This window comes from Glossina fuscipes, unplaced genomic scaffold, assembly GCF_014805625.2.
Source record: "Glossina fuscipes isolate IAEA_lab_2018 unplaced genomic scaffold, Yale_Gfus_2 26, whole genome shotgun sequence".
NCBI lineage: Eukaryota > Metazoa > Arthropoda > Insecta > Diptera > Glossinidae > Glossina > Glossina fuscipes.
Window position 1 is genome coordinate 6081293 of NW_023998421.1, and position 72089 is coordinate 6153381.

Consider the following 72089-nt stretch of genomic DNA (forward strand, 5'->3'; position numbering starts at 1 on the left):
AGAAGGTCTATGAAGAACATTTTCTTTTTATTATTTTTCGATTTGATAGATGCAATGAGTAGACAAATCTTGCCACTATTTCATTTCATTACTTTTAGTGTGAAATTTTGTACTAATTTTTATGAATATTTATAATTAAAGGAGCAAACGTATTAAACATATGAGAAACAATTTCGATTTTTAGTTCAATGTACGCACTCAGCATATTGTTGCGGTCTAGAAATTGTAAATTATTTTTTTCGTATGTTTCGTTGCCGTAATTCTTATTCAGCATATCTTTGCCACGTAAAGACAAGAAAGAAAAAAAAATTGTTTTAAATCATATGCAAACAACAAACTTATGAACAAGTTGTAAAGCGTTATGAAAATGACATAAAAATTGGAAAATTAAAATTCGACATAAAAACAAATAAAAAAAAAAAAGAAAAGGAAAAATTAAATTTGCAACATTTAAGCACATCTGGTGCTGGCAGCAAGTAACAACCAAAAAAAAAAACGAAAACAAATTTTACTAAAAAACAAAAAACGAGACGCGCCAACGCAAGTTGGCAATCAGAAAAACGACACAACCCAAACAAACAGACACAAACGCCAACAAACAAGAGCAAGAGCGATGTACTAAATGTGCAGCAGTATATGATACACACAATCGCATATATACGCGTATGTATACAATTGTGGCTGGTCTGTGTCTGTGTATGAATTAGTGGAAAATGGGGAGAACAGTGTATACACATACACAGTCGCACACATATACACGTGCAATGGAGCACAATTGACATAGTAAAACCGCCAGAAGAAGACGCAGAAGAGTCAGACCAGACCATGATTGTCAGCATGATTTTTGGGTGGCAAATGCGTAAAATATTTAACAAATATGTTAAAATGAATAGCGGTATAAATGAACGAGCGTGTGCCTTACAATAGACATACAAACAGACAAACAGACAACAGTCTGCCAAGCAGCCAGACAGACAAATACGTTACACATTTACATTTGCATGGCAAAGTGATACTTGAATACAAAATATTAACATGATCATTAATATACGCGGTCGACGTCTGCCGCGAACACTCCTTTCCCCCCCCCTGCCCCTTCACGGTTTTGTATGGATTTTATACATTTTTGATGATATATGGCAGACAACAATCTTCTACGCTCTCTGTGTAAGTGCTTTCACAAGATGTAAGTAAAGTATATTTAAGTTGCAGTTAAAATATTTGAAATTTTTCTTAAAACAGATCATAATGTTCGCATGGATCCCTTATTAAAAATTAAAAATCTCATTAATGCTGCTTAAAAAAAAAAAAAAGGATAAAATATTTTTGATAATTGTAATGCACGCTTCCAGCAAAAAGAAATATATTAAGATAATGCGATTTATAAGGCACGCTGGAAGTAGTCAACAACTAACGAAGATATATTTGAAAGGATTTCATTTCATATCGCTCTAGTCATTCATTCCTGTGGCTATTAAAACTGAAATGCATATTACATGCAGGAAGGAATTGTCCAAATTAAGCAACTAACTCTCGATAAAACCTAGCAACCAACTGACTGTAGCAACTTGACCTAGAACGTCCATTGGCAAAGGATGGAGATGGATTAAATTTATAATGCTTGACATCCAAGAAAACTTATGCATTCTTCGTCAGCTGGTGTACTGAATCAAGCAGAGGCCTCGGTGTAGAAATTACGCGATCATATATACACTGATTCCCTTTACAGTACTATTTCCGAGTGCATATTGACATATTTTAATAATGACCAGTTGTGGATAGCCAAGCCTGGCTTGGCTAATCAAGACTTCTCTACCAAACGAGCGTGAGAGATCGCTTTTGTTTGTCCAATATTGGCCGCAAAGCTAGTCAGAGATTAAAAAGATTTCCATATAAATTTTAAGCATAGCATTGTGTTATCTCCACGGAAAGCTTGCCTGCCTTCACCTCCCGCATTCTAAACATATGTCCATCTGCCTACTTATCCCTATCGCTCTTCTAGTCGGTTTTCGCTTTATTCGAGTTACTGAAATAGGCAAAGTTGAAAGTTACTCGATATATTTCTGACCTATGAAAAGAGACGCGTAGTAAGTTTTTTCACAATACTCGCGCGAATAGCTTACGGTCTGCAGTTAACATCGATTTGAGGTTTATTATAAAACTGTATAGCCGTGTAATTTGGTTTAGTGTGATGCAAATTGCCTCGGTAACGGTACAGTTAACAAAAATGCAAGCAACTAACATTCGTCTCAAACCGTAATTATATACAGAATGTCATGTTAATATATGATACATGTTTTCCCCAAGTAAGAGATTAACCAAAATAAATTTTGAATGATGTAATTAATGCGCACATATGTGTAATTTTGATTTGATTTACAACTTTAACTCAGTTCATTGTTTCTAGGGTTCCGTATTGGAACGTGCCAATCTTCTTTTAAATGTAATAAATTCATCGAAACTGTACATGTATACTAAAGGCATGCAGTTAACATCCGATTTCATATTTAAAAGCTGGTGTATTGTCTTCTTTGCGGCAAAGAGAGAATGCTTAAAATGATTGATGATCATTGTCTTCATAAAACAAGCAGCAGCAATAGCAAATACGTTTTAACAGCTTATTGTTATATGCATGCTATTGTAGATTTTGCTAATGCACTGTGTTCATGCTCATGTCACCTGACGTTCAAGGTCTGAAATAGGCTTTGATGTGAATGGAGTCTTTTCAAAAATCTTGCAGCTTTCTGAGAGAATACCTTTGGCTCTTGAATTTCCTTTATTTGTTTTTTTTTACTTATATTCTACGTGTACTACTGCTGTAGCATATATTAAGTTCGCGCGAATATATGCAACATCCAGAAAGACTTAAGATATGCCCACCGTTTTTTGCATTGATCGATTCAGAATTATTTTCTCAATCGATTTAAGCATTTCTGTCCGTCTATCAAACTGACTTCTGTCCATTCATTCGTTTGCTTAACCAACAAGTCACAATACATGAGATATTTGATTTGACAAAATTTGGGGTACTAATGGGTCTGAATCCAGGGGCGAGTGCTATTCCGGACCGGATCGGACTATTTTTACGACAACTCCCCATGTATGTTTTTCAGGAAACCACTATATGTGAAAAAAAACAAGTTTGTTTGCCGAACAAAAATCCTTGAGTAAGAGAATCTCGCCGTAATAAATAGATTTTAAAAATTTGGATCGATGCTTTAAACCCTCTCTTACATTCCTACGAAAACTAAGCCTTTACATGCCAAAACGGTATAATTTCAAAAGTTCTCAAGTTCTCAACTTTTGATAACAAGTAAGTCTTTATACGACGAAAGTAGTAGCAATAGTGGTAGTAGTAGTGGTAGTAGTAGTAGCTTTTCATGTATTGTGACGAAAATTGGTCTATAAAACTAATTTTCAATAAAAATTACAGGCACCTTATTTAGGCTACGCACGCCTATTTTTCAAACGCCAGTCCCTATTAGGGCTATCGTGAAAGGTAAGGGTTTACATAACTTCAAAGGTCAGTTTTTAGTCATTTATGTCGATGATAATAGGTGAAGGAAAACAAGGTCGTTGACATGAAAAGTAATTTTGCTACACTTGGACCACATTAGGTTTGGACACTCTTCCGTTTAAGAGCACCCATGATTTTAGATGGAAGCAAGGTACAACTTTTGGCATTTTATCACGAGAATAAATGAAGCACTTGTTTTAGAACAAGCGGTATACGGTATTCAATCATCGTCATTGCCCGACTTTTTGGGGCATGGTTCAATGTCCGATGTGAGTTGTACTGCGCTATAGCAATGCTCAAACAAGACCTTTGGCATCGATTGGTTTGTACTACAAAAAATTATCGCTAATTTCCAACTTGATCTTGCTAAAAACATATATGTTGATATCAGCTTGCTATCCCTATTTTACGATAAAGCATACAACATACGGGATTTGCAATGCGCTCTTTTAGAGAAGGCAAAAAATCAAAAACGATGTACACCATCTTCATTTCCTTCCTTTTGTATTAACCACGAATAAGGCACGTGGTCTTTCAGGTGTTCGTGTCGAAGACCTTTTTAGATGGATTTTATAAATATTTATATCAGATTTCTCACTCTTATCGCTCTCTAAGAATTATCTCTTCTTCGTCTTCTCGTAGCAATTGTAAGCGTTATCGTTTTAAATTAAATGAAAGTATAGTGAAGTATATGAGCGCAGTGGTAGGTTTGTATTTTTGATTCTCAGCATCAGACGATACAGGTGTAGACAAGTATAGAACGACTTACATAATTTAATAAAATATATGCATTTTATCTGATCCTTATTTCAACGGAAAAATTAGCCTGAAAATATATAATGCCAACCTCGAGGGGCAGTGCAGATCCTGTGGCAAAGCTTCTTTTCTTTTCTAAAGGCCTCTTTTTGATTCAAATACGTGGTGATAAGAGATGAAATGAAATTTCTATAGTTTTATGTTTTCATAATTTCTATTTATTTATATCTTTTTCTTCAATTTTTTATATAATTTTTTATATATGTATACGTTGTTTATTTGCAACTCTACCACAGTTTGCTCTAATGTGCTTACTTTAATATAATTTTTGAAATAATTTGTTTTCTTGCTTTTCTTTTTTTTTAGAAGTTATTTCTTGTATATATATATATGTATATATAATAACTTAAACAATAAAATTATTAATTAAATAATGTTTTGGAATTGGAAACTAAAATATAATGCACTTAAATGCACGATTATGATAAACGTGGGTGTGTTTGTGATTTAATTATAAATAAAATAAATTATTATATATATATATATATTTTATAGTACACATAATACATACATATTTACCTGTGTCTGTCTCTTGGCGTTAAAACTATTGATTATTACATTTTCTTTTCATCTCATATGTATATAGATAGCGTTTTTATTTATTTATTTTTTTTTTTTTTTCTTTTAATTTATTATAATTTCTATTAAGTTTTCCTTTTTAAGATATGTACTCCACAAAAACCATGTTTTTCAAATAATCTATACTACATTTCATATATATTTTTCATTTTCCAAAAATATTTTTATAACTTTCCTACGTCCATCGTCTTCCTTACTCTTGAATATCGTTATTATTATTATTATTATTATTATTTTCAATTTCGTTATTATCTAAATGGGAATTAATATCATTTTGATTGTTTTCGGTTTTAATTTTTAACAACGTCGCTATTGACGATGATGACGATGATGATGATGACGGCCAGACAGCATTGGAAGCGTGTTCTTGCTGCTTAAGATCCCCGCTTCCTGGTGGACTGGAACAAATCTTTGGCTCTTCGTCTTCGCTAGCGTTACGGGGAGGTGTGATTTTATTGTTATAATGATGCGGTTGATGTCGCTCGCTTGTTTGCGAATGCGTCGACAGCATAGGATTGAAGTTATAGGGGCTTTGCAAAAAAGGCGAAAATGGTAGGGGTAAGCTGGTAGGATATTTTGGAGGTCCATTAGCACCATTTGCCAAATGTTGGGAAGGTAATTGTGTGGGAAATGCATTCGTGTTCAAATCAGTGCCGCCAGGCTACCATGAAAAGAGTTATGATAAAAGAAAGATACCAAGGTTACGTATAAATTTGAAACTTTTGTTCATATTGTGCTGATCGGGTAGGTCAACAAAAGTGGTGTGGCCTCAAGATTCAGACGAAATTCTAGATTGAAGTCGATAAAAGATAGTACTTTGCTCACGACTTTAAACTGCGGTATGTCAAAGTCCGGCTAAAGATTATTTACATCTTTTTCTTGCTTTGCTTTTAAGAGAGTATTAATCAGTAATCAAGATTTATTTCGAAAGAATTTTGCTTGCTATTAACGGAAGTACATTTATATTTATAGATTTTAGTTGTCATTATTAATTACTTCAATGCTCTTACCGATGCGAGATTTGGATCATCTTGCAATTTTCGTATTTCGTATTTCTCATAATCCTAAGACACCACTAAATAGTAAGATGACATCCTACATTTGCATGCCATCCTAGGAACACGTGCTGACGCACTAAATAACTTCCTAGGAAGCCATACGGATGTGTGATGGCTATTAACGAATTCACAGGGTTTTTAGATAGAACGCACCGTACGAACTAATGGCCGAACCTAATGAATTTCGGCACAATTCATTTCAAGGTCAGTACTGAGATTATAGCGGACGGACAATGGCATCACAAACCTGCTACGCAATCCCCGTAATTAATAATAATAACACAATAATAATATCACATAAATAAAATTTGAAAGAATCTCTTAAGAATTCATTGGTTTGTTGTTTATGAATCGTTTATGAATTTTATCCTGATTTTCGTAGCCGTCTTGGTTTAACAATTGCACTTACGCTCCTGAACGGGTGGAGTGTAAACCTTAACTTTATAAAATATGAAATAAAGTTTTGGTTGATTTCGCAAATTTGCTCGCAAAATGGACCTGAATTGCCAATAAACCAAAAGAGGAAGAAACATCAAAGAGACAAAAATTTCGAAATTTTACCTCTGTCACTCACAACTGTTTCAATTTATCGACATGAAATTTGAATCTAATTTAAAAATAATCGACATAGAATAGCGACCCGATCATAATCCATAAATTTTAAAACTTTTTTTTATAAGTTAAAAAAATTCCATTACAAGATCGAATATAGGATGTCCATAAGCGCTATTTTTACAATATCTATCCTTTTGCTTTTAACTACTGAGAATGTGAAAATTTACTTAAAACTTACCTTGTGCGGCAAACCATTGAAAAAGGGCGGAAGGTATGGAAAGAATATATCAGGTCTGCGGGGTATAAATTCATTATCCGATGCCAATGAACCACCTGGCCGATGCATAGGTAACTCCAAAGACATACGTCTGCCTCTACGGGATGTGGGATTAGACCACATATGCGTGCCCATGTGAACCTAAATGAAATTAAAAAGCCCAATAAGAGCGTTTTTGAGAATAGAACAAAAAAATAAATCAAACTTGTAGAAATTTGGAGAACAATAACTGTAAGAAGAGCTGCCTAACATTTATTTTAATTTCTAGGTTAGAGTTGCGATTGTTACTAAGCAAAGTTTTGAATTATTATGGTTTATGCTTCTTTTTTTCTACTCACCTTTAAATTACCTTTAGTAGTAAAGGCTTTTTGGCATACATTGCACTGAAATGGTTTATCACCGGTATGCGTACGCATATGTATCTGTAACGCGGAACTTGAACTGAAATTGCGTCGGCAAATGTGACAGAAATGTTTATTATTAACCGGGGGATCTAGACTGGATGTCGGAGGACCCACAGACATTAAAGCTTGTTGAAAATCCAACGGCGTAGCGGGGAAACGATGTGTCTCTGTATGCAGCAAAGAATTTGGCAATTGATGGGGAATTGTAGATACTATAAGTTCACGTTCAAGAAATTCTACGTATATACAAATCAAAAATTTCGACCCGTCAAGATACTTACGCATCTGCATTTTCATCAAAGAATGTTCGGCAGCATCAGTCGGATGATGATGATGATGGTGGTGGTGGTGGTGGTGCTGCTGAGGATGGTGATGCGAGTGGTGGTGACTATGGTCGGACAATAAAGTGGGAGATTTTTGATGGCTCGTCGCCGCGCTAGTATTAGTAATAGATTGTGATGTTGGGGTCGGTGCATTAGAACTGTGATATATTTCATCTTCTTCGTCCTCGTATGGCTTAGGCGATTTGGGATTATCTTCTAATTCCGTTATGGGCTCTTCTTTAATATTTGCAGCTAACTCATTATATGAAGGGTCTGGTAAAGATTGTTGTTGTTGTTGTTGTTTGTTTTGATTGACTGAAGTTTTATTAAAATTTTGATCTTGCTCTAGTTGTTGGTGTTCTTCTTCCTCAGTTTGAGGAGATTTATTATCGAATATACGCGAACCCAAAGCGAGCTAATTAGAAATGAAAAGCAAATACACAAATATTTTGTAAAAAACATTTCCTCATCATTATTATTAAATGTCTGATCATAATGATCCCGTTGTAGATCATATCATATCTTATGAAGTGTTCGCTGTAACAACATCTCTAACAATTTTTCTATGTCTACGTTTAACATATGATCATTCTTTATGTTCGGTGTCTTAGTTTTTAAATTGTTTGCTACGCAGACACAATGGGCTGAGTGTTAATTTTTGCGTACATTTCCAATTAAATGTGGCGTTAATATTAGACGCGCTAGACAAACTTTTAATAATTTCCATTATTTTCTATTTTTTGTTTTTTTTATTTGGATGCTCTATCACTTGGTTGCAAAATTGAATGCGTAATAAAAGAGAAATAAAAACACACATAATTTAATCTTTGTGTCAGTGGAATTTTTAATAGATTCATACTAAAATGATGTACGAGCTCTCCTGCTGTTATTTGGTTGTTTCATGTTTTTGTCGTAACTGTCTGGCATAGTGTGTATGCATGTATCATTTTGCTTTCTGGTGTGCTTACGTGCTTCTCATGAGTTTATGATAACCTGGTGCTCGCTAGTGTTGTCTGCACTAGACACTGTAAGGATTCGTTAGTGTGACAAATATTTGCATTTCTAGCGTCATCACAATACACATATCTCGAGTTGTCAACTTTTCTTCTTTTGTTTATGTTATTAATACATTTTTTCAATTCTTTTAGTTCTCATATTAATATTTAATGTCTTGTCATTTGTTTTTAAGCGAAAAATTTAGCATAACTATAAACATTATTCGGCTGTTGAAATTATAAAATCGCCGCTAACATGCAAAAAAAGAAGATACATTCGTTTTAGACGTTGCTGACAGATAGCTGAAAGATTTCGGTAGAAAACCTACACTTGTGTCACTAATTATTAATTGTGAAGCAAAACGTGCACAGATATCCAATCCATTACAATTTGATATTACTGCGTTTCTTAATTAACTAACTGTATGGGAAACACACTCATATTTGTACTTGACCTGTACGGATCTAATCTCGTATCGCATTGCAACATTTCACCTTGATTTTCGCAATTGGCAAAAGCAAAGTCTGGGTGGTAATCATGCGCACTAATAACTTTGCGCTCTACCTGGCGGTGCAGATAAGTGGAACGTTTTTGGGATTATGGCGATCTTTGTGAATAAGCCTTACCGCCCTTCCAAGTAATGTGGAATTCTTAATATCATCCAAATGGGGGCTTGTTTGAAGCTGTTGATGACCAGTAAGCGGCCGCGTAATTTGGCGAACCTACTCAACAGCAATTTTGCAGTCGAAAGATTAGCTTAACAATTGCAAATGATTTAGGGCAAATTCCTTCGGAAGAACCCGTGCACGGCCAAGTCCCGATTCGTTAAGAAATCTGTGATTATTTTTAAGAAGAGAAGACTTTTTAAACTGTCTACGCCATTTCGCGGTTTTTCTTCTTTTTTTTTTAAGCGACAACTCGGCCATTGCCAGAAATAAACGGCGAAAGACAATTAAAATGCGCGCCCGATTCGCTCAGGGTTACGACTTTACCGACTGAACATTCAGTAGAGCTACGATCAAGTATGCCCTACAGCGCTGGAATTTAAACCCGCGAACACTGACTTGGTAGTCGCGGATCTTACCCACCTGGCTACTCATACGGCATTTTGCCTTTAGTAAGAAAGATAAGCAGAATGGCGTTTAGGTAACCATATCAGTTACTAGGGATCTCTATGCTTTAAAAGGGGCCGACGTAGATATATTTCTTATATATGTATACCGTAACTCGATTGAAATTTGAAACCTAGTTAACCTAAATAACAAATTACAAAATTAAATATAATACACTAACTATACGCGGAGGAAAGGCGAACAATTTGACTTTAATGAAGTGTGGAGGACTTAAAGCGAACCTTACTTAAATTTGAAGTTTTCTATTCTCATAAAATTAAGCACAAATTAACAAATAACTGGAAAGCCTCCACCTACAGTAAAGTTTTATGAATAATAACTAACTTCAATAACGAAACTTAAGCAAGCCCTATTAACTAACCGCAAACATACATACAACAGCCCGTAATAGCTCGTAAAGATTGAAAGGGGAAGAAAAAGAGAGTAGAGGAGTTCAGCTTTACTGCTAAAAGACCGCTTTATTAAATACAAAACAATGAAGTAAATGACAGACATTAATTAAAATGTTACTACTTTTTTCTGCCTACTCTTCTCTTCACTATCTCTCTTCGGCAGCAATAAAACCAAAGAAATTAAAGTATGTAAGAAGAAGTGCGTAATATACAGAAAGCTCAACGCAACGCAACGCAATACACACATTACGTTAAAAGATGAACACTTTGAATGGCACGATAGCCTTAAAAGGATTTTGAGCACATACGCGCGCATACACACATACATACTGATGTAGAAATAAAACGAGATATATGAAATTCATGGAATAAGAAAAACTTACGCAAGTTAACGATTTTATGGTGCGGTTATATGTATAAGTTACTTACGTATATTCGCATATTTTCATATATGGTTGACATAATACAAATTATGATGAGATTATTAATTGCGTTTAGCAATAACTGATGTATTGCGTAGATTTAAACGAGGAGAAAACATTCCTTTGGCTAATGAAACACTTTAGCCCAAGCTACAAACATGAAAAGTATATTTAGGCAGATGTTCATTTGTACATAGTTAAGGTAATTAACGTTTGGTACATTCATAGTGTTGTGTGTAAAATTCTTAAGAAAATTGCGTTCGAAATTATTTTTCATAAAATATCTACGATTAGGGAAAGCATTCTGATTATAAAATCTGCTTTGTTCTTGCACTTTTAAAAAAAACTCGAGATATTTTGCAAAAAATTGCTTTACATATTGATGGTTCCCAGCTAAAGCTATTGACACTTGGCGGGAGCAAAAATGTATAACAAAAAGGTTTTGCTGCGTTAGAAAGATTGAGCTAAGGAGTTTGGTCTTACAAGTTAAAAAAACTGCTCATGTTTTTTTTTTTTAGGAAATCGTCATATATTCTTAATTAACTTGGGACAGTGAACTGCATTTTAAAGCAGCGTTTTCCATGCGTCGAGAATTATTGCCAATGTTAGTGTTTTCTATAAGCAGAAATGGGGCAATAGTTGCCGCACAATATATAGAATTCGCAGGACAATGGCAATTGCTTTAGTTTTGTATAGCCGCGTAAGTGATGCCAAGGTGCGGCTTTATGGAGAAAAGGAATTACGGCAATCGTAAGCAAGAAACATGACTTTCTTTCTTTCTTAAATGGTTTACGAGAGTGAAGCCAAATGAAAAAGGCCAACTTTACACGACATCTACATCGTTTTTGTCGAGTGCGACACTAAACTTCAAACAAGGAAATCTGCAAAAACACTAAGCATATACCTAGCATTTCTAACTTGGTTTCATTACATTGACTTTTTATTTTGAAGAAAGTCTTTTCGTGTTTAGTTAAAAAAGGACATCAAATTCCCTCTAATGAATTACTAACATAAATGTTTGTTGTTTCCTTTTCAATCTAAATATTTTTTTAATAAGGCAAATTGTTCTCTTTATTGCTAGACTACACTATTAATAGCCTACTCTACACTACACTCGTGGTACAGGGTATATTAAGTTAGTGCGGACACACGTTAGTGTAACACGCAGAAGGGCTTAAGATAGACCCATACATTATTACTTCGATCGATTCAGAGTCATTTTCTATATCGATCTCGCCTGCCTGTCCGTCTGTCTGCTCGTTTGAGGTCTGTGCATGTAAAGGAGTGTTTAAGCTACGAGTCGCAATTTTTGAGATATTTTGATAGAATTTGGTACACTGACGTGCTTTCACCACGGCGGCCAACGCTAAATCAAAACAGTTTGGATCGATTCACTTTTTCGCAGAGCGCCCTTTTCCAAAAAGAGAATATTGTGAAGTCGTAAGTTCAAAATTTCTCGACAAAAGTCGCTCTGTACGTAAGATCGTTGGGCAGCGTCGGCCATCATAGACCTTACACCACTTCGCCTAGTGTAGTTATTTACTCGTTTTGGTAATAATACACCAAAAAATACACATTATTTTTATGCAAAGCCATAACTTTCATGAAAGCCCGCATATTGGAAGGTTAGACTTGCTCTCCATATAAGAGTTTGAGTTCCGTGATAGCGCCTAAATATTTTAGAACAAAACTTATTTCATGCTCATGTGGGTGGCCGCGGTATAGACAAATGTGCAACTAATTTTCCCATTTGTTCGGTACGAGAAATATTCGATGCATTGAACTTTTTCTAAAAAGTCCAAGCTGCTGTTTAACCCGTCGTTATTAAAAATATGAAATTGTTTTGCGTTTATCTATTTGCAGCCACACGCTTACCTTAGCATTAAATAGTGAATTTTCTCTTCTATCACAGTTGGAGTTGTTGGCAATAGTTGAAATATTGCTGGTATTATCTGTGGCGGTAACAGATGTTGATATTGTGGCAGATAATAGAGTTGCATCGTCTTTGGTGTGCTCGGTGTGTATGTGAGATTCCAAAGCTGCTGTGGTCGGGAATAGTTTAAAACAGAATTGGCAGATATGAGCTGGAGGCTGTAAACCTGTGTGAATATAAAAACGGAATACAACGTATAGAGCGCCTTGCGTTAACGGAAAAAGAGATATAAATTTAATTACACTTTAATATTGTTTAGCAGTGTTGTAGTTTCAGTTTTATTTATTTTGTTTTAATTAATGCAATGCGAACATAATGAACATAAATTTTGTTTTGTAGTAAAATGTTGTGACATAATGACGCCGCAGAATACGAAATCGCACGAGTCATGGAACATATAGAATACAAACGCATACAGAAAACTTTTAAACAGTATATTAAATGTGCGTGCGTTATAAGATGAATTCGGAAAGTGTTTATAAAAATAAATCTCGAAATGTGTGAAAATTCTTTGTTTCGCTTCAATTGAATTATGTCGTGTTTTTTGCTTCGAAAATCGGGAAACACTTTTGGTGCCTGCTTTGCAAAATAACTGCTTGGGGTCAAAGGTATCAGACAAAATGTTTTTATCATTTTCTTTAAAGCAAATATTACGTTACGTACATTAAAGCACTCAGACAAGACGAAAATTACGACTTGAATCTCTTCCTGTGACAGAAAGTTTTTGAAATTATTTTATTAGTGCAACCAACCAGTAGGCAAAGAGAAGAAATTTATTTAATCTTTTTCGATTGGTATAGGTTAGTAATTTTCGTTACTTACTCATGAATCCCAGCGGCCCGAAGGGTAATAGGGGAAATTTGCCTTGAGCACCTAATGTTTGCATTTCTTCTCGGGCGGCAGCCATTAGCCAAAAATTAGGCGGCATACCCAAAACGGACGGCAGATTATCTAAATGTTTCGTCGCCGCTCCGCTACGTGAAGATAAGTCAATTGCTCCAGCCATGTCAGTGTAATCCATATGCTCCGATTCTGCTTTGTCGTCAACTTCTTCAGGGCTTCGTTTATCTAAAGGCGTAACAGAGGAAGAGTTCTCCCGCGAATCGTCCGTACTTTCCATAGTCATATACTCATCGAAATCTCCTTGCGATGATTCTGACCTTTGACCCGAATATTCAGAAGTTGTAGAGAAATCGAAGTTATCTGAAGCTCCCATCGATTTATTAGAATTCTGATCTTCCAAAGCCATCGATTCCATATGCGCCCTTAATCTGTTATTGTGTTCAGCTATTGCAGCAGCCATATCTGCAGTTGTGCCCATCATGCCTGGTCCTCCTATCGATCCCTCGTCAATGGTATGTATTCTGATGTGTTGTTGTAAAATTATGCCATTGGAAAATTTCTGATGACACACCGGGCATTTAAATTGACTACGCATGGGTGGTTTGATTTTATGTATACTCATATGTGCTTTCAAATTACCCTTAGTAGCGAACGCTCGTCCACATATTTTACATCGAAAGGGACGTTCGCCTGTATGGGTACGGATATGCATTTGCAAAGAGCTACGGCATGACATAACTTTCTGGCAAAATATGCATTGATTTGGATCTGTAAGTTTATTTTCGATATTATCCACTAATTGCTGCAATTTTGATGTTTCCGATGTCGTATCTATTTCTATGAGATCTTCCCATGACTTATCTAAATAACTGTCCATCTGAGTATAATCACTTGACAAGTGCTCTAAGCTGCTATTGCGCGACAGCGACGAACGTCGGAAAATTTTTGACAAGTGATGTTCGGGTATCTCATTTTCCAAATTGGAGGCATGGGCTTTGCGCAATTCTTGTGGGGGAGTGGCGTTGCTAGATCCACGCTTCCTCTGATTGTGATTTCGCTTCGGTGTCAGAGAAGGCATTGGTCTTTCAGCTTTTTCTATTGAGTTTTCAAGACTTGGATCCATTAAAGCTTGTGGAGTTTTTACCCTCACCAAAGGTTTCGGTTTTAGTTCGGTCTCGTTAATTGGTTTGCTTAGATCTTCAGGTCGTTCTTCTTGCTGCTGTGGCTGGGAAATTTCTACTCTAGACAGTTCCGGCTGCTGAGACTCTATTACCGTAATTTCATCTTTGGAATTCCGAGAACTTTCATTAATTTCAGCTGGCTCTTTCAGAGCTGACTTTTCAACGAATGTCATTCTCAGAGACAAAGGCACCAAAGGTCCCATTGCTCCCATAATAGGTGATGAGAGTTCCGTTGGTGGCGGTGGCGGAGGTGGTGGCGGAGGCCCTACACCCGGTGGCAGCAGAATGGGCGGGTATATTTGTGTATGTCTTTGGTAGTGGACTTTCAAATTTCCTTTTGTTGTAAATTTACTGCCACAAACATTGCACTGAAAGGGCCGTTCGCCTGTATGAGACCGTAAATGTATTTGTAGGGCCGAAAATGAGCCGAATATTTTTCCACAGTATTTACATCGGTGCTTAAAAATTTCACCTCTTCCCTGGCCATCTTTTTGCCCGTACTCGTACTCGTCTTGCATTTGAGAGGCGTGTAAACTTTGTGATGCCGAGTCCAAGACTTCTTCGGTACGCCTTTGCAATACTTCCAGACAGTTTGGTTCATCGGGGGCGGGTGGAGGATCATGATTGGTTATAATACTAGATGCCAATGATGAGCTAATGCTACACATTAATGGTTGAAAACTATTGCCGTCTGCTCCCACTGAGGGCTTATCACCTGAACTATCACCCACAATTGCACTTGATTCTTCAGTCTTGGTATTCTCTATGTCTAGATAATTTTTGACTTGCACAATATCTTTGGATTTATTAATGCATTCATTAGTTTCCTTAGCACAGTGTTCTGATGACCTTTTCTGACTTAAATCTAATTCTTCTACATTTGCCGTATCCTTAGCTTCAGATGATTCTGAAAGCTCTTCTATATCGCGGTCATCATCATCTTCCTCGTCTTGGGAAATATGTGTCCGATGATCTCTTTTCTTCAGCTGACTTTGCAGATGCTGTATAAATTGCAATTGTATTAGATGTTGACGCTGCGCATTGAAAATGGCTGTCAAATCTGGTCTTGCTTCACTTAGACATTGTGATGTCGCCAAGGCCGTTGCTGCAAATTGAGCTACCGCTACTTTTGTGTGCTGTAAACTTTCTAAAGCTACGTGACTTCGGCTCGTGGATAAACCATTCGGAAGTACAGATAGATCCAACGCTTGATCTCTATCGCAATTGATCGCTTCATCTTGCTCATCTTCAGCGCCCTCTTCTGCGATACCCGCCTGATCAATTTGACTTTCAACATTATTCTCAAGATTTTTTCTATTGTCCTTGGCATGATCGGGACTCTCGGTTTTCACAGACATTATTGCGGTATCGTTATCATTATTGTTACGATCAGCTTCTATATCTTTGGTCAATGACGAAGAACTTCCCGATGAATTGCTAGCACTGGTGGTATCGCGATAATTAATGCGGTTATGAAAAATCGAACACATCTTTTTTCAAATGCTAACTGAAACGAAAAAGAATATATTTGCTACTAAGCTTAAAATTCTTGGATTATTTATCCATATATGTGCAACTGAGAAGACAAATCATCACATTACAAAGATTTCTTGCGCAATAAACAGAAATGCAAACAAATCTTTGAACTCATTAATGGCTCTATTTATTCACGCATATGTTTCTTATATTGTGGACAATTCTAGCACAATACAAATTCATGATAAATTTATAAAATGAATATATGAATATCCTAGTGCCGGCTTATGAACGTATTTTTATTTATTTATTTATTTTCTTTTTATTTTGCATATGATTAGACCACTTTTTGGCGGAATTGATGTGAAATTGTCTGTTATTGAACTCACTGGGATTTCTACATTTCTGACCACATTGTTGGTTTGTAGCTGTGTCGTTATTCTTATGCGCTCGGAAAATAATTTATTGATTTATTTTTTAGAATAATTTGTGAGCAATTGCTAATTCGTATATGTACAGTTGTTGGTCGAGAGTTGATAATGAAATTGTTTCCGACACAGATAAGTTCTAAAAACCAAAACAATCAAGAATATTTTATAGAACCCATTCAAACTAGCATCGTCAGCGCAAATCACCGCAAAATCAATATTCTGGGACATCATATTGCATATCTATACGTGTTCTGTATGAGAGCACATGGTATCGAGGTGTTAAATCCTTCACGTGTCTATCATTTTATAACTCATTCATAGACGTATGCTGTACATTTACTTATGTAAGGACATTGATTTCCCTCAATTTTCTCGATAGTAAGGCTCAACAGAAGTTTATATCATACAGTTGAATCCGTTCGCTGTCTGGGTCTCTTGGTGAGAACTTTCATCACTACCCCATATTTTTTTCATGACTGTATCCAATAAATTAGAGTAGATTTTACGTATGTGCATTTATGGCATTCAAAAAAGTAAAATAAACCTTATTTTAAATTGACACAACCCCTGCTTCCCTTGAATATTGTCAACGATGTAGTAAAGTCAAAACTAGTTATGTTTGCTCGAATATCTTCATCTTCTTCTTCTAAAACTGAACTAATCAGCAATGGGGTGTGCTGTGCTAAGTGGAAAAAGTTCATTGGAAACACGAACTTCTTTGCCTGATGTGTAATGAAGTTACTGAGCGGAGTTTTCATTCCACGTGCATGAGAAGTTCTTTATTATTAGTTTGGGGAAAAAGAAGTCCATTATTTTTATATGAACTTCAGGACTTTATGTAACATGCTTCGGATTGTCCGATTTGGGTCAAATATGCACCGTTTTGTTGTATGATTTGCTGCCATTTTAAACTTCAAAATGCCTCTCTCATAGAAGTCCTGGTCTCTATTTGCAAAAAACTCTAGTAGTCGATTTTCACAATCCTCCCTAGATTCCAATTTTTTATCATTAAAGAAATTTTGCAATGCAAGAAAAAGATGATAATCGCTTGGTGCCAAGTCCGGACTGTATGGCGGATGCATTAAAACTTCCCAACCAAGCTCCCGAAGTTTCTGGCGAGTCACTGTAGATGTTTGTGGCCTAGCGTTGTCCTGGTGGAACACGACATCTCTCTTGTTGGCCAATTCTGGCCGTTTCTGGTCAATCGCTATCTTCAAACGGTCCAGTTGTCGACAGTAGAGATCCGAATTTAGCGTGTGGCCATATGGAAGCAACTCATAATAAATAATCCCCTTCCAGTCCCACCAAATGCATAGCAAAACCTTCCTGGCCGTTAGTCCTGGTTTGACCACCGCTTGAGGTGCTTCACCGCTCTTTGACTACGATCGTTTTCGCACAGGGTTATCGTATGTGATCCATTTCTCATCTCCAGCCACCATCCGTTTAAGAAATGGGTCTATCTCATTCCGTTTGGCCAAGGCTTCGCAGATGGAAATTCGATCCATCATGTTTTTTTCTGTTAATTGGTGTGGCACCCAAACATCGAGCTTCTTTTTGAATCCAGCTTTGTGTAAATGGTTTAAAACTGTTTTATGCTCGATTTTTAGTTCCTGGGCGATGTTACGACTGCTAACATGCCGGTCAATTTCGATCATTTCTCCGATTTTATCGACATTTTCGACGACCGGCCTACCTGCGGCCTAACATCAAAAATTCCTGAACGGAATCTACGAAACCAAAATTGCGCATAATTGGTTGTTACAGTATCGGAACCATAAACACCATTCACAATTTTAGCCGCCTGGCTTGCATTTTCGCCTTTGTCAAAGAAAAACTGTAAAATGTACCGAATTTTCTCTTTGTTCACTTCCATTTTTAACACGCTGTAACTCACAACTGAATGCACCAAACAAAAAACAGCAAAAGAATTTTTTTTACTGCGAAATGTCACCTTTCCAACGAGCATAAATATGAAATTGTTTGATCGATACTTTACGAGAAATCTATCTGTGCAGCCATCTACCGAAAAAATAATGGATTTCTTTTTCCCCAAACTAATATATTTACTTTATACACATGATCTTTGTATCTGGTGTGACTGAATATTAGCCCCTCAATAAGGCCGTCTTAGGCTCTTTATTATGTTGATTGTATACCGGCGATCGTTGCATCTGATGTGGTTAAATATTAGCCTCCCAATAAGGCCGTCTAGGCCTGCAATTTATTTTTTCTTTTTTTGTTTTAAATATGATTAACCGCTCGGGCACATTGCCCTGTTTGGTCGGAAACAAGTGAGGAAAGAGATAAAGAGTTGGGCTTGTAAATGGACCTGTGTTTTCAATTTGTAATGGCTTTACCGACTAAACCCTCACTACCACTACGATAAAAATAAACTCTACTACGCGAGATTTGAACCCACGAAACTTCGACTTGGTAGTCGCGGTTGCTATTTACTCGGATACTCAAGTGGACAACAGGTTGATCATCGTCACACCGCTTATCTATGGAGCTTAAATATATAATGAATTGAGTTATTCAGTGTTGTTGTCAATATAAAACTGAATGTTGCGTGTGAATCGTGAATGCGGGATCAGAGCTCGATTTTTGATAAGTAGCAGACTGAAAGAAGCGGGTATCCATGTGACTGGGCATCCAAAGCAAAAAAAAAAAAATTAATTGAATTAGGTTTGAAATTTATTTACTGAAACTAAATTTGATCTCTAACATATATGGCTGAGTTTTAATGGCAAGAACCGATTGTCGGGCAGATTTACTGCCTGAAACTATATGAATTTTTTTCTTATACCACGTAGTACATTCATATAATTACAGAAGTTTTGTTTAAGTTTAGTATATTTTTCAGATTTGCTAACATAAATCTCAATCTGGCAACAGTGGAAAGCAATTCGCATCGTAATTTCTTGTAACTTCAATAACTTTACACAAATCTATTTTCTTACTTTGCTGCAATTGCATTTTAAGTACCTCGTACCTTAAAATACCGACCCTATGCATTAAAGCAAATTTTGAATTTTACACTTCAAAAGAACCCAAGTTTAATGTCAGTAAGTTATTCTTGATAACCTTATGACAAGACGTCTTGATATTTCTTTTGATTGCAAGCAAAATGACAAAAGGAAACGAGGTACTCTTGTCAAGATCGTCATATACATCGCAGGAGAGCAAAGGAGATGTGAACCAATAGCAGACAATATGAATTTGAATTAAAGGCTATATAGTAGAAGTTTTCCGTTCACTTTTTTTTGTGATTATTTCTCTCATTTACTTGCAACATAAAATTTAAAATGCAAGTTATGCTTGCTGTATAACGAATATTGCACGTATACGCAAAAGTTCATTAAAGTTCAACTAGAATCTTTGAATTGAGCAGTAGCTCTGATAAGGCTAACAAAACTAAAATGTAATATTAAGAAAAAGGCAAAAAAAAAAGAAAAAAAAAAAACCAATAAAATAACAGGTTAAGAAGAATCGGCCGCAACACCACCAAAAAAAAAGAAAAACAAAAGAAAAGAAAAAGGAAGAGAGGCCATAACCGAGCATTGCACACAAATTGTATGCATTTAAGTGCATTTAATCTCAGTAACATTAATTAATACGGGCATTTTTCAACTTCTGCTTTGTCTCCCGTTTCAAAGCTCAAGTTAAGATCAGGCCACAAATTTTTATGTAATATAGACTAAATGCCAAAATACTCTTTCTCTCTTACGTACTCACACATGCACGCATACATCGAAGCATGCATCGAAGCAATAATTTTGCATAGTCCAGGATAAAGTCAGCAATATAAACAAAAACATATAAAATTATGGCCTGTATTTGCGTGAATTATTTTTAGCATTAATTATGCTTAGTCGCGCTTACCTCACACAACAACTTGCTCTTCACAATGAAGATAACACGGCTCCATAAGCATAAACACAAATATACGCACGCATACACACATACACACATAGATGTATATGTAGTCTTTAAGACTTTAAGACATCACCACTAATATATCAAGGTCCATGCATTGATATAAATGCAGCATCTTTTGCTGCTATGCCATAACTTTAAAGGCTCTTACGAGCAAGTGGTTTAAATCAACTTGTTGAAATTATAAATAAAATTCAACGACAATAACAACAACAATAACAATAACAACAATAATAACAACAAGCGGGCTGGCTATTCTAAAAGTTGGTTTATCCATTCATACACCAACACATTTTCTCACTCGAAACAATTCATACCTATGGATGAATTTACCGGTTTACCGGGGCCTGATATGTTGAAATTAACCTCCATGCATGCACAAACTACTATACTAAGCCATACTACTATCACATCGCAAATATAAACTTGCTTTCAATATAACTGACATGCCTTCTTTTTTCCTTTATTTTTTTATTATTATTTTTTTTATTTTTTTTTGCTTCTTTGTCCTTTTTGTCTTAGTTCGTTTTCGACTTTTATAAAAGTTTTGCATAAAAAAGTCATCGTTGGCGATAATTTTGTGTCAGTAATAGATGCCGCTTTATATATTTTTGCGGTTGTTGTTGTTATTATTATAATGCTTGTCGTTCATGTGCATGGGTCTTTAAAATCGCGAAGGTGGTAGTTAATCGGTTACTCAACTGCTCGCTGTGTATAGTTAATGGTATCCAATATTTGTTTGTTGACATAGTCGTAGCTGCGTTTCCATCTATAGGCCACAATTAATTATCCAGTAAAATTGTAACTGCAAGATTGTGTAATTCTTTAAGGACATTATAAAAGCACAAATAATTTCTTATATATCAACAACAATAATAATAAGTATTTTTGTATCATTTAAAAAGGAAACAAAAACTACACCATATCCCATCATTTTGGTTTATAGCAAAAAGATGATAAGCTTTTAAAAAAATTTACAAAACTCCTCCTAAACGATAAATTATTATAAAAATTATTATAAATATTAGAAAAAGTTCTGACTCAACATTTAAAAAGTTCCTAAAATTTTAAACAACGTTTAGTAAAATATTTTCAAATGTGTTTTTGGATACATACGGAGAGAGTGTCGTGCAAGTTGTGACGTCTATAAAATTTTCTTATATCTTTTAAAGATCAGAGAAGATCATATGGGTCTCATATATGTTATTATCATTAATGTATTTATGTAGGTGGACAACATATAAAAGGTCATTCATTGAGAATGATATCTTTTTAGATTTGAAAGAAAGAAAAACCATTCAAGGCAACAATAATAAATTGTGTTTTATTTGAAAGCCTACACCTTGCAGTTATGTTTTGCACAATTTATCGCTCAAATATCCGCAGCAGCTTTGAACACATCGGCCGACATGAGGACACCGCTTCTTAATCACTCTGTCCGTTACCGCCGACGACAATCACTACAAACCCATATTCTGTTAATTTTTCTGGTCAGAACTTGAGACTATAGGCATTGAACACATATGTTCGCAGCAAGCTGTAGAATTGCTTCTCAGCGTAGATTTGCGAATTGACCATCGGGTTCCCGTAATTTAACACCCATGGTTTTTGTTCCTTTGCCGTTAGATCAAATCCGAGATCTACGTTCGTAAGCTAAAATCTTTCGAACATTCGTGAAGCTGCCGTTGACATAAAGCAACTAACTTTTAAGTAATGTTGGACAGAGTGAAAAAGCAATGGCCCGGCAAATGCAACACTGGGCGCTTTTGGGAAATGTTGTAAGGCGTATTGTATGAATTGGTAGAAGGGCGACGAGAATAGTTGAGCAAAAGATGAACGCGGAAATGTAACACATAGCTTCATACGTTCGACATACAGACATAATAGGACTTCTTCCTGCTGCCCTTTTATTTATTATTCCGCTAGTGTGAAATTTAAAAGTTAGTGCTTTCTAAAAATCGCATGGCTTCGTCATTAGTTGCGATGACCTGTAAATGTCATCTCACGAACTTATTGACTGTTGTGCTATTAACAGAAAGACAAGCAAAAGAGTTAATGTATAAAAGATGGGGGAAAGGTGGACGAAAAGAATGAAAAGCATATCCAAATACATAAAGAAGGAAAGTCTGGAGAAACGGACGCCACGACAGTGAAAAGAACAATTGGAAGAACATGATCAGCCCTATTAAGAATCAAGAGAGTAGAAAAAAGAAGAGAGTAGTGAAGCGCTTATCACCACACTTTTTTCCCTTTTTGCCGTTGATCATCTATCATATCGATTATAATTTACAAAAACCAAACATCCACATTTATACAAAGCCAAGGGCATCATTTTTATAGTTAGCTCTGCTTACATTGATCTATTGAATATAAACACAATAAGGAATCTTTTCTTATTTATTTACATTATTTTCGTTTTATAATAAAATTTATATTATCGGCATTGAACGCACCTTGTCTGTGCTAAGCTTTAGTAATCGTTCACTTCTGACTTTTGTTTTACGGTTCATAGGTGAGAGTAACCGCTATCGTCGGGTCTATAAACATCACAATCATGACACGTCCAACTATTTATTGCAGATCAATTTCAATTGCTCGTAACTGGCAAAATTCATGACTCCTCCATCTTTGACGTAAGTGGTTGATATTGTAATTCAACAGCGTAAGAAAATTTAACAAAGGTCGCTGTTTTCCACTTTTCACAACATAATTTTCTTGTCGACTGCATAAATCTAGGCTCTAAGAAAACTAAGGAAACTTTTTTTTAAGAGCGAAAACTTTCCGCACATCTATAGCACATCTTTCCATCGTTAAAATATAAGTGTATGTAAAACATACGAACTTGAAGGTATCAACATTTTTAAATACTCTCTACATTGAATTTCAAAATAAATGTTACAATGGATTGTTTTATGATTATTTCCCGTCAATTAAGCGAATTTATTGGCGCAAGTAAACATTGCAAACAAACAAGCAAACAAACAAAACAACAAAAAAAAAAACCCTATAGGAATATATTTAGAATTTCTTTACGCATCTATTCACGAGGAAGTGAGCTGTGTGCAGAGAAGGCGAAGAAGAAAACAGAATTTAGACACAACTCTCTACACGATATATCGACTTACACAAATACGGGATGTTAATCAAGAATTTAGGCACATACACACGTCCCTACATACATATATTTTGTGTAAGTACTAAAAGATATACACAGCACACGAAATTGTTTAACAACAACAACGTGCAACAGTAAGTAATATAAAAGTAGTCTAAAAAGTACTGACCCTAATTAAATGTATGCCATTGGTTTGTTAATTCACTCTCATATTTGACGAGAAACTGAATAATTTAATATAAAATTACCGGAGGCTCAATATTTTTTAAACCATCATAGTGAAGCATGCGGTACTTATGCTTCTGGAGGTATTTAGTTGTAATCATGTTTAGTGCGGTGCTATATCAATTTCTTATAGGACTTATCAGAATTTCTAGACCGGGTTTGCTAGCTTTGTTTTCTTTTTTCTTCTACTTAGTGTATATTAAAACTTTATATGGCAGCAATTTGTTAAATCAAATGCAATATGAATAAATTCCCACACAATCATTATAATAGAAAAACAAAGTGATGTACATATATACATACATACATTTATATATATATATATATATATATATATGCATATAACGCAGAAGAAAAAAGATGATTGCTTTTCTTCTGTATCTTTGCCTCTTCATCTCCCTGCTTCTTAGGTTTTCCTTGTGGAAGGTTAAAGAAGTATTAAAACATTTAAAAGAAATTATAGAGAAATAAATTCAATAAAACTGTCTTTTTATACCGGCACACCGATGCATAAAACAGAGACCTAAGAAGAATTATTTGCTTTTGCTTCCTTCTCTCCCCAACACTTCTTCTTCTCTTCTCTCGACATTAATGTAAATTTATAATTCAACAATAAATTTGCATAACTCCCGCTATGACTTTGTTTTGAAATGTAAAAAAAAAAAAACAAAAAAAACAAAAAAAAGAGCAAAGAATCTCGTATATTTCTTATGATGGCTCCTCGCTTCAAAATGGTTTGCTTTTTATTTTTTTTAAAAAAAAAAAAAAAAAAAAAAAAAAACGAGAAAAAACTGTATACAACATAAGCACACAAGCGAAGATTTCGCTGGTTTGCTTTAATATAATCTACGTATGCATGTTGTGTACATACAAAATGTCGGCAATATTTATTATGCTGACAACATAAATTTTTATGAGTGGATTGGTATAATTTTCATATAATTTTTATAAACTCTCCAACCGGTATCACAGACTAACACACAAAACTATAGCGAAGTGGCTGTGTCTATGGTAGTCGCTGATGTGATGGCGACTACTATGTCCCTGTTCTCTTTAGTTAACAAAGCGTTCTTTGTAAAGTGTTGGTGATTTTCTTCTCATTTTATTTTGCTTATTTATTTATTTCCTTTTTTTGTTTTTTGCTTTAAATAAGCGCCGTCGTATTTCAGAACGACTGCAAAAAAAAAAAAGAAAAAGGGACGTCCCAAGCAAGCAGTGTGGTCACTGTCTCAGCAACCAACGACAGACTATTGATATTTATTTACAATGAAATTATGAAAACATACAGAAAGGAAACATTAACAACTTCCACCGGGCAAGCATAACGCTAGGTAAGGGAATTTAAGCCAATTGTAAGAATGGTTTAAATTACATTAAACTATGCTTGAAATTTGCAGTTAATTAATACAAGATTTTTCTAAAATATTTGGACTTGCAATTAAATTTGCCGTTAAGTTCGATACAATTGATTTACGTACCCGTTGCATATTTGAACAATTATAAACGTTACAGGCGGGCAAGGCCGATCATTAGATCCATTAAATTACTTCGCTTAAAACAATTTTTATGTATCAAGAATTATATTTTGTTTTCAACTAAAAGCATGCTTTCAGTCAGAGCGCTTATATAGAAGAGGAATCAAAACGTAAACTGGCGGATCTTAAAAATAACAAAATTGATCTTCTCAGACTTTGTTATACTTTATCTACTTTCAACGTAAACTGCGAAAAATCAGACCTTGTTGCCATATATAGATCACCCTATTGCCTATTTTATTGATTACCCTTGTATGGGATGGGATCGGAAAAATAGGCATAGGTTGCCCAAATTAAGTACAGTTGATCGTTATGTCAAACTGTGTATATAGAGCAATTCTCACTATGAAATTTTAAAAATATAGAAAATCATGAGGACGATTACATGAGAGAGAGCTCAAAACGCTCTCTCTCGCTCCACAATTCAAACTTTTCACATAAATTTTGAATTTCGAAATAAACACTTGACGATTTTCCGATGAATTTTGAAAATTATTTTTTGTTTTTTTGAACAAGAGTCGTTATATGGGAAGTGCTCAAAAAAAAAGGTCCGATTCAATCAACTTTCAATTCAGTCCAGCGGGGAGATAAGCATTACACGTTCTGTCCGCATACTTTTCGCGGCTAATTTGTTCATTCATCTGTTACAGCTATGAGTGATACAATGCTTTCGATGACAACCTTGAAATAATAATTGTCAGTTAATAAGAGGATCATAACAAGGAGCAGAGGCTCTTCAAGGATCTGTCACATTTGTGTGCCATCTTTGACTGAGATTTTTAAACATGTCGCGTCTTGTTTTGGTCGGAGAAAAGTCAATTGTCTTCGTTCCTTAGCGAAAAATCTAGCCGATCGAACCAACCTACCAGCCCTCGCCAGACACTATAAAAGGAAATTCCAAGGGAGAAACCTAGTTGATTCCATAAAAAGTTTTTGCACGACTTGGTCGAGTAAAAGTATGTCACTTCAAATATTATGATTCTTGAAGATTACATTTAATTAAAAAATGTGATTTTTTATTTTTGAAAGTTCTGTTACATTTTTGAAACTGGGTTTTGTGACTACGTCCAGTTCGCATTTCTTTTATTCGGTAAAGGGACGAACTCTGATTATTGATAATTCTTTCGTGCTTCACAAGTTTTTAAAACTATTATCTTTTTAAGTTAACTTCCCTTTGTGACTGAGAATGCAGTCCTCTAAATGCGATTTTTTACCCTAAAAATGGACATTTGGTTACTATATTAGTTTATGTGAATGAATAGAATTTTAAAAGGTTTTTAGTTATTATTATTCCTTTTTTGTATTACGAATACATATATACTAGTACCTGCACACTTTCTTGCATATTTATATAAAAATTCATAGCATAATTATATATATATATATATATATATATATATATATATATATATGTTAAGTTAAGGTCTCTGGGTTAACTCTCTTTTGCATAAACAGTATTTTGTTGCCTTTGCTTGGGCAAAGCATGACATGGTATGAGTATTTTATATGAGTTTGTGGCATTCAACTAATATAAAATGTATCTGTCTTCTGTTTATATATACATATATATGTATACATATATATAATATACATATGGGGACTATGTATGGTTATATCAATCCACCACAGTAAAAAGTTCAGTAACAAAGCAAAAAAAAAAAAAAAGGAAAGAAACAGAAAAAAAATGAGTAGAGCAGAGTAAAAAAACGATACACAGAAATAATGTTAAGTTGCCATTGCAAACAATTAAAATCATATGAAATGTACATAAATTATTCATGTCTTAATCTAAAGTGGACAATCTATGCAAACAAATAAACAAACAACAACAACAATAATAATAATAAGAGTAGAAACTGGTATATGAATAAGTTAATATATAAGCATAAGCTCTATATGTGGGGTAAAGAATATTATACAACTTAGACCATATATGTACCAAATATGCTTACGTATATTTATGCATGTATATATATATGGGCAAATTTTATGTTGAAAACAAAAGACCGTCCTTCCTCTACATAACGATTGCATGATCCCAAACTATGAAGTTTTTATGAGTTTATTTAAAATTTTTGAAACTTAGAACGACTATATTTATGTACATAGCACACAAATTGATTGTTTTAGTATGAAGTAAAAATTTTGTATAAAAACAAAAAAAAAAAAAAATATGATGAATATTTTACGCGCAAATTCATATGCATCGGGAATGGAAATGCTTGAGAACATTTTCTTATTGCCGCAGATTATTTGAAAGACATTTTCACTAGCAGGTGGTTAAGTAACAATCTTGGTTTTTCAAAATGAATATACAAAATTTAGTGCTTGTACTATACACTTACCAACATTCGATTTTCAAAGCAATTTTGAAAGAAGGGGGAAAGGGGAAAGAAACAGATGCTTGGTCTAGAAGGCGATATCTTTTTGAAAAGTCCAAATTTATCAACACCCCTTCGGTCCTAGAAATTTATATTCATACATGCTGAAATTATCGATTAACTAATGCAGTCTTCATTATTAAATTTTTACAAATATTGCATGACCAACATTTAAAAGCTGGCAATACCGATTGTCTATGATTGTTCACGAAGAGACGTAAGCATACAATTTAGTCTTAGCGCGTATATACACATTATCCATTATATTTTTATTACAAATATTATTAATAGTTTAGCCACAGAATTAAATTCTGTGGAATAAGATCTTAAAGCATTAGCACCTCAGGCTATCGGCGTCATTGAGTTTTGAACGCTCGAGCATCGGGTTGTTAGTCGAAATCCTTTGCCTACTCGACCATGCAGGCGGCTACATATACATTATATTTGATGCGAGACAATATTTGCAAAGGATGAACTACCCGAATACCAGCTGGATTTGATGTTTGACATTGAAATTTTTTCTTACTTATCAGGCTTTTAAGTTGCATACAATGAAAGCAATCAATATTCACATATAGAAAAACATTCAACCTTTTCGTAAAATTCAAATTATGCTAAGATACTTTGAAACCAAATCGAAAATTAAACTGAGCTCCGCTATTCACTTCTAGCAAAGACAAATTGCCTACAAACAAAGCCAATTCGCTTAAAAATTTCAAAAAAACCTGCTGCCAACACCATCGTAATCTGAGAGGCAAATTTTATGAATTGATTAGACTCGAATGAATAGAGCAGCTGGAGCACTTGCCATCTATCAAGCTAAAGTCCACTATAAAGTTTCTGAAGCTTCTCATTTAAAGCAATAGGGCCATTACGTCGACTAATTGCGCAATATTGGATTTTGCTCGTTGTCTAAATGACTGAAATAAACGTGCGTTTTATAAATTTCTCAATCATTTCTTCTCTTCTACTAATTATTAGTTAAATTAATAAAAGTGGCTAAGGCAATGGACATCTTTCAAGCATCTGAAGAACATAACATCAATGAAATATTTTTGCGTATTAAGATGATGCTTGTGAAGAACATATACACGTGAAGGTCTTTCGGGAGCTTCCTTACGGTTGTTGCGGACGTTTTGACAAAATGCGTATATCCCCGTCCTTCGGTGATGGGCATAAAAAGTGACGGCAATTATTTTTCAGATAAAAATGAAATGAAGGCAAGTATTCGGATCAAATCAGAAACATAATTACGGGAGGAATTAGGTCACATTAAATCGTTTGTCTTTGTAATTAAAGGTGGGGCTATCTCAATTTCAGTTGCATGTTGCGTACTTTATACGTATGCCATTGTACCACAACAAAGTGTTTTGGTGAACTGTGCCCCAAAAGCGATCATTTTTAATAATCCTGAAAGACCGACATAATGAACTACACGTGGCAATATACATTGCAAAAGCAACGACTAGGCTAAAATATTCCCATTTCACTGCCGATAGACTTGACAAGTAGAACACACGGTACACCTTGAAGTGAATAGCAATTGCATGATTTTTTGCAATCCTTTGATCTGATTGGGATTATCTTGTGTCGAAATTTCAGATGGGCAGCTACACATATACAACTTGATATGATAAGCTCACTTCTATGGGTCTTGAATAGAGGGACTACATTAGTATATCTTTATGTGTTACATAATAGCGTAAAAATAAAATCGTTCTTGCTCTTAAAGGGGACCAAAAAAATCATAAATAAATTTTTCATCTAAGAGATATATAAAAAGGAAAAACGATAAGAATAGTAGAAATATTTATAAATATCTTTTACGCATATAAATAAATCCGCATACATACGTATGTCTATATGTATAGGCCACAAATAGTTTAAATTAATTTATGAATACGCGAATCATTTAAGTTTTCGACAAATATCGGCAACTGAATACGACAACAGCAGAGGCTGCCTCTACCGTTTGCTTTTAACTCAAGCGTAGTACAGCTAATATATTACACATATGTGCTAAATATAACTATATGTGTGTGTGTTTGATTAGGTGTATGTAAGACAGGAAGAATGCTTACAACAAATGTATTTTATGCTACTAAAGATAACTTAATGTTTGCATCTTCATATACACGATAGCATATATACATATATTTACATATATATATATATATATATATATATATATATAGACATATAAACATATATATATATATATATATATATATATATATATAAAGCGTATACAGCGCGTAGTTGTTGAGAGAGAGAGAGAGAGAGAGAGAGAGAGAGAGTCCCTCACAATACAAGTTTAATTTAATAAACAAACAAATATATACAACTTAAGATAGGTATATATATGTATGTATGTATGTACGGATATAACAAAGTATGTATAAACTTACTTACATACATACAAATATCGAGAAGTTGTTATATGTTTTGTGTAGAACAAACAAACTTCTAGTATTAGCCTTAACTACAAACATACAAATGCACATAGAGTTGTAGACTCACTGTCACTGTCACAAACAATAAGTCATTATAAGAACGAAAGCACAATATACCTACAAGCGTACATATACGTGTATAAGTAAATACATAATAAAGCGCTGGCAGCTAGTTGCACCAGCAGCAATAACAACAACAATAATAACGTATGTGCAATATTGTCTCCTCTGGTTTTGAAAGCGTAAACATTTTGTTTAATTTTTTTATGTGTTTTTTTTTTTTATTTTCTCCTTTAGATACTATATACACCAGAACACACATAAACAAACTGAGATATAAATTTACATACATTCACATGCGTAATAAGTTGGTTTAGTTATACATATGATCATTTGTCCGGCTTTTTTTTTTTTTTGTTTTGAATTCTATGTCTCTTTAGTTTGTTTATCAATTGTTTAGGGCTACGACTTTGGCTGCTGTTGCTACTGCGATTACTGGTTGCTGTTTGCCGCTTTATGTTACTGTGGCGCTAAATTTTCGAAAAAAATTTAAAATAAAATTCTTTTTTTTTTATTTTTTATATATATTTCAACTCTCACTTCACCGAATTTATTCGTATATAAGTAAAAGTCTTGTATATTTATATACTTGTATGTATATGTATGTGCAATTAAAATTTTGTAATAAAAATTTTATGCCACTAGAGAATCTATTAAAAAGTTAATCATAAATTAATTAAGCTTAAATAATAAGAATAAAATATTGTTTGCATTTGAACGAGCGCGTACGTGTGCGTTATTTGCTAGTATAGGATAACCTCTTGAGATAACAATAAGTAAAAAAAAATTACATTAAAAAAAAAACAGTAATAAAAATTAAAAAGAAAAAAAACAATAAATTTCTTTTTGAAGTTTTAAAATATAAATAAATTTTGATACTCGCCGATCCATTAGCATTTAATTTGCTATATAGTAATCATCTATACTAAAGAGCTCCACTTAGAACTAATAAGCATAAGTAATTTGTGTTGAAAATTTTAATTGTTTTAATTATGCTTTTATTTATGGGAAAAGAAGTCAAGATGAAATTGGTTTATAACAGGATATTTTATCGAGTCACACATCTTGGAATCTGGAGAATGTGGACTCATTTCCGGATGTAAGCATTCTATTCGATCGTAAATCTCGATTGAATAATTTTTGAGTAAAGCTAGTAAAGATCATTGCTAGACTTTATTAAATATTGGTCGAAAGATTTCCACGACCCATAGGTAACAAAAATCCGATATTCGAGTTAAGTATAGTTCGGCTCGATGTTCACCTTCTTAACATTGCCATGTTGATTTAATTGCATCTTTATAGAAACACTTCCCGCTTCTTGCGCTAAGACACTGAAGCTGCGATCTGCTTGCGCCCCTAACACTGTATGAAAAAGGAATACTAGTTATACCCGTATCTTTACTCGAGTATTATGCCATTGACTAATCGGATTTTTTGAGTGGTATAAAACGTTAATGTTCCTGTCTTGACCAATGGAAATTTAATTATTACCTTGTCAACCCACTGAAGATCCTCCGTAAATATCTAAGTGGTCTTTGTAACCTAATCTTTTCACCCGATCCCAATTGTTTCATTAAACCTACCCTTTTTATTACCCGCGTACTGGCAATGTCATATTCAAACTGAAATTTATAAATTTTCAATGCCGCGCTAAGATCCCCTGGAGAGGTGATTACGTGTTTTTGCTTTTTTACCAGCCGTTGACATGTTTGCATTAATTTAATTGCTCATTGCAGAAGGTGTGGTTCAGATGGAAAGACAGACGACTGAGAGTACACATATGATTACATATCAAGCTAAAAATTTGTAAGAAACTTTTACAATTGGATTTCAAGAAAAATTTGCTCCAGCTTAGGGATAGTCATCTCACAGGGGAAATATAAATGGACAAATGGATACGATCTGAATAACTCGGCTCTAAAGTTCATAATAGGTGTGAACTCCTTTCTCCTTGATGTAGAATGGGCGTACATGGATTAACTGAAACCTAATTTTCTATTCTCCGATATGGGATATCCACACTTATCCTTCTACGTCAATTTTTTGGCCCCCAAAATATCAAATAACACATACGTTAAATGAGGAGATGTAAGAACACATAGCCCAGAATAAATCGATTATTAATTGCACTATGTCAAGTATGTGAAGTGTCGATTGAGTTCTTCTGATTATTAAAAATGAGATGACAAAATTGCTGTACACTGTGGTAAACATGAAAATTAAAATGCAACTGAATTATAATAATGTGCGCCTTTGATATGAACCGTCCGCGCTACATCTTAATTAATTTCGCAATCGCATTATAATTATCATGTAAAAATTTATATTTTAGTTTATTAAAAATTCTCAACGAGAACAGTGTCTCAAAAATAAATTTATTATAAGTGCTAGGCTAAGTAAATGCCGTTGCATTCGCTAGATGCCTTAGACGCATACACAACTATTGGACTGTAGTAAACGTTTCAGTACATCCTCATGTATCTATAACTAATGCATTCGAAATTATTGTTAGCTTGAGTGAGTTCGAGTTCATTTTGATTATGTTCTTGCTTCTCAATCAGACTCAGGAAAAAGTTCTATTTTTGTTTTAGCAATTTGAAGAATATTTAATAGTCTTACATAAATACTTATGCAGGCTATACAGAAAGAGAAAATGTTTCGAATTACACTAGAAATGAAATCAGAAATGTTAACTGTCAAAGCGAACCACTAACTGAGAAGCGCATTATTCTAAATTCTGCTTGCAGAAGTTGGCTTAACAATCTACTAGCAAAAGATTCTCTAGCTTCGCCGACAACCTAATGTGTCGCAATATAAACAATAATTAATCATAATAAAATGCCATAAATATTTTTTTACAACATAGAAATATTACAAAAAGAATTCTTCTGACTCATGGGAAAAATACAAAACAAAAGGAAAAAAAAAAAAACAATTCTCTACGAAATTTATAATGAAAATAAGTGGAAAAATTTTATATTAATATTTTTTTCTTTTTTTTTCTTTTTGTAATTTTCGTTTAATTGCTTGGCATTTGTATGAGCAGTAAATGTAAAACATTGTAATTTTATAAAATATATTTAATTCAATTACTTTCCTTGTGTTTTTATTTCAAAACCATTGTTATTGCTGTTATTGCTGCAGGCAATTTAGTGTTTAAGAGAGAAAAAAAGGAAAACAAAAGCAAATTTTTTAAAAGCATTCAACATTTGTTTATTTTAACTTTATTATTATTGTTGTAAACATTGTAATATGGTTGTAAAACAAATTACAATCGCCTTCGTTTGTTTAAATAAACTAAAACATCTCTCCGGACAAAAAAGCCCATGTCGACAATGTTTGGTAGGCTGATAAACGTAAACTGAAACTTTTTACCTCTACCTCTGCTACAGTAAGAAAACACGCATACAAAACTATTTGTTTTTATACCCGTCACCGAATGATGAGAGCTGTATTCATTTTGTCAAAACTTTTGCAACGTCCACAAAGAAACTTCACAGATTCCATAAAGTATATGCAGCCTTTAAATCTGAATTGATCTACGCATGTCCCTCTGGCCTGTAAGGTTGTCCGCAAAAATCAAGCTATGGACTTGGAATTTATTCAAAATATTGAAAAGTCTAAAACACGCAGGTTTTAATTGAAAACCGCGCTGTATAGCGTAAAATGCGCTAAACTAAGACCATCCCTGTTTTTCAAAAGGAATAAGATAGCCCATCACGTAAGGTAAGTCTAAAAAAATTTGATTACATATATATATATACATAGTACGGACAATGCTGTAGCATTCGTGCACAAAAATGGAAAAAATTGACCACGCCTTCCTAATATTAAATGTAGTTATCTTCCAATACCTTTATCAGGTGCTCACGCACTCCATACAAGTATGTACATTCATGGTTAGTTTCAGATTCGGAATGCACCTAAGCATGTCCGTCTGTTGGTGTGTACAACCTCTGTACAACCATCACTTTCCATGTCTTTTGCTCTTTGTTCATAAACTATAACAGATAAGTTTCCACAAGCTTATTCCTCACAAATAGAAGAAATTCGCCACGCCCACCTAATACTGTCGAGTATGCAAATGTATACATTTCGCTTTTTTCAATGCTTTATAGGATAATAGTGACGGGCATTAGAGATTCGGTCGCAACCGCATATAATTTTCTTACTTGCTTCATTTCTTTTCAATTTAAACCATAATTTTTTTTCAAAATTTTCGTCTTTGCTTGTCATTAAAATCCGTTCAACCTGCTGTGCTTTTAATGTCTTTTGTTTTGAAAAATTTTTATGATTAAATAATTTCGCAAGGGAGGGATGGAGGAAAACTCGTTTATTTCTTTATTTCTCTTTTTCTTTCTTTATAAAAAGAATTAGTTTTTTAATTACCCAACAAATGAATACATTTTATGGGCGATTATTAAGACGATAAATATTTCCATTCATTAATTAGCTTAATATCTAAAGAGAAAGACATTCATTGTCTCTCGAAGGCTTAGAGTGTTAACAAGTATAACAATAATAAGTTAATTATAGATCACTAATAAAATCATATAAATTATTAAAAATAAAAAGAAAAAAATAAAAATAAACTTAAAACCATTAAAATGATTTAATGCATTCAACCTTTAGGAAAGAATATATTGTGTCATTTTATAAGTAATACGCGATTTTATTATTGTTGTATTATATTGTTGTACAACGTTGTTAAACGAAACTTGCACCTAAGAATGTGTTTGCGATTTTCGTATAAAGAAATAGCCATCGGATGCGGCAATACTGGCGACATCTATACACCATCCTACGAACTCATTGAGTGAGATTTTATGTATGGCTTATGTGTACGTGGCTTTTTCAAAATACGTCCGCAGCTTTTCTGTCTCCTATCTGTACCTTTACTATCTCGTTCATATTTTCCAAGCCATTTTCAAAAATTAATAATCACGAAATATATATAATAAATATATATATATATTGATCATATTCTGAGTTCAAAAATATAAAGTAATTTTTTTTTATATATTCACGCTTCGAAAATTAATATTAGGTTTTATGTTTTATCTAAGTACAGTCGTCATTAACGTCCGTTAGATATCTCATACCACTCGACTTGTTTGTTAATTTACAACTTAGAGTATGTTATCTTGTGCAACCTTTGAATTGTTTCCAAAGGTTTCTGTTCATTCCTAACGATTGCTATGAAACGGTTCCTTTAATCATTGGAAAGGAAACTGGTCACTCATTTATATGCCAAGTGAAAAATGTGCTTGCGACGGAGCTACAGTATGCATTAATTATCCTAAGACGAAACCAAGGGAACTATTCTGCCATAAAACTTCGAAGGACTAGTATTTTAAAGGAAAAAATTCCTCTTATTCCTTGAACACAGTAGTGTTGCACTAGATAACGAACAATTCTCATTCAAAAATGATTTCCCTTCGCATTGTCTGGCCGAAAGTAACAGATCGAGTATTTTTTTTACTCTTATCTTCTTCACTCACGGGATGTTCCCATACACTTGCAACTCGCTAGTTGACAAAAAAAAGGTGACGAGAGACATACGAAGTGATGGCGTGATCAATCAATAAGTGTTACACTTTGCATGGAACCCCCACAAATATCGACTTGATAATCGCGACTCTTATCTCAGGCTCACATAAAACAAAACCTACTACATTTTTCAGCAATTATGTCAGCTACTGGCTTATCGATATTAGATAAGGATATGTTCGGAAGCAAGTAAGACCCGTACTTTTAAGTGATAGGCAAGGAAATAAATAGACTAGTGGAATGGGTCTTTCCTGTTTAATGTTACGCAAAAGAAGAAGAGAAAATATGTTGTTGCTAAAATTGCACATTTGATAAAAGAGGTCCGCATGAAAACTAACAAATTTTATAGGAAAAGAAATTTTTGCAATGATAAAATTAGATAGAGATTCATGATGCGTTACTTCGCGACGCAGCTAGCGACTGGCGGAAAGATTGACAAAAAATTGCAAAACTATTCGCAGGTAAAAGCGGATTAGCGTAGAAATGTTGCAATGAAATTTTATATTGGTAACCTGCTTACGAAAACGCATCCAAGCAAAGTGTGAAAGAAAGTTGCATCACAATATTCCAGCGAAGGTCGGAATTAGAACACCATGAGAATATTAAACAGTTGCGAATCGAAATTTCTGGAGATAATCTTAAGAAATGTGAATAAAACCTCCGTTAATCTAAAAATCACAATTTAGCGGTGCGAACTTAATCTAGAGAAAGAGCCAGACAGAAAGAACGCAAAATCATAAAAGGGCATTTCACGTCGCAAATACTTTTGTCTGTAAATACTTTTATTATATGCACGTCACACAATATGGTGTTGTCTGTCAATACGTTTAACTATTATTGTTATAGTTTCCATGGAACATCAATATTTTGCTTCAAAATATGGAACTGAAGTTTTAAAAGTCGACCTGCCTTCTTCTTCTAAGAACCTTTAAGTTGTACCTACCTATGACAACTTCAGCTTAGTTTACTCTCGAATCCGACTGCAAAATTTTGAGGCTATTAAGAATGTACATCGGGAGTTTAATGAAGGCTTACAAAAGTTTTCTAACAGATAAGCCGAGTATCTATCAAAGTTAAAGTCCCTTACATCAAACTTGCTCTCATCAAGTTTGCTTCTCTTTATCATTGAAGAAATCTTGGTAAAATATTTATTATTAAGGAAGAGTTGGCGGTAAAGTTCCTCAGCATATACTGTGAGTTTATTTATTATTCCTTACCTGTTATATACAATAATTTTGAAAAATCTTAGTAAATTCTTTTTATGCTCCATTAAGGCGGAAAAAAACTAAATAACTTCCTATAGTTTTTTTTTTAAATATTTTTTTTAATAAATAACCATAAAAACAAATCTTTATATGAATTTTAACAAATATATTTATAAGAGTAATAAAATAGAAACAAATATCAATTCAATCAACTTCCGTCACTAAAGTCTTTTATTCATTACTATCCCGTTGTGTTATTTGCAATAAATAACGATCAACGACGATATCATTCGATTAATTACACAAATAAAATTTTAATATCTTTTTTTTTAATTGTATATAGTTAAACGAATGAAATCATAAGATTAATAATCAAAATTTAAAATTATCAATGCCTTCCCCGCAACGTTAAGTAATGTTAGACGTTCCATTTTTACGCCTGCCATCGGCACGTTCGTGATATATTTTTTCTTGCGCACGATTATCGACACCGAAAACGAAACTTTAGAAACTTTATAAAATATATATATTCTTGATCGGCGTCAAATTCTAAATCGATCTGACCACGTCTGACCGTCTCTGTCGGTAGGTAGGATGTGATGTGTGTGGTAAGCCGCCTGGAGGCCTCAAATATTAAAATTTGCAAAAATCTCCTGGTCTTGAAAATGGACTAGAAAGCTCAGGAAACAGGTCTGCAGTAAAACCTAAGTATACAACGTCTTTTACTTGTTTGTTCATTATTCACTCACCCATTCAATACCAAAGAGTATTGAAATTTAATTTTTTTCGTTTTTTAGATTTTTAAATAAACGTAAGACAAGGATAAGAGATACGACCACAGCCAGGCATTATTTTCGAATCAAATTTTTTGTTAGAATTGAAATTGTTATTAACGTTTAAAACTTTTATGAACTGAGTTTTCATTGTCGATAAATTTTTACAAAACTTTATCTGCCTGAGTGCACGAATATGCAGAGGATCTTGACTAAGACCTCGATGGCGATAGAGGTTTCAATAAAGCCGGTAGCCTTAGATATGCTAGTGCTTTAATTAAGACTTTTTTCTTAGAATTTATTACTCATGAAGTACAAACTTACTGCTTTTATAAAAAGAAAACAACAAAATTCCTTGGTCTATATCCGAAAATATTTTAGCGAACCACTCATCAAATCTCAAAAAAATTTCGGGTAGAGCCAGAAGACCTCTACCGTAACTCCAGTCCTTGGCTTTATGCTTACCTCAACTGATTGCTTTGCGAAGCATCGAAAACGGTCAACCGAGATCAACGGTTTCACCAAAACAAATTATGCATGAAGGCTATTTTATTGTTTAGTAGGCTTTACTGTATATAAACATATGTATACTAGATATATATATGGATATATATGAATATTGGGTGATTCGCAAAGAAATTTCATTTTTTTGCCGAAAACAAATAATGAGCTCATGAGTTGCCATGCGGAGTTTTGCTTGAATTAATGCCTTTGTCCTGTCTTTATCAGGCCCCACTGTCTTTCCAGAACGTAATGCCAAAGCACCGAAACGAAATGTTGCAAACCAGCTTTGGCACTGGCGTTCTGAGCTTCCGTCGCCTTCATACGCAACCAAAAAACTTTTCTTGCTTGAACACCATTGTTATCTTTCCGCTAGTAATAAGTGTAAAGTACACTAAAAATGCTGCTTTTGACTTTTCACATTTACATACTTTTATACAGATCCAATCCAAGTCCCTCCCAAACAACCATTACGACATCAAGCATCAAATATATGAAAAAAGTCCGCCGGAAATGTGAACTTGGCTGCGAAGAAATGCAATTTAATCGTTTGTTGGGAAAAAATGAATCAACCTTCCGGACAACCTAACGTGTATATATATATATATATATATATATATATATATATATATATATACGAGTTCCTAGGATAGACGTAGACAGATATAAACATTAGATGACGGTAGTAATGGAGCCCAATCTTGAACACAATGCAGTGGAATAATGTAATAAAAAATATCGATATATATACATACACACACACACGTATATATATATATGTTTATGCATCTTTATATAAATATTTAAATAAAATTTCTATTATTTTCTTGTCTATGTCGCGTATTTTAAAAGTTTTCTTAGCTCGACTTAAAAGATTAAGGTAAATATTTTCATATTTGTCATCCTTCCGCTTGCGTGTGCGTGTAAGCAATACATATTAAACGTATGAAGAAATCTTCTATGATTGTTTGCGAAACTGTGACTGTAACTCCATGTGAAAGTGCGGCTTTCTAGCGTTGTGCATCAATATACGTTATCCCTCTGAATTGCTCTAAACGTCGGACGAGATTCGTGCCAAGCGAAGAAAAAGAAAGGAAAATGCTGATCTCAGCAAGCAGTTTTTTCTGCTAAATCAAAAGGATAATGCAGTGCGGGGTGACGAACAGCGTGGGGGTTACGATATCGGACACACAAATAATGTCGAGTAGAAGAAACCGCCATGTGGAGGAAAGGTCGGCCTTGTGCAGTATGTTGTTAGTCGTTTCAAACAAACGAAATACAATACTTCTATTGATTGAAAGAGTTTGAAATGGGCTCGTATCATCGGTCTGAGCTTCAATGCTTAATCTAATATCCAAAAGAAACGACGCTTACGTAGATAATCTCATGACAAGATTTGTCCTACCGGCGCGTAATTCATATCCTGTGAAAAACCTGGAAATATACATAACATATAACATGTAACATATTTTATACCACTCGCCTGAAGTACACTGTTTTCAAAAGAAAGCAAATCAGAATTATATATTAAGAATTTACTCAATATATATGTGTTTTTAAAAATCTTAAGAATCTTGATTTTCTGGAAAAAGGAAGTAATCTCAAGCCACGATATGCAAGCTTCAACTATAAAGCTATATTTTCAACAAAGTCAGATAGATGGTGATACAAGCGTTAAAACTAAAAATTATAGGTATGATTGAAGCTTTTGCTTGCTTTTATATCGCCCTACAAAGAATAGGCAGTAAACTAGATTTGTCCTTTTGCTTGAAGTAACCAAAAATGTGCATAAAATTATATGTCATGAGCCTATCCCGACCATCTATCCGCTTTTTTGCTGCCATCTGTCGTTAGGAAGCATATATATCCAAAAATTGATGCAAAAGGTTCAAAGTTACGCATCAACTTGAAAATTACTGCGATCTGCCAAAAATCACGACCACAATAAGCGTAGAACTGTCAATTACAAAGCATAGCAAGTATGAATAGAAACTTTAGGGCGAGTGTTTAGCAGTATATCAGCGCAAGCAAAGGCCTGGTCCACGTAGAAGTAAAGTAACATAGGCGACTACACTTTAAATAACGACCTACAAAAAACATGGAACATAACAACAGACATTGGCGTAAACATTTCCTAGACTAATCTAAATTTTACTGTAAAAAACGCAACGAGATCGCCCAATCATCATGCCCACAACTATTTAAAAGATTGGCGGAGCACAACTTCCAATCGACCTATTCCAATTTCCAAAATTAAAAAATATTTAAAATTTTTATGTTTTTCAATATCTTGGGTTGATGGCTATCAAAGACCCACCCAAGTAATACAAGTAACCCCCAAGTTGGCTGCGGAGTGTAATGTTTCGCGGGCAAATTTAAGCATATTGATCATTACAATGTGGAAGAATTAATTTTTCATGTTTTTGTGCATATTGTAGCTACCCCGCCATCAACAATCACGTCAGTTGCATCGAAAGCCATTAACAGGGCTCTAATATATATATATAGTAGTAGTAGTAGTAGTAGTAATACTAGTAGTACAACGAGGTTGTATTATTATCATTATTAAGACTTAAAGGTAGTTTACAAACAAAGGTCTTGTGTAAAAAGTTTGGTACAAAAAAATGAAGAAAGGTTTAGTACATAAACCGGGCTCATCAAACTTAGTGACAACAACATTCAGCTTTGCCATTTGTGCCAGCGAGTTCCTTTGCTTATGTCGTTATATTTACGTAATCCATCTATTTTTCAACATTTCTCGCGATGCGATGCAAAAACCCATTACCTTTTCGCCACATGTGGAAAATCACATTTCAATCTCTATCGGCTACGGTTTATATGGCATACAATTTTCTTGCCTCTAAAACTTTTCTCAATTTTTTTAAAAGTTTACAAACCCATATTTCATCTTCTTTTTTTTCTCTCTCTATTTGGCAGAACCTCTCATCGGATAAGATTTCAATTAGGACGCTTCTATTGTCGCTTCTACTCGGCTTTTGGTTCAGTTTCAACACTTTTTCAGCGTTTAAAACGGTCTTATCGTGATGCTATCTAAGGAGCTTTATTGATAACTACAATCGACAGAACTTATTGTAGAAATAAACAGGAAAACAAATATGTTGGGGAAATTTGTTTATTGAAACATAATTGATTATATTACGTAAATTTCGCGCAAGATCGATATAAGCTGGACATTATATATTATACTTGAATGTAATAATTCGACGTAGTGCCACCGAACTACCACCAAATGTGAAGTAATGCAAAAGATCTTCTCTTTTGAAAACTCTTTAATTCTTAATCATAGGTCATCAAGAAAGCCCTAGCCGTGGTTTAGCTTTAGATATTGAGTTAACATCAATGCCATTTTGAACAACCGAATAATAAATAATAAGCTTCAGTGGCGAATTATGTCTATGCAAAATGATGGGCTAAACTAATGATTGACTTTAACAACACCTTACAGTAATTTAAAGGATTTCTTAATTATAATAAATTTCCCAATTGGCCCACATTCGACCCATCTATATTTCGCGCTTAAGAAACATGAATGTTCAGACTTCATTTCTATCGAAGTAGCGGCTAAAAAAGTATTACAGCCTTTCGGTCAATACCTTTTCTATAGAACGTAAGCAGTGTTTTTTCGAAGCTTGCTATTTATTTAAAAGAGATTCTTAAAACTTATGATGGAGTATAAAAATGACTTTTTCTCATTAAAGGAATAATTTACATAATTCTTCATCCCAATTACGAACGAATTGATTATTCAATTCAAGCACTTACACTTAATTGCTAAGTGAAATAAACGTGTGAAATGTTTTGACTCCGTGGGAACTTGTTTTCCAGCATAAAGATGCATATGCATTTATTCACAAGGATTACCTAATTATATCTTCTATTCTATACACATATATTTACACAATTAGATAGGTAGTACCATATAATAATATAATAATGATAACTTGCTTGCATCGTAGACAACGTAGAAACGTAATCAACTTACCATTATATTGGCTCACGAATAAGTATCCAAAACCTAATGCATTTCTTTTTAGCTTAGCATGAGAAGCACAATAATGAAATGATGCCGTGATGTATTATTGCCGACGGCATTTCATTGCACAATTATAAAAACACTGGTCTCTTAAAATGAAGACACATAATTATTTGCACACACATATACAGCAGAAATAAACAAACGGACATCGGATGTCGTCATAAAATAAACCGACAACAAAAAAATTATTGCTTGGCAAACACATTTGAATATCTATATATATCTATATATTTATATATCTACGTATGTATATATATATATATATGTATATATTTATATATATTTATTTACGTAAACTATCCTTTTTCTTTTATAATTTTATTTGTGATGCTTAGAAGTAGATTGATTAGAACACTCATGCACACATATGCGTAATTAAATATAACCATTAACTTTTTTCACTTCATTTAATTGGCTCATTACATACACGCACGTCTATGTTTAAACGATCTAAGGAGAGCGCGCAGCAAACATTTAAAAAAAAAAAAAAAAAATGAAAAAATGAAAAAATGAAAAACAAAGAAATGAAAAAACTGAAAAATTCTCATAAAAATTGCCGACTGTGACTGTGACTGTGTAACAGCAACTAGGTGCGATTCTAACACTTTCGATTGATTTCGAGTAATTTAATGGATTTATTTCAGTTTTTATCTCCGATGTAAATTTAATTATTTCATACGGGCAGCGAAACACTTGACGTTGGAAAATTTCATTTATTTCTTTGTTTTTTTAGTATATTTTATTTATATATTTATTAAATTTTTTTGTTTTAATTAGAATTTCTTATATGATATTCCATAGCTTTTTATGAATTTTATTTATATAACGGTTTTATGGATACTCTCTTGATTATTCCAAAAGGTAGAGACGCCTTTTGCATTGTGATGATAATTTTTTGTATACAAAACACTATAGTAGTGCCGCTGCCGCTGCTATCGTTGCTATCGTTGTTTGTTATACACGCTAGATTGGTGAAAAAATATCCTTTATGAGTAGAGCACTTCTTTTTTGTATATTTTCATATATATATAAATTTTATTTTATTTTTATTTATATTTTTCTTTTTGTTTGCTATTTTTTTTATTTATTTATTTATTTTTTTTTTTATTTTCTTCTTGGATGAGCGAGTTATATTTTTTCGTATACACACATCATACAACAATACACTATAAAAGGCCAAACACTACACTATTTTTATTTTGTTCCAAAGCTGTTTATTGCAGTCTACACAGAGTGAGTGGTCGTATACTTGCTCTGTGATGTGTCGCTTGCTTGCTTACTTGCTTGCTTGTTCGGTCGCTTGGTCGGTCGGTAAGTTAAAGTTATAAAGTTGTGCACATTTTAAGAGTATTTTACCCCCCGAAAAAAAAATTTTTTATTTTATTTTTTTATTTTTGTTGTATTAAAAAGAATAATTTATATATATATATATTTATATATATATACATATATATATTTATATATATACATGTATATGTATATAAATATAATCAAAAGAGACTAAGAAGAAAAAGAAGTAAAAAAAAAAATTACTAGCAAAAATAGTAACAACGTATCGCAACGTACATTGTAACCAAAATGTAATGTTGTATACAATAAGTAGATGTTATTGTACTGCTATGTGTTCTAATATAGAAAAGAGGAATCGTTACAAGAGCAGCGGCTAAAAAGATGTTGAAGAACAACAGCACATAACGTAAAAGTAAATGTAAGAAACAGAAGAAGAATACAACAATAACACTAACAACAACAAAGACACCAACGAGAATAATTGCACTTACAGGCACACACAGGCAAAGATACACATGCACAATTTATCTATAAAGAAGAGTGTATCGTATAGCAGCTTATTTGAGTCCTGGCGCAACGTTATACGCCAAAATTCGAACTAGAGCATAAAAGTTTTTGGTGCTGCGCATCCAATTCGATACTCACACGAACATGCAGTAACACAACAAAACAGTGCAAAATGTTTTGGACTCAAACGCAAGCCATGGCTTAACGACCAAAGAAGAGATAGATGAGAGCACTACAATGCTCTGTAAGTTTGCATATTTTTGTATTTCTGCGAACGTTGACGAGAGTTTAAAGCCGAAACATGTAAATGCAACAGCAACAGAGAAACTTACAATTTATAAGACTTTATTGCAAGTGTAACAACGTAGATCCAAACACATTTGGTATCGCTAAACAAACAACCGATCAAACAGCCAGATAAACGATAATCGACCGTTTAAGCCGGCTGCTCTAACCATTCATTTAAATATTTTGTGCGTTGCTTATTATTCTCAGGCAAATTGATTTTCGTCAATTTCAAGTAATTTTAGAGAATTCTGTTATAATAACAGATTCGCTATTAGATTTATTAATATAATTAAGAATACAATGGAAATCAACCAAAAGAAACTTTAATGTGCTCTCATTTTAACAGTGGTCTCTCTGTTGTGCGTACTCTATACTAAAGTCTGCGTATTTCGAACATGCACGATTTATGTTATAAAGACATAACAGAGCGATGAGCAATGAGAGAAATTATATCCTGATATGCTACGTTTTTTCAAAAAAGTAAAATAATATTTCATGAACAATTGTCAATATTAGTTAGGTCCATTATATCCACACTTTGAAAACTTTATGCGGTCGAACTGGTAAGTCTTACGTCTAATCTTGAGGGCGTGTTAGTAGAAAAGCCGGCATCTCCCTCTCACCGAGTTTCAACGGAAGTCATATTAGATCAACTTTTAAAATGCGTTAAAAATTTTCTGCTCTCTTTAAAACATTCATTGTGAACGTTCATCTACTTAAACTTGCTTTGTCGATCTTAGCTAAAAGTGTGTATTCATGTTTTCATTTTTCATTTTCGTTTTCGTAACCGTTACGGCATTAAAAAAAGATAGGAGGGGTCAAAATAACTAGGCCGAATTCATTGCTGCCCAAAAATTATCCTTCACGATGCCTCATAGCATCGCAAAATAAATAGTGCGTGTTGCACGTTGTTGTTCTTCATTACTTAATTGGATTTGAAATGCCTGACCATAGATTTAACAGATCGACTATGTAACCGAATGTAAATGCTTTGAGTAAATTTGTCTACATTTGTCTTTGATTCAAATTTAGTAAAGAAAGCCCCTGACTTAGAAACAAATATGAAGAGCGGAGATTTATATAATTGATTACTGTGTTGTTATCACTTTTATCTATAACGTCATGCCAAAATATAACACGCAAAAGTAACGATATCATATTTCTTCATGAAATCCTTCTTTCCAAAAACTGCACTAAAGTGGTTTATAATTACTTCATTCGCTGCAGAATAATATTATTATCACATGTAGTTTTCGATTTCAAAATGTTGCGCGTTCAAGAAATAAAGGATCGCTTTTCATTTGATTTGTTTGTGCCACTGCACTCAGAGCCAATTGACGTTAGGCGCAGAATTAATCTAAGGGGTAAGCGAAATCTTTAGAAAACCTTAACTTGAAAAAAATGATTTGACAATGACAGATGAAGTTGATCTTCTTTTCGAACGCAGGAAATTCTCGCTGAATTTAAGACTTGTCGAACTCTCAAATGCTTAGTTAAACTCCTGTTAACCTTAAAGTTCGCATTCACTTTGCTTCTTAAGGATAACTTGAATCTAACAGAAATGTTCTCGAACAGAACACTGTTTCATCAAGTATAAGAGTGTATACACTGTTTACAACATTATTCGAAATGTAAAATCGTAAAATCATTGCCATAATGAGTTTGTTAACATTTACTGCTTAGAAATTAACAGTTCTGCGGACCTCTCCGCCTTATTTCGTGTAAAGAGATTAAACTTTTTGAGAAGGAGGCAGATAATAAAACCAACAAAACTGTATAGCGAGACTCTTCTAACATAGCATGCATATGTATATGAATTGTACACATTAACACAAGGGTTCATTTATATCAACATTACTACTGCTACTACTACTACTACTACTACTACTACGGCTTTAAATAATTGAGTTATAAAATAATGTAGAAATATATACACGAGTTTTATCATAAATCAAAATGTGATAACAACTCAAGAGAATTGTATACAAAATTAGAGCGAAGGAGAGAGAAAGATTGTTACGCATACGGTTGCAATCGATGGAGAGTATGAGTGATTTTCTGAAGAGAGATATTCTGTGTAGTCATATAGATGTTGTCAGAGCACTTTTTTGTTATTTATTCAGTGATTTGAGCAACATCATACGGTCAAGAACACATTAAGAGTGCAAATGTATTATCAAGACGGCGTTTTACATGAATGAGTATGCGTGTGTTTGTGTGCGTGTGTGCTTAAGCTTGAAAAACTGTAAAAAGAATTAAATGAGCAAAATCATTTTGATTATGTGTATAGCTCTATACATACATGCATAGGCAACAACAACCTGCCAAGCAGCACTAGCAACTACATTGATAAATATGAGCCAGAGAGCGTTTATATATAAATATATCCATACATATATAAAGAAAACATAACAAATTATGACAAGGTTAGGCGGAGCGAAAAAATTGTTTGCTGCCTTGGCACTCCAGTTATAGTCGTTGCTGCTGCAATATTTATTGATAACAGTTTTGTTTTTGTTATTGTTGTTGTTTAATATTCTTATATACAATATTATATTGTGCTCAATCATATTTTGTGTGTTCTGTTCGTTATTGCCGTTGGGTGTTGTTGACGTTGGTGGGCTCTTTTACTGGCCGCTCGGTTAACTGTCTGACTGTGTTTTTATGTTTATTCATTTATTATAAAATATATATATATATATATTTATATATTTATATATATTTTATATATAAAAAAATTCATTTACTTTTACTTCTAACTCTTAGCTTGTATATAATCTTATATGAGATTGTATATGAAGAATATATACAATCAGCTAGGTCATCTTACAGCGGTGGTTGGTGGTTTTATAAGCACCAACAAAAAATAGACTTATTAGCCGACGCCTTTTTATGAGTTTCCTCAGTTTATAAAAGCTTTCAGATTTAAAAAAGTAAATAAATATTAGATAGAAGGAAAGCCAAGTTTAATGGAATCTCTTTTTTTTTTTGTGATTTAGATTTTTATAAACCTCCATTTAATGTTTAATATAAGAACCGGCGGGACCGACGGGTATCTACAACAGCTTTATCGCATAGCAGAGCTAATCGACATTAAATAGTCCCTAATATCACCGTAAAAGATGATGAATATTTAAGAAATCCTTAAAGCTTTAGCTGAACTTCAGATAACTTCTCGCCAATCTATTGTTCTCTACGAGAGAGTCATGTTTCATTGAAATATTCTCCAAAGTTTCGTTAAAGTTTGTCGTCTTGTGAAAAAATTTCTTCTTTCTGTGTTTATACACAAAATGTTGTATATCTTGTCAATACATTGTTTGCAGATCTGATTTATTAAAATTTAATTTTCTTAAAGTTCATATGGAATTTAAAAACCTTTTCTTTTATTCATCTATTTTCCGACACCCCTTTTTCATATCCACTATGAATATTATTTTTATATATGGACATATACATGTATGTGTGTAAGAACACACATATGGTTTGCTAACCGTCTCCATATGTCCATCATTTCTTGTTTTGATTTCAGAATATATTTTAATATTATTATTTTTTGTTTATGGTATATGCATTTAAATCTCATCAAATATGTAACATCTGTCATTCGTCACATTCATATGCTTATGAAGTATATGAATATTTAAACATTATGTGCGAAGAGAAGGATAAAAAATTTTAGATTACATACAAAATGGTTTCTATATCTCTACCAATGTAAGCACAAAAAAAAAAAAATTAATCAGACATATATATTGTATATATTCTAAGCATAGATATATGTTTACATGTACGAAGGTATTATGTAGTATGATAATAACGAATTATACACGAATGGTATGCTTTCAATGTACGATTTCAATAGTGATTCAACCCTCTCGCTGCTAGAATATATAAACCATAAATAACAATTTTAGGGAAATATTTTTTGAATACGTGTCTGGGTTACGAATATTAAAAAAGTAAAACCAAAAAAAAAAAAAAAAAAAAAATTATAACATTGCGAGGGTAATAGAGGGTTTTTTTTTTTTACTTAAGTAGCACTATGATGAATAAATAAATATTGTTAGCTTCCATCAGAAATGTTATAATTAAAATCTAAAATGTATTATCGTCCTGGAATGGTTGAAGTTTTTACCTTAGTTTTATCAATTTTACTGAAAATATTGGACTTCAAATTAATCGCTCTACGGAAGCAGTACAATTTTTAAAATCGACTTTCACAATTGATTGGCAATTAGGTTAAATAGAAATTTCCGATTATTCCTGATGTATGCTGAATTATGTTTCATGGCATTGACAGAATTTGCAAGAAATTCGGATTAGAAAATGGGATCACATACGTAGTACATACATAGTTTTTTTCCTTTTTTGAGTTTAGAGGGAGAGAGATTTTTCACATGGCCAGTGACTTAAAGACTGTCTGTTTCGTATACATGTATCAAGGTAGGGGTCAGAAAGAAGTGTAGAAGGATAGAGAGAAATAAGTATTGAGTACAGAAAAAGCCAAAGGAGAAAACCAATTTATAAAATTGAACTTATCGAACGCTCTATACTTTTTAGACTTCGAATTGTCAACTTTAACATGATTTAACATGGTATGATAAAAATTGTAAAACGCTAATTAACTCATCCTTTCGTCAAATTGTCTGCTAAGTTAAGGTAGTCTAAGTCTTCCTTGCGGACTACTGTGTTCATTTTTTGTGGCCTGAAGTGGTCGTATAAACTAAAACAAAAACTCAAAAAATGCAGATGAATGTCTTAAGTAAACTATAAGAGAATGTATTTTCTGTCGGAAAGAAAACTGTAAAAGAACGGTATTAAGTAAACAAGGGCTCGAATTTACTTTGATATCAAAAAATTTCTCGTCACATCAGTCTAATGCAACGCTTTCCAATAGTTCGCTCAATCATAAATGCATAAATTTCGTTTAATACAACTGATCTGAAAATCTGGTTATGTGCGATAGATAGAAATCTACATTAAATAGTATTATTAATAACGCAAACGCATGCCACATCGTTTAAATATGTAGCAATATCAAATATACGGTGCGCACAATTTGCCCGTCGGTAAACCAATAAGCTACAGAATCATCCATATCTATGTGCCGTTTTCATAATTATTACAAGCTAATGAAAATAACTGCTACATGTTCTCTCCGTAGTCAAAATATTGCTGTAAATTGTAGCTTTTTCGAAATCGGAAGTACGTGATGGGCATTTCAAATCTTATTTTATTGTAAAAGAAATAGTTATGAAATTAAATAAAGCAAGTCCATACCTTTCATGGTCACAGGTAGCGTACTGCCAATAGAATCGTATGGCAAATTGTTTAGCTTGCTTATTCGATAATAACTTTTCCAGTAAAGCATTGCTTTGGTCCTTGCTATTGAAATCAAACTTAAATCAATATTCGCCATTTTGGAAGAAAAACACAGAAACCAGTTCATTTTACCTAAAGTATATTTCAGCAAAAAAATAAAAATAAAAGCGAATTTATAATTCTTCATAATTTTTTAAAAAAATTTTATAAATAGAATGCAAACCATATTTTCGGACAGGCGTAACATGCACTTAAACAAACCTTTTTCTTCGACTAAAGTAAAGACTTTAACTTGAAGTGCAGTTAAGTAATTATTTCATGATATACAATGTATATAAAAATATATAACAGAATCCAAATTCCAAGAGTGAAAAATTATACAATTTAGGCATCGAAAGAGGATATCTGCCCGGGCAGTTTTCTGTAAATGCTGTACGCCTTTGGAACTGTCTGTCATGGGCAACACAACTTATCAACAATGCAAGCACATTCAATTCCATATTATGTAGATACTATGACCAGCATAATTAATAGCGCTCAAATGGGAAGTTATATACCAAATACCAAATACCTACATTAATTTACTTAATTATTTTTTATTTTATTACAATCCAATTTATTTAATTACTTAATATATATATTTACCTTTGGGAAATGCTAAGTTACGTTTACTAGGACACTAATCCACTGTAATGTTATATATAAGAATAGAAATAGGAAGTCTTAGTATATTATAGAGTCACTAAAGATAAAACAAATTGAAATGAATAGAATTTTTATATTTTAAACAGATAAACGTTAATAATCAAATAAGAAAATAATTATATAAATTAAATTGAACAGTGTTTTCTCTTAAATTCATTTTTAATTCTTTTGACGAACGAATGACTCGCATTACAGTTTTCAACGCGGTTTTCGTTTAAAGATCGAAAAGTTTTTTTGTGACCAATTTGGGCTTAATAGATAAGCATTTGCGCTAATCAGGTAAAATGTTCAATTTTATACCTGGTTAATTTTAATCGTATTATAAAAGAAGACAATTCGCCCCTATATCTCCCTTTCTTCCTTATAAGCAATTGCTGCTTAATACATAATGTAGTGAACTCTTAATAAGTAGAACATAAAATTACATTCCACAGGTAATATTCATTTCAATCTCACAAAATTTCCGTGACGACAAACACCGACTGTACATATTCTATAGATCAGTGATATCCGCCCAGTCTCTTTTATATCATTCCGTCGTGATGACGTCAAACTACTCCCCTCAATGTAGCATCTTACTCTCTGCCTGCGTCACCTTCTGTATATAAATCTAAGGAATTTATCTTTAGCCACATCGCCCTCAGCCAATTAAATTAAATTAAAAATTTATTAATAATATTTGTAAAAAAATTTGCAAGAAGCCCCCTTTTTGATGGCTGATTATTTAATCACCCAAATTGATGACCTTTTGATGATCTTTTCTTGGTTCGGGTGTTCTTTTCCATCACAAACTTCACGTCAATTTACTTATTGAACTTTCGCTAAATAAAGCTAGATCTGTGTTAGTTTTTATTAAACGCTTTTCTACACTTGAGTAATAACTCTGTTATACGACGACTTTTTTACAGTCGCTACGTTAAATCAACCGGATTATTGCCATATGCCCGAAGGAATTTAAGTCGGGATCCATATGTGTCTCAGTGCTAGCGTACGGATCAAGGGTAATAAGCTATTACTTTCAGACTTGTCTTCGCTATATAGAAACGTAAATTTGGTCGAGATATTTCGTGTATGAGTAAAGTGGAAGATATTGGTTTGCTAGTTTTACCAAGCCAGGACTTGCGAGTTCAAATCTCAGGGACGACTGAATTTTCTTTCGTCGTGGTTACAGCGAGTGCTCAGCCGGCAAAGGCATAACACATAGTGATTGGGCATATGGTCACTATGCTGCGGCCGCCACCTCACTATTTCATTCTGTTCCCTCTCTTCTTTCTGACCGTGTTACATAAATAGGGAACATTTCGTTAGCGATTGGTTATAATAATAATAAAAAAAAAACCAAATAAACTTCAATGGTCCCGTAAAATTTTTTTAATCTTTTTAACCGATTCCTTGCATGTCATAGAACTGATCCTCTTCAATAATCGTGCTCTGCCGAGGGGAGAACTAAACTTTAATTGCCCACGTCGCGTTACGATCCGTCTATGTACATAGTATACTTTTGCTTGTACGTGTTTGCGTCGGCTTATGTATACGCTTTAAGTTTGATACACATTTCATTTCGCTTTAAATTCAAACTCTACTTTCCTTGTATTTTTATTCTTTTTTCTCTTTTCCTTCTTTAGCCTCGAAATTAGAGGAATCGAAAAAAGCAAGTAGCTGACCTAACGAAAAACAACAAAAACTGCGATATTAAAGTTACTAAAATGGTCGTGAAACGGGGAAATATGGGTCAATGTCCACTCTCACTCTATAGGAATATGAAAAATCTTATTTTATTTTAGTTAGTGTAAGGTCTTTAAAAGCATTTACGAATGTGTACATTTTAGTTGATTTTTGTGCATCATAGTTGCAGTACGATTATTGAAGAGATGATTGAAATTTTTCTCGAGTATTTAAAGAAACAAATCAAAAAGAAAAAATTAATAAACGTACATAAGTGAATTTTATTACTATGTTAACGGCCATACGGCCATATGTGTTGACCGTTTTCGACAGCATCACGCTATCATGTGCAAAATTTTTAGATTTGTATTAAATTACTATTAAACAGCAAGTAAAAACACTACAGTCGACCAGAGATCACCGTTTAATACCGTAAACTATCCTCCAGGTATTTATATATTGACGTTTCAAAATGAGGTGTTCTATGATAAGCGGTCGAAAAAATCGTTCGATCGGAACTATTTTGAAAAGCGTTAGTCCTTGGGCCAAAATATGTAGATGTACTAAATTTCCACAAAATATCTTGAAAATTACGACGTACAGGTTCAACACAGGAAAACAAGACGGACAGGCAGGCAGACAACAAACATATATGCAATATATAAAGCTGGGTCTATCTGAAGACTTTCTACGTGATAGTATATATCTGACCGAGTAAGCTAATGGTCTCGATTAACAACTCAATGGTCGTAGGTTCAAGCATCAAGAGCGGTAGAGTTTTCAATAAAACGGATAGCACCCTAAATGCTAGTGCTTTAAGATTTTAGTCTTAGATTTTATTTCTCTGGCTAAACAAATAAGTAATAATAATATACTCTTGTACCACACGTGACGTAAGGTATAATAAGTATTTCTTTGTGATTTAATGCTGTGTTATGGGATTACATGTATTAAATATATGCATGATATTGTATAATGTGTTCTTGTTAATGATTATATATTAGTTTCCATAAACTCTACAATACATAAAATCACCAAACCTTTGCGTTACATTAACATATGATATGTCTGATCTGCCGTTTTTTGAGCATTTTGAAAGCCTCCTATCTTTCTTGTTTTCTTTTGAGGATGTAGGCCAGTTCGCTCTCCCAAACGATGCTAACGAGTTGAACAGTTATTTGTCAATATGTTATATGTGGCTGAGTGATTATGCATGCATCGTTAAAAGTTTTGTATTCATTTTGAAGAATTTTTACATGCAAATGCTGAGACATTACTTCATCATCTTTAACTATCAAGACATTAAACTTGATAAAAACACTTCTTAAAGGAATCGCATGGAATTCATGCCAACAGCTGGCAAACATTAGAGGACATGTTCATTTTTTTGAAACGTTTGCAACACAGAGAAGCAAGCTTCAGAGCGCCTCTGTAAGACCCCATAAAGTAGATTTATGCCTGATCCGTGTAAAATTCTGAATGAATCTAAGCGTGCCACTACGGGAATCTATCACACCAATTCATACATATTCTGCCAAGGCACGAGTAAAACGTCTCATTATATGGTCTGTGATTGCGAGGCCGTCTGCAGAATCAGATACCAAATGAACACTTTACAACGCTAGATACTATATGGTGCTGCGAAACAAAGGACTTGGAGCCCTTGAGAAGAATCCTAAAACCAGTAAGTTAGGGGCATAAGCGAGTTCAATAGATCTTTAAGGTTGCGGTATTGATTGCCCAAACAATAATAATAGCAATAAGTAGGTATGCCGCCTGTCTGACAGTCTGCTTATCCTCGATCGCAAAATATAGTATATTGCCTTGAAAATTGAAGGAATATGGAAAGTTTGAAAGCTTGAAGTGCAGTATTGAAAGTACGCTAAACTGGATAATGAACTGTCCTGCTTTCCAAACAAGAAAATATTAAGTTCCTTGCTCATTAGTGATAAACGCCAACAGATGCCACAGCGAAAGGTTGCACTTACATCTTATAAGATATGCTACAGTACCTGTAAAAAAAGCGAAAAATCTGCTGCGCCCATTCAATATTGTAGAGTACCGCTATTTTATTTTTGGATCTTCTAAATAAAGCAAATGAGTATAACTTTCTTACTTGTTTTTCACTTTTTATCTCTTCTATTATAGGTGATTAATATCATTTATATATTCTCCGTTGTCTTCCTCATTTTCGTTATTTATTTTGTAATTTCTTTTCTCCTCAAGACTAGTATAAGAAAACAAAAAAAAAAAAAAGAGGGGAAAAAAATGCACGTAAATTGTATCTTTCTTTTCTTTCTTTTTTTAACTTTTTCCATTTTATTAGTCTTAAGCGATATGCATATAAAAATAATGTTTTTCTTCATACAGCAAAGGGCTATGAATACTTAATTTATTAGAAAAGTCATTTAAAGTGATCAATAAGGTGTGTAATTAAAGTATAAAATTATTTATTTCCGAATCTCTCTCCAACACTAAAGCCAAGCAATGATGTTAGTAAAATGGAGTAAAAGTAGCTTCGGAAAGCCAATGTTTTTTTGGTTTACTTCTCAAGCAAGCAATAAGCGTGTTTTAAAGGATGTAATCTTATTCCCGATATTCGAGAATTTATTGTAAACAAATAGTTACGCAACTTCCATTCAAAATATAGATCAACGCTAAGCACTACTTGCGTCCTCTATACGATAATAACGATAATAATCAAACAATAAAGAATAGAATAATAATCAAATGTAATTTTGTGTAACAGAAAATCATATTTTTTAAACATCTAGTCAAAGCCAGACACTTTTGTGCAACGGGCCCCAAGCGAGAGCAATATATTATAATAATAAAATCAAAAGTTCACACGGACGGATAAAGGCACTCATAATTATAAAGTTAGCTAGTTCGGCAGTAAGGGCGGGGCTTTACTTTATATCTACAGATGGGTACACTCAACAAACAAATACACGTGCAAAAACCAAAAAAAAAAAAAAGAAGTGGAGACAGACACACTGTCAGAACTTTCTTACCAGATGGCCTGACATGGTTGTACATCCTCCCCTCGCAATTGTGTCCTTCGGCGTATAATATTGTATGGAAGAGGAGGCTTTTTTTCGGGAGTGTAACATATCCTATTATTCGAGGCTATGTTGGCAAATACCTAAAATATAACAATTATATTTTTGTTAAAATAGCCAACGACCAACAACCAGAATAATTCCAGGGTACTTTTCCGAGGATTACTGGCGAACCGTTCTTTCTCTTTTTACTATGAGATTTGTGCCGGCAAACATCAACTTGATGGTTGCGGCTCTTATCTATTCAACTAGGCCGAGTGACCAAAATAATCTTCTCAACAACCTTTGTTTTCATGTATATTTTTTGAGTTAAATATCAACAATAGTTTAAAGTTAACTGACACCATTTTCTTTTTTTGCAGTAGTTTAGACTATGCGCACTATGTATTTATTTGTACGCGAACGCGATCATTTTTTTCAACACAATTTGGAATTATTTGGGCCATCGAATGGGCAAATGGATAAATGTGACGATTAGTAAGTCGGGGTTCGCGATAGGCCACACCTTCTGGCCATAGCTATTATGAGCGCTCGACCCGTAAAGGAATAACACTCGCCACACACCCACTAGTCTGAGGTCACTCCCTATCTCTTTCTGCAGTTCTTTCATCAACTTATTACGCGTATAGGCTACAGACATGCCCCTAAATGATTGGCCATAGTTAAAATAAATAAAAAAAATTAACGGGTGCCATTGCGTTAAGCTTGCTTAAGCTTATCGCATTTTCTTCAACATCAAACAATGCATGCGCGGAAGAAAAGATGGACACACGGGTCCACTTGAAAGTTGATAGCATAAGCCTTTCAGGGGTCTTTTGCGTACATTTACGTTAATTTTAAAAATAAAATCTTTTTTATGATATTTCGTTTCAATTACAAATTAAAGTGGCTAATTTTTATTTAAACAAAAAAAAAAAAAAAAAAAATTTAATATATAAATAAAATAAAAAAAAAAAACCTTTTCTTTTGTTTTTAGTTAAAATTTCCTTTCACATAAAAATTTCATTTTCGTATGAATTTGTTTTTGTTTTGTGTTAGTCATTGACCTTGCGTTTTACTATATAGTAAATATATGCAGAAAAACATGTGTTTGTATCTTTATATTCATGTCTGTGCAGAGTATAAAATTGTTTTGAAATAGTTAATACGTACCAGAGACAGAGATGAAAACAGAGGAAGGGAAAGCTTTTTCACGCCATTTCGATTAAATTTAATCGATTTCTTTGAAAATACGAAACCAATGTCAACAACCAGGCCATTTATTTACTACAACAATAATAACAAAAAAAAAAAACAACAAAAAATAAAAAAGAAAAAAAATCGACTCTACAGTCGACACAGTCAACAATTATATACGTGTGCTATATGATCGCCGTAGTAGTAGTAATAGTAGTAGTAGTAGTAGTAGACACACATTTATGTACATATTTTACACATATACTTAGACATATACCAAATACAAAAACTCCCACATATTACTAAGTACGTACGTACGTACATCTACGCATATAAATATATGTTTTAACATTTGTACAATTTGCTTATTTTGCCACATAAACATACATTCGCATCTATATATATATCTGCATGTATATATATATACATATATATATATATATATATATATGTGTGTTTATAGTATATATAAATGTAACTTTAGACTTCCGTTTTCTCTACAATTGCTACGATGCTTGACTGTGCTTGTGCATCCAAATTGTCTGCTGGCAAGTCTAACCAACAACAAGAGAAATAAGAATAAAAAAATAAATAAAAAGAAACAAAACCATACGAAAATACATACATATATAGAAATTTCTGCATATATATATATGTATACATACACGCATACATATGTATATATACATATAAATATACACTTTTATACATACACACATATATATATATATATATATATATATATAAGTGCGTCTATATATATGCACCGAAAAGTCCTTTACGGCCTTTTCTCGGTTTACTGTTTCATCTAAACTTAAACATCTACAGTAATGTGTGTGTAAATATGTGAATGGACTCGTGTTCATTGTATGTCTATGTTATAAAAACTACATTTTCTCTTTTTTTTTATTTTTACTTCTATATAGCTCTGTTTTTGCATGACGACGAATATTTAAAACAACAACACCCGAAAATTAAAAAAAAAAAAAAAAAAAAAAAATTGTATCATTTTCTCTCTCTCTCTCTTTATTTCTATGTTTTCTGCATATATAGTACATAACGGTTTCTAGTTACTAAAATAATATATATACGTATTTCCACGTAGGTGCAAGTATATATGTATATGCGTTCACAGTAACAATATATAAAATATTTGTATTTAAATGTGTGTCTGTGTTTATTTACGTATACGAATTGTCTCTCAATCTTTTACTCTACAAGTAGTTAAGAGATACTTCTCCATGTGTCTGTGTTTTCTTCTGAAAATTAAAGAAAAAGGACAAACAACCGAATCGAAATTCTTTGGTTCTTAAGCAAATTTAATCTTTAATTTAGCTCTTAACTCTTTAAATGCAGTTAATATTGTGTTTTGACTTTTATTACTATTGCGTTTTGCTCGACATTTTTTTGCTACAGACGATGAGCGTGAATGAAAGTTCTTTCTTTCTTTTTGGCCTATTTACAATCGATATTTCAAAATTAAATTTTCCTTCACACATAACTAATCGTATCAGTCAGTCTTCGTGTGAAGGGAAAAACAAATTTTAAGCGTTTTGTAAATAGAATAAATAAAAACAGAAAAAGGAAAAGAAAAAACTAAAATTTCTTGCAACGTAATGCATTCATTAAAAACCTCAAAACTCTTTACGTCTAGGGCGTTTGAGCAGTAAGTTGCAGCGTGTTATCGTATTACTGTCCTAAATGAACAGAAAGCACAAATTGTTGTCCCAGTTGAACGTTGAATGAAAGCGAGTGTAGGTTCCTGTAAGCACGTGGTTGAGTTGACATCGATGCATTTATTTAAATACTTTCTAGAGCAAAAGCAACGGTTTTTTTTTTTTTTTTCGTTATTGCCCAGGCTGCGGCCTATTTACGTCGCTAGCGTTTTAAATATTGCATGAATTTGAAAGAATGCTCTCATCTTTCGAGGCCATGTAGAAAGTGTCAATTTTTCAATGGAAACTCTGCGCAAGAGGACAATAGATTGAAAAAGAAGTAAAAACACTTTAGTGGGTTATGGGCCACCATTACCCCAATGCTATAGTTATGCATATATAAACTGAATCCTTGGCTCAAAACATGTCTGTTTCGCAAATTTCAGCAAAATATCGTAAAAGTTACTAAGAAAAAGAGACGGACAGACGGATAAACAAGCTTAGATCGATTCAGAATTTTTTTCTCAATTCATTTTCCCTCTGTCCATCTTATATTCAAAATTCAACTCGTGGATAATAAGCTTAGAACGATTCAGAAAACGATTTTGCATCGATTTAAGTTTACTGTCCTCCTGTTGAAGGTAGAAAAAGGCAGAAAATTTTACACGAATATTGATAAAATCGCTCTGATTACTTCGCTTTGACAAACTTAATATTAAGCAATGTTTGCTGACCAATATTCGTTTGATCGTTCGTTCCATCTTTTCATTCTTTTCTTGGCACTGAATTCTGTGACAAGTTGTTCAACACACTGCCCCTATATAGAAAGTAGCCAAAACGTTTGGAATGTAGGGAAAGGACGATTGTTACGAATAAAAATTCTGTGTTCGATTTCTTTATATGATATATGCTATGCATTCGCAACTCTTCAACTCAAAAAAGTCAAAGCTCACTTTTCCTTTCCTTTTCTTTTTATATTACTAACGTTGGTCTAATTCTTGTAATAAAAGCATATTAAAAGAACAGGCCCCATTAATCAAGTAGATCTGACCCCTAGAGAAATAGGCATTTTATCCCGTATATTTATCGTTTATGGATTGATAACAAAGAGACTCAGAAATGCTTTCTTTCAAATTGTGGTTTTTTATCGGGCTGTACACTGGTAAGTAAATATGGAAAATCATACAAAAGTGTAGCTGAACTCAAGCGCTTGCGTTGAAAGTGGTTTCACCTCAAAGCTGCTGAGGGTATAAATGCTATACTATATTATGCATACTATACTATGTGAACTATACCCTCTATACTATATTATATGATATATACCGTATTACATATACTAAACAATATCATATATAGGTAGTAAGTGGCGAAGGTGTAATTAAAAAGGTGTAATTAAAAAGTGTAAAGTGTAATCTAATAAAAAACTGTCGATGATTCAGAGTGAATTGCTGTTTGGAATCAAATATTATGAAAGTAGGGATAACTGATTACTTCTAGCAGGAGAGAGATCAAACATTAATATGACTTACTAGAAACAATAAACTCAGAGTAAGGACTAATGAGTAGCAATTGTTCAGGTGAACATCAACTGACGACTGACTACTCCGAGCAATAGAGAGATCAAATTTTATTACTGGTCAGTAGCAACAATACACTCAGAGCCAAGAAAAATGAATAGCAATTGTTCAAGCGGGCATAAGCTGACCATAGACAATAAGAGAGAAACTGTGATTAATTTGCATGCCGCAGCGAAAAATGATTTGCTATGAAGTTCTAATTAAAATTCATTCTGGCCGGCATGCTTAACGCTCAACTTCAATTAAAGAAACGGTTAACTATCAACTCATCCCAAGGCAGAGGTATCGTTTAATACATTTTATATGAAAGTTAACAAACTATATTATCCACGGGAAATACACGAATGCGATGGCAAATAGATTTGTCAGCTGTCCTTAGATTCACTATTGAAAGAAAAATAGTCAGAAATCAAAATATGATATAGTCATTTAAAAAACATGTCGACCAGATTGTGTGCGTGTGGATTAAAACTTTTTACATATAATATCTAACTCTTTTGAAATGCAACGGCTAAGTAAACATAAAATGAAGACAAAGATTCACAGAAAATTATATTAATATAAAATACAAAAGTATATAGAGTTGATTTTCAACCCTATCAAAAGATATGTATTACAAACTCTCTGCTCTCTGCTCTGTACATAACAACATATTTAATTATACGATCACTATTCCCCTCTGTCGTGATCACAATTATGGTGAATTAAAGACATGTTTTAGGGTTTGTTTGTTATTCGCATTGTTTTTTTTTTTTTTAATTTTTTAAAAACAGTTTTTTTATTTCTTTTTTTTTATTATTATATTAAACAACCATATTTTTTATGCCCGTTATGAATGGTATATGAAATGTTGAAAAAAAATTTCATTACAATTTCACACATGACTGAATTAAAGGACATTTTATTTATTTTATTTTTATAAGGATTTGCAAAATTTTAATTCCTTACTCTCATATGTGAAGGCATTCGAGTGTAAGTATTTAAATGAGTATTAATATATTATAATACTTGTACAAACTATTATGTAATGTTACAAAATGTTTTTCTTTAAACAAATTTACAAAAATTAAATAAAGATTGGTTTTTTTTTTTCTTTGCTATTCAAACGAAAATTTTTCCATTTTCTTAACAATTTAATGAAAATTTTCTCTTCAATAGACAATTCTGGCACAAAACAAAATCGATATTCTTGTACATATACGTTTATACTGACGTTACTACATACATACTAATACGTTGAGAGTTATTTGCAGACGACTAAAGGAATAGTAACAATTTCTTTATAGAGTATTTCCGGCATAAAACCTCCCCCTTTACAAAAAAAAAATATGCTGGCGTTTAACTGCTATTATTGTAAAAGGAGAAAGTCAGACAAATGATTTTTCTTTTTCTTTGCTAAGAACGCACGCTGATGGCAGATTAAACATGTCTCTTTATAGGTATATAGTTTACTGACCATTCAATGTAAAACATTTACTTCACTTTGTACAGATGCATGCAATGTCTCGGTTTTTACAAGTAACAATTAAAAGGTCAATAGCATCGGTTTTTTTTTTTTTTTGTCAATTTCTTGAAATTCATCCTTGTAGAATTTTTTAAAACAACAAAAAAATTTGAATTGAATTGATTTTTCTCAAAAGAGCTTAAAGTCAGTTGTAGTGAAAAAAGTATTAGTGCCTTTAGTGTTAACAAAATATTTAAAAAAAAAGCAAATTTTGTTTTCAAATTTCCATAAGGATTTTCTGTATTTTTGGAAACAGAGCCTTTCTTAGAATTATAATTTCCCGGCGTAATTACCCCCGATGACTCAGCCATTTGACGTTGCAAGGGCCGACGCATAAGTATCCGTATTGTCCATAAGTAGCTTTCGATAACAGAAACTCGTCAAGCAGAAGTCATCGAGAACTTGCAGGCGTATTCATTACCCCATAAGCTACTATGAAGGTTTAAGATTTAATATGAGTTTGTGATACTATTGACGGGATCAATAGTAACATCAGTAGGACTTGAGGTGGAAACATCTTGTATTATAGCGATCGATTGAGAATCAGTGAGCTTGTCTGTGCGTCTATCAGTCATGTTTTCTTATATTCAACATGTGGGCCGTTTCATATAGCGAAAGCTAGCTAGTAAGCAATAGATGTCAATCTAAAAGGTGCTTGGAAAGCAAAATTTTATGAATTTTCCATTTTGACTATTGACATCTTTGGCTGCTAGAAAACGTTTAGTAGATTTCTATGTCCATCCGGTCTTAACGGCTTGCTGAACAATTCCGGAGAAGTTTCATAAGAAGTGAAATCGAATAAAATTACACAACTACACAACCTTTTTGATAAGAATAAATATTACAGAAGCAAATTAAACAAGAAAAATACAAAAAACAAATGGAAATCTTTGCTGTACGAAATAGCAAAAATTCCGAAAATGTTGCTTACAGTTCTTCATAGGGTGCTGATAATGTAGTTTGCAAAAAAATCGAGTAAGAATTTCTTTTCCAACAGAAAACCTGGCCACTCTAACTTATATATAAATTAAAATATCTGAAAAAAAAAAGAAGAAAAAATCCATTCCTTAAAAATTTTTCTTAAATTATGAAAAAATATCATATTACGTAACAGCAAAAACAAAAAAAAAAAAAACAAAATTCATTAAACGATTTTTGAAAACGGAGAGCAAGTAAAGCCGAAGACAAATCATACAGCGCCATTGTCATAAATTTCCATTACGAGAAATCTTAAATAATTATTGTATGAGCAAAATTGTCAACCATTTATGTATATATTAATGCAATTTCATGAAATGAATAATAACCGCAAACATAAGCGGAAAACAATGAAACGACACTGAATCCTCGCCTTGCGAACAATGGGATAAGAAATAATCAACAATAAGCATAATTGATATGTAAAAGCAAAAAAAAAGGAAAAATTCCACGGTATCCCCCCAATACAAATGCAAATGACAATCACATAATTCAATACATATAAAGTAAACAATTTTAATGATATTTTCTGGATGGTTGTTAAAATTATGCTTTGTATATATGTTCGCTCCTTTTTAAACGCACATAACATATGTAACGCTTATAATTTTAAAGCAATAATGTGTCTTGTGTTGTAGAATGTTGTCAACCATTGTTTAAATTATTGTTGCATGATCCTTAAAGACAAGAATGCCGAGTATGCTGGGTATGCCGCTCACGGCAAGAGATTACATATTACATAAAGTAATTGAAAGAAAGGGAAAAAAAAATCAAAATAAAGAAAATTTTCGGAGAAATCCCTGCTGGGTCTTTAATAATATAATCATAATAAATGCTTAATAATTTTAATAACATCAAAAGGTAGCGTCAAAAGATTAACAAAACAAAACAAAACAAAAAAAAAAAGAGAAGAAAATAATAATAAACTCCCAGAACAACAACAGCACTGACAATGTGACAACAACTGCTGCTGGATAGAAGGCAACTGGCAGTTTGAAATTAAATGCAGTCTTAATAATTATGATCACATTGCGGCTGCCTATTAATGACAAATTTCTCGATAGAGAAATCTGGAAAAGAAGTGACAGTCCATTAAGCAAAACCTTATGAAAAGGTTTTTAGACCTTTTTCTTTGACAGCAAAAATGTCATTATAATCATAATTCTTTTGGAGAAAAGGCGAAAGACAAAACCAATCATGAGACGGTACCATCGACGCCTACAAGCAATGAAGAAACAATTTGATTTGAATTAAATTTTTAGTTAACGGACAAAACATTTTCATACCCGATACCACCATTTGATTTACAGGCCGTAATGTTTGAGATATTTTGATGAAATTTGGTACACCGACATGTTTTAGGCTAAGACCGGACCGCTTTTTCCACCATTCCCCATATAAAGCCTTTTTCTGAGAAGTCGTGATATGAATAACAGTATTAAATGAACTGATGTAGGGTAATATGATGGCGAATGGCGCATCCTACTATAATGTTTCTTCTGGCTACGTTTGCAATTTTACGTTATCTCTTCTAGTCGTTTTCACTAAGGACTCTAATGTAAAATCGAGAATTTAATATTTTATAGTAACTTTGAGAGGCTTGCAAGTTTAGAAAAGCGGAATAGAAAGCCCCCTTTTGTTCTAAACCTGCCCTATGAGATAAACTTGGTCCTTAAATATCTATTGAATGAATGGTGTAACGAGTTTAAATAAACCTATCCTAGCAAGTAAAGAATGAAGAATGATCCTTTGTTTGTGAAAAATAACTTACTCGATAGAGAATTCATTTTTGATGCGATGTATAGCCTATCTCCCCTATGCCATAATGTGTAATCTATTGTGTCGTATTCACGTTATCATCAATGAGTGCTGTCATGAGTACTGACTGAGTAGTGCAGCAGAAGCCTGCAAAAAAAGCAAGGTAGATGCAAGCCGAAGAAGACCGACACTTTGCTTCCCAGCTAAGTGACAAACTTCCCCATTATTCCGCAGCTAAGTAAACTATAATTGGCTTTTCGCTTTGGTTGCTTAAAAGTGTTACATATAGTTTGATAGACATAAGTTACCTTCAGCTTGCGACGGTAAGTATAGAGCATAACAAAAGAAAAGCAATAGTTGGGCAATTGTCGTCATCAGGCTCATCTTTTCTAAACTGTTTCTTATAGAACAAAAAAGATATTGCGGTTGATTACACACAACTTATGCGCGTAACAAAACGATCTTCAAAGAATAAATGCATGAAAGACCGTACGTACTAATGCGAGTATCTGCACAACATTGGTTATTTGTTTGCTACTGTTTTCCTTTTTATATATAAGATATATAAAAAAGGCCTTTGTGACCTTTTATTCTCATAAGGATAATAACTGATTTCATACTGCTTTGATAGTTGAAAGCGATCTGATAAAAAAGTGAAATTATTTATATATTACAAAAACATCTATTCTTGAGTACAAAATAATGATACTTAGCCTTATATAAAAGATGTTTTGTGCTGATAATAAAAAAGAACTAAAGAAAAGATTTGTTTTTTTCCTTGTGACATAAATTAATCTTGATTTTTTAATTTCTTTAACATGTTGAAAAATGTTTTGAAATTGCTTATATCAAAAAGTGATTAAGAAATTATACAATATATATATATATATATATATATATATATATACACATATGTAAGTAAATCTTAACATTCTAGGCAGCTGAGGTTATGAGCGTAGCAATCGTTTAACGCATGCCTTATCAACTTAATATGCACATATTTAGTAAATCATTTAATTTTCATATAAATCTCGATATATGTATATAGAACGCGAAAGTGTTTCAGAGATTCCCAATTTAATTATTTAAGTAAAATAAGAGTAATAACCTATAAAGTCTTCTTGGTGCTAATCCGTATTAAGAGAGTGAAATTTGTGCAAAAGTTTGCTAGATTGTCGGATTAGTCACTATTTGGATAATATTCTAACACACCACTCAATAAGTTCGCAAAAACAAAGAAAACATCAGTGAAACAAATGCGGCTGGCGCGGTATGAAATGTTCTCAAATTTTGTTTTAAAAGTTGGCCTCTTCTAAAAATCATAAGGATTCGTCAATAGGAACTTATTGAGTGATGTATCGTTAATAGATGATGGAGCAGAGTTCACTTTTTTTTAACGTTTTAAAAGTTAGCTTGGGTTTGAAGAAAGGTGGTTTGTCGTAAATAATTTTTATGCGTTGCGTTGTTTGATCCAATGCTTGTTTAAATTGGTCACTTTTGAATTCATAGTCCGAAACACACGGTTCTGTAACAGAAGTTCGAAACGTTGTTAACAATTACGTTCCTCTTAGCAATTATTTTCCGCGTAAGCATTGCTGTACTTCAGAGAATAATTTAAAGTTCAGTTAATATATTAAGAGAGAGAGAGAGATGTTTGCTTATATCAAAATAGGTAAGACAATAGCGGGGCACGACTATTGAATTCATCGACACGGGCTGGTGGGTCCTGCGTGCTTCCGCGCGATTTCAATACACCCTTCTGTCCCAAATGGGGTAGAAAAGTAGATAGGTAGGGTATAAGAAGTAACAAGCATTCAGAAGTCCGCAAAAATACTTGAGTCAAATAGAGCCGTAGATATGAGAGGAAGGGCTTCTTTAAATCACAAATCCTGCACGAGATTTCATTATGGAGATGCCAATCGCAAACGTACCACTGCCGGCTATCAAATCACAATTAAAATCTGGCATCATGCAATGAATTTCCTCTCACCTTCAGCCAGTCATCACGCATCGCTGCTTTGGGCTTTGAAATTGGCTCAGTTTTGGCTAACGAACTCGTGCCTGAACGTGTTTGGACGTAAATAACACTGCGCCGATAGTCAATACTTGCACTCCACTTGATTTCTCTTTTAACTTCAACTTTATTAACCTTTTTGCTGAGATGATGACTTTCCTTTTATTTAACAAGAATAAAGCAATCAAAAGCAATTAAAGGTTCGGTGCGGAAAAAGTTTCTATCGTCCGGCCAACAGGCCTGCAATGAATATAAAAGTCTCCTTACGGTTATTGAGGTGCAGGAGGTAAAATATTCAGCACAAGGCGCATATGCCGTTTTTTTCTCTCTTAATTCATTTATTTTATATTCATTGTTTCATTTCTTTTATAGCATGTCGAAGTACATGCAAGTACATTGAATAGAGTGCCAACAGTGTGCCTATATGAAAGTTGAAACTTCATTAGCGTTTTCGCGAAGGTAATAATAGCGAATGCATCGGAAATAAAAAATATTTGCCATCAGCTTATTGTAGCTACCTGGTTGTAAGCTACCACATGTCCATTACTTTTGCCAAGGACACAGGCTTTCTCTTTCGCCATAGAGACGATTATCTACAGCATTCAATTCTTCTGTGCTCCAATAGGCTAGCTTCCCTTTCCCTTCCCATAGTAAAGGGGTTATTAAAAGCGACTGATTGTAGAAAACTTTAATTTCCTAATTTTGAGGAAAAAACATTTTTTCACCGAATCTCAAGCGCTGAATAGTATGCATTCACTTGCATCGTGCGTTGGGCGCTCAAATGTTAAGATATTATATACAGCTTGCAGTGCATTACTGCAGTAAAACTCGACGCTGATGGGTGCATTACGTTCAACGGTTCGCACCCTAAATTTTATCTCCCTCATGTAAAAGTAGATAAAACTCGTAACGTGGCATGCATTCTCAAAGCTGCGAAAGTTTGCATCAAGGTTTGTAATAACATTTCGATAACTTTCCGTAAAGCTGTACTTTCTTGCAAATAACACAGAAACGTTGCTTTTTCAGACGTTCTTAAGATTTGCTCAAAAAACTTCCTAATCCCTTCTACATGCTTCTCCAGTCGCTCAACCGTCCACGTATTCTATTTGTCTGCATTTATGCAAAACCTCAAACCTTCGCAGTCCTAATTTCCTTTTTTTAGCCAGTGTTTTCAATAGGAATATGGCAAATTCATTCAAATAGAAAAGCGAGATATGTTCCTGTCGTATGAATTAGAGTTTTTGGAATACGGCACCTTTAGTCGTTGCAAAGAAAGCAATAGAAAACATTATAGTAAGACCGACACAACCCGCCATTAAATACCTTATCCCACCTGCAGTCATTCACACAAAAACTTTTCAAAAAAGTGTCATAGACGAAAATGCGGTCCGATCCAAATCATTTTCAATAGTGATCGTTCTTGGGCCAAAACACGCCGGTGTACCAAGCTTCAACGAAAGATCTAAAAATTGCGGCCTGTAGATTGTACATAAGAGAACATGAAGAACAGACGGATAGCCAAGCTTACAATTAGTCGTTCAGAATATTTTTCTGAATCGATCAGTATAGTAAAAGTTGAGCCTGTCTCAAGTTTGTTCGTGGTTGGTGCATATATCCGCACAGACTTAATTTGCCTTTAATGTGCAGGTGGTAAGTAGAGTATAAAAAAAGCTAATAATTTTAAAAGATAAGAGTACTTGGCAAATACATTCTTGATTCAACTTTGCGTACTGAGAATGAAAGCGTTCGTTATCGATCCAAAAAGTGAATTGAATTCTTACTTAGTAGGAGAACAGAAATGAACAGTAGTATCGTATGGTATTTTTAGAACCAATAACTTGGCCTCTATACAAGTTTTTCAAGAAACAATGAGACTGTGTAAAATGGCTTGTATCCATAGGAGTAATAAGAAAGTGTTTAATATTTAAATATTTCCAGGGCAGGACCCTATAGACCAGTTTCGCTTCCAATTGAAATCTATATCGAGACAATGAAAATTCAAAGAGTCGCAAAGACGTAAAAAAGTTGGATACCTCTTCCAATTGCACACACAGTTCAACAACTTACAACAATCCCTCATGCATAGTTCTTATTATATGCAAATGTTCTTAACGTAGAAGAAAAATATTCCAGAAAATTCTTATCGAAATTGAATATAAAATGTTTAGAAGTAATCAAAAGCGAAAGCATATTGTCAGACGCATCATTTAACATATTTTATATATTGAACATACGACTGGAAAAAAAAAAATTGTTTAATTCAATTAAATAATTATGCATATGTCTCTTTACGCCAGCTTTATTTCAATTTATATATCTTCATGGTGGAGAGAACTCGTGTAAAAAATTACAAATTTTTTTTTTTCTACTTCTTTTTTTGTTTTTTTTGTTGGATTATATGAATAAGAACATGCGTACAATATGGTTGTATGAATACATTATGAAGGAGTATACTCGTGTATGTGGCTCTATGCATGTATATATATATATATATGGATGTGTGTATGTAGAAAGTATTAAAAATTGTGTGACAAAATAACAGATAGACATACGCACAAACGTATAGAGATACGAGATACTTATAGCACTACCCTTATGTCAATAAAATGCAAAACAGTAGCAATAAAACGACGATAACACAATACACATGCACACAAACATGTATAGTAAGGGTGTGAAAAAAGTAAACGAACTTTGCTAGCGCTCTAGGAAAGGCCTCATTTTTTTCTATGTTTTCTGAAACACAAAAAAAAAAAAAAGAAAAAGAAAGAACTGATGTATGTAAAGTAGTCTTTATGTGTTAGTCATGTAAGGAGGGAGAAAAGTGGAACTTAGAGGAGGATTTAATTTTTCTTTTTTTTTTTACGCATAGCTAATGAGAAAAGTGTGCGTGTACGTGTGTGCATGTGTGTGTGTGTGTGTTAATTTATAAAATGGGATATTTAACAGCAAAATAATTTACTTAATCACAATAATGATTGATAAAATGAAAATTGAAAGATTTTCAAATATAAAGACCCACGAAAGGTTCCTTTGCCAAATCTTATTAATATACTAGCAAGCATGTATGTGTATACGTATGTGCACATATATAAAATTTTCTATTTTCAGAAGTTAAATTGGAAATTTTGAAATTTGTATTCCGTTTTCATATTCGTCGTCTTTTTTTCTTGAAACAAATTTATTATCTTACCCATAAAAATCATTTAATCTCAAGTTTATGTTCTATTTCACACCAAATTTCTGCTTTTTGGCTTCTAGTAGGCCTACCTAAATTCACCATTTACATGTCTATCTATCTGTTATTGGTTTAAAATTTTTTTATTTATTTTCCGTCTGTTATGTGATTTGCATAATAACATCAACTTTGTCGTTGTTGTTGTTATTTTTATGCATTGACTTTTATTTGTGTACATTTCTCCTTTCTCTCCTTACCATTTAAAGCGTAACGAACTTTGACTCATGCTTTGCATGTTTAATTAATCTTGTCCACCTAGCCATTCAGATCCAAACGACCTTTCATATTCTCATATTATTATTTTGATTTCTTTTTAAATGTTCTAATTAAAGCAAATATTTATTCGTTATCTATGGAAAACGTTATGTAGGAACATCATCGCTCTACGTTTGTTTTATAATTACACACACAATGAAAGGATGAACGCTATGAAAACGTACACACTAGCGTTTCCATAAAGCGTACAAATTGAAAAACAATGTAACACTCTTAGCCGACTAAGCCATGGTTTCCACTGCATAGTCGCGCTCTTCTAGTCGCTTATGTCTTGCTCCAAGAAACGCTCAACTGCTCAATATATCGCTAATGAAACCTAATCGAGAATATGGTTCAAGGGTGAAATTTTCCTATTCTTTGTGGCATTTGGCATCGTGAAGTTAAGATATCGGGGCGGGAATCTTTATTAGTTACCTACATACATCAGAGCTTTGCTACTATTCGATACATATATACTCGACTTCTTTTACATGGTATCTGCCATGCAATCTTTACAATAACAAACTTAATCCGTAAAAAAACAGTTCCCACTGCACAGTTCTGCTGCGTAGCTTGCATTGGAATCGTAACAACAGCCTTACATAGAATATAAATCGTTTAGGGCTAGAAAGCAAAGGAATAATGCTATGTATGTCTTTCGTTGGTAAGATTCTGAATGGCGTGCCTGGCTTAGCTCCGGCAATAATGATTCTATCCGAAGACCTTGCAGACAATGTAATAGGATCTGTAAACTGATTGGCCTTGGCGTGAGCACTTCGGCCATAAGGTCGAAGATTGTTGAAGATTCGAACTTGTTAGTAATCAGCTGAAGCATGCTGTAGCTGACAGTTGAGCTTCGGTTCGCGTTTTGCACATTAAGCTCGGCTGGGCCACTTCTCGTTTGGAAAGCCAGCAAATCTGTGGCCGCGCAATCGATCGTCACACTCTCAGCCTTTCAATTAAAACAGAAAACTGCTGATAATAGATTGCATTTTATTTAAGGTAGTTTGAACATCGCCGAGATTCGCGTCTCTTTTCGAAATTGATCTTTAGAATTAGCAAACCAACAATTTATGTACTAAAAATGGCAGGCTCGCTAATGACAGATGACGGATGGGGAAACGTGCACGCCTGGTTAAATTGTTTGAGAATCTTACGCCTTTCTCGAAATCTTACTAACTGTCCACATATCCTTATTGCAACTGGTCCGAAAAATAATGAAGTGTAATAGGAGCGTCAAATCGCTGCGCAAAAGCAAATCTTTTTCGATTTTGATGATAAACGCCATTGACAGAAGACTTAATTTTAAAGTGCAAAATGCTAAGGACCATCGGACGGAGCATCGTTGCTGGCTAATAAAAAACAAAAGAATAAAGTTTAACGATGGATAAACGCGCATTAGTATCTAGGGATTCGAACCTACGCCATCTTGATGTTGATAATCATGTTAAAAGTTAAAAATAAAATCATTAATAATAATGCTCTCCATGGTATGCGATTCAAAGGCCAGGGTTTCGCTGTGAAAAGTACACTCGAACTGATCGACGCGTTCTTGTTCTTGATAATGCACGATCGTACGAAAACTTTTCCGATTCCTTTTTCTTGTTTTGCTAAGGCATAATTTTCAAAGCACTATTAATAAATCCAAATCTGAGGACCATGCTAAACTTTCCAGTGGAAACTTCACCTGGCGCCTGACAACAATTTGTACTGCCAAAATTCAAAATGCTAATCGTGCCCTACGTAAACGATTCTTGTATGCCATAGATACGTCCCAAGCAAGTACAACCTCCTTGCTAGTTTAATAAATCTTTTCGTTTCTTAAATGCAACGAAATATCTTTCTTAAAGATGTTTTACGAAACTCCTTAATCACTTGATCACCTCTTTATGCGATCTATTAAAAGGTATGATTTGCTACGTTGTTAGGATCATATTACAACGGAAGATATTAATTTTAATTTGTTTGACTTGAAAGAATTATATTTTTGATCGCAAATACCATAAGAAGAAGCGAGAAATTTGTGTTTAATCATCTCCTCAAGCGAGTGTTTATGAATTTGCAAAGGTGTTTAAACTTTAGTGAAATTAAAGTTAAAGCTTAATAATAAATAAACAAGCAAGAAAATTGTATTCGCCTGTGGTCGAATCTTTTGTACTCTATCACTTTTATATTAAAATAAAAGAAACAAACATTTGCAGCCGCAGTTTATGAGTAGCGAGCAATATAATCACTTTACGCCTATATTTTGGGCATGTCCTAGAACCGATTTAGCCCGCTTTTGCGCTAGGGAACTGCTATTGTTTCCGCCATTTTTCTTGCCGGGAGAATATTTACGGACGGACAGACAGATGTGCTTAAAACGTTTCAAAATTTGATACGGGATCAAGAATGTATATACTTTGTGGGATCTCTGAAGCTTTTTTGTGGCTACTTTCAACGTTTCGACAAAGGTAATACACTGCCCATCCATTGGTAATGGGTATAAAAATCAATAACACTGTTCATCTTTTATGAACACATTTTTATTTGTTCGAAGAGCACAGAGTAATGAAAAAAGACCTTCAATTCAATCATAAAATTAATAATAGCTAGTAACAGTTTTTTTTTTTTTCGCTCTGTTTTATCATCCATCTGAACTCGTTCGCTTGTATTATTCATGATGTTTGCCTTAAGAGACGATATAAAGAGACTCATAGATATTTATTGCTTAGGAATGATTGAAAATTCTTCAATACCACGCGAAAGAGAATAATAAAAAATAAGTTTCAAGTTTTAAATGCGAATTTTGAATTGTGTTTTAAATTGTTTTTACACAAATTACAAAAAGAGAGACAAAAAAAAAATTATTAATAGTTTTTAAGAAAAATTTTATAAATGTTTTGAATGATTGCTTAAGGCAATGAGATTTTCATCTCATAGTGGCCTATGCCGCACTACATCATGATTACTGAGGCACTTGCATTAG

General features: G+C 33.4%; 1 protein-coding gene across 4 annotated transcripts; it reads right to left on the reverse strand.

The window, feature by feature from the left end:
- Positions 1-4976: 4976 nt before the first annotated feature.
- Positions 4977-42602, reverse strand: LOC119635387 (homeotic protein spalt-major). Of its 4 annotated transcripts, none has more exons than XM_038030191.1 (7): positions 42555-42602; positions 13228-15936; positions 12348-12571; positions 7488-7944; positions 7141-7418; positions 6764-6943; positions 4977-5573 (listed from the first exon to the last, which is right to left on the reverse strand). In XM_038030191.1, exons 2-7 carry the CDS (start codon positions 15917-15919, stop codon positions 5106-5108), a joined length of 4299 nt encoding a protein of 1432 aa, XP_037886119.1. In that variant the 5' UTR covers positions 15920-15936; positions 42555-42602; the 3' UTR covers positions 4977-5105. The 4 variants fall into 4 exon arrangements, with proteins under 4 accessions (XP_037886119.1, XP_037886118.1, XP_037886120.1 ...); XM_038030190.1 differs by lacking the exon at positions 42555-42602 and adding an exon at positions 42074-42339 and having other exon boundaries at positions 13228-15932; XM_038030192.1 differs by lacking the exon at positions 42555-42602 and adding an exon at positions 42074-42339 and having other exon boundaries at positions 7141-7373.
- Between the last annotated feature and the right edge of the window lie 29487 nt (positions 42603-72089).

Excerpts from the sequence above, each read along its gene's own strand:
- LOC119635387 (XM_038030191.1), bottom strand. The coding sequence starts at position 15,919 with ATGTGTTCGATTTTTCATAACCGCATTAATTATCGCGATACCACCAGT. Across the intron at positions 7,419-7,487 it reads TTTGATGAAAATGCAGATGC|TATCTACAATTCCCCATCAA; the intron begins GTAAGTATCTTG and ends GTGAACTTATAG. Across the intron at positions 5,574-6,763 it reads TCAATGGTTTGCCGCACAAG|CCTGGCGGCACTGATTTGAA; the intron begins GTAAGTTTTAAG and ends TTTTCATGGTAG.